Consider the following 60,948-nt stretch of genomic DNA (forward strand, 5'->3'; position numbering starts at 1 on the left):
TTACGGGAACACGCAGACGTTTTCAGAAACTCTTGTTTGCTCAACTTGGCTGGCAAAGGTTAAGAGCACGACGGAAGACTCCGCCAAAATAAGAGATGGAAACATAATAAAATAATTGAGGACTGCAACTAATAATTGCTTTTATTATTGATTGATGTACAGAGTTTTTCACTACACAATCCAGGGAGCGACTGTCATGCTGAGATGTTCATGTTGAATTAAAAGAGAATTTTCAACATTTATTCATCAGTGCTGACTGAATATCACTCATAGTGTTAAATCTGACTGCATCAGAGCCACAGTAGCACAATTTTAAAAACATTTGTTTTATTGGGAATACAAAAATAATGATACAGTGAATATTGACTCAGATAATTAGCCAGGTTGATAATTGATCAATCTAGCATTATTGCTTGGCCTATAGAGGAAAAAAAAATCCTGAAGTAGCAGCTTCAAATTTCCAAAATCCACACATATTCAGTTTAAAATTATATCAATCTGATAAAACAGCATTTCCCTTATTTAAAAAATGATTTGACTAATTAAGTAGCTGCAGATTAACATTCTACTAAACTATTTATTTTGGCTGCAAACAGGATAAAAATCTCTATTCTGGTTGAACACATCACCAAAGACAATCCTGCTGAATTAATCTAAATGAATCAACCTCCAGGATATACAGTAAAACTCATTAGTTGCTATTTATTGATAAAATATCCACTAGAAATCATCTGCCAGGGAAAGATACACCATGTTTGTATCACTAAACAAAAAAATGACCAAAAAAGGTGATTATTGGCAGAAAGATCAACAAAAATTCTGCTAAATCTGCTCGTATCTCTTTGAATTTGGCACATTTTACATCACGGTTACGCTGGTTGGTTTTTGGTTTGTGTTGCTCATGAGCTCCAAAAACAACACGATTAACTGACTTTTGTTGAAAACGACATGAAAATAAAATAGAAGACGGCTCACAGAGCAGAGTCGCAACAGCATTCTGACGCCAACAAACAAAGCCGGAACATGTGTCACCTTGTCCCACATCAACACCAAAACACCAAACAACCCCTTTTTTTCTGCTGTCAGTCTCGCAGACCTGTAGTTTCAGATCCATCCCTTCCATCCATAATCATCACCCCCCGCCGTCCCCTCCCCACACCTCCCATCCACCAAAACCACCACCCTGAGCCCCTTTCAAGTGGCAGGTAGTCGGGGCCCTGATACTCCGCTGCCGCCTCGCAACCAGCGGGCTAATTACAAGGGAAGTGGCAACAAGTGAGCATTGTGTGGAGTCTCCAAGACACACAGGGAAAGAAAGTGCTCTTTATCTCAAACTGCCCCCCCTCCACCGCCGCCACCAAACCCCACCGATCCCACCCTCAACGAGTACAAACTCTGAGAGGCTTCTGCGGTCGACACTCCAGGGCTGGAGGATGAGAAAAAGAAGAAGAAGAAGAGACAAACTGATGAGCGACTCAGACTCGCCGGCTGCGTTTGTCGATGCCGGATGTGCCGAGTTGTGCAACGACGAGTGTAAAGATGTTTAAGGAAACAATGAGTTCACTCCCTCTCCTGCTAGTAGTTCATTCAATTATGTTCTCAATCTCAGTATTTGCTCAAGAAGATGCTGCCATGCACATGTTCTTCTTTCTACGGCTGCAAGTAATTAATGTCATTGTTGATGAATCTGTGTGCTGAAAAATGCAAAATAGTGTTTCCAAAAGCCCAAAATGACGTCTTTAAATGTCTTGTTTCGTCCACAACTCAAAGATATTCAGTTTTCTGTCATAGAGGAGGAAAGAAAGCAAAAAATATTAACAATTTTAGGAGCTCCATCACAATATTTGGATTTTTTTTTCTCTTAAAATGACTCAAACTGATTGATCGATTATGAAAATAGCTGCCGACGACTAATCGATTAATCGTTGCAGCTCTACTTACCTACTAAGTGGAGCAAGTAATGACTATTTTCCTTTGTTACTTTCTCAATTAATCGATTAGTTGTTTTTTTGTTGGAATAAAAAATGGTGAAAACTGCAGATCAGCGTTTTTCAAAGCCCAAAATTATGTCTTTAAATTTCTTGATTTGTCCACAACCCAAAGATAGTCGGTTTACCGTCACAGAGGAGGATTTTAGAAACTTTAAAAACTCCACAATCTGATTAATCGATTATCAAAATAGCTGCCGACGACTAAAGCTCTAATTCTCTAACAAACAGATGCACCCTTATGCGCAAAACCACAAAAAAAAAATAACTGAGCAACAAGGGATTATTTTCTTTCTATCGGTCTGTTATTTTCTCGATTAGTTGTTTTTTAAAAACAGTGAAAACTGCATTTCCCAAAGCCCAAAATGACGTCTTTAGATGTCTTGTTTTCTCCACAACCCAAAGACTTTCAGTTTACGCTCGTTGAAAAGGAAAGAAATCAGAAAACATTCACAATTTAGCAGCTGGAATCAGAGAACTTTATTCCTTTAAAAAAATTGCTCAAACCGATTAATCGATTATTTAAATAGTTGCCGACAACTAATCGAGCTCCAGTTCTCTCGTAAACAAATGCACCTTTATGCGTAAAACCACCAAAAAAAAAAAAAAAAAAAAAACAAGTGGAGCAACTATTAACAAGGATTTTCTCTTAAAATAAGACCAAACTCACTACCTGGACATTTTTCAGCATCTAGATTTTTCAAAGAGCAGCTCTGGCTGCTTTAAGTCCAAGTCTTGGGAAAACAAATATATTATTTAGCAGCTGAACCAAATGTGAGAACACCATCCTCTCCTATATATATATGTATTTATATGCGTAATTTAAAGCTGCATTTGATACCATTTGATTTAACTGGAGCTATAACTTTCACAGCATTCGAATGATAATGTATTTTTCCATAGGCTATAGCTAGTTTTAACATGAGGAGATGGAGGTATTTTAAAGGATTTATTTTACTGAGAGATGATCTGTCAGCTTCTTTTGACCCTTCAACAGACCTCCAATAACCGTCTGCTGGGTCTAACCTCAAGGTGTCATTAGTGAAACCACATTTTCAGGCCACAGAGGCTGATTTTGTGATACAGCAGATTCTTAATCCGCTGTGCCTCACAATAAATCAGCCTACAGTGCATGCGATCTGACAAACAGGCATCTATGCTGTTTAGCAACGTCTTGTCTGCTAGAGCAGGGGGTTAATTCAGGCAACAGGATTACACAGCACGTGAAAAATGAATTAGCCACAACTGCTCATGTTTGGTGCAATTAGTCAGCCTATCCATGGATATTGGTTCTTATGGCTGACTTGAAGGGATTTTATGATGATTTTTTCAGGGCTGTCTGGCTGGATGAGTGATACTGCATACTTGAAATCTTTCCACAATTCTTTCTGATGTTTGTTTTAGCGGTTTAACACTCTCAGCTGCCATTAAGGCTGCAACAAACCTCTTGTCATTCAAAAACAGATGGCAAACGTCATGTGAAATGCTCGGCGATGACGACATCAATCATATTCCAACTTCGGCAAAGGCGTAAACAAAAAACAGGCTCTTTTCTTTTCCTGCTTTGGCTCACGAAGCCGCGGCACTTTGATTTCATTTCGCTCTGTTTTAAATACAGCTTTATTTTATAAGGCAGTTAGGGGCGAAACAACGCAGTTCAAAGCCAAATCAGAGCACATGTTAAGTTTGAGACTGATTTGAAGCGACGCGACAGTCATCTGTCATCTGACGGAGCCTCTGTTCGCCTCTTGTGAACCCTGATCAACCTTCACTACAGGCACAACACTAAAATATACTGCTTCTCCAGCCTAATTGACAGATGCAGATGTTATGTAATCAGTACGAATCGCTTTCACATGTAGCTATCTCTGAACAAGCCAGAGTAAAATCAATATTTGATAAATCTGAGGCTATTTCAAACCACCTTAATTAAAAAAGAGCCATGAAAAATTCTGTATAATAACATTAAAATGTCTCACAGATGCCCTGGTACTGCTGATCACTTCCATTTGAGAGTGATTTGAGTGCATGTGTGCTAATTTTCAACACAACACGCACAAAAAAAAATATTAGAGATGATGAGAAATAAACAGAAATACCAAGAAAAGGTGTCTTACTATTGAATTCTGGCTACCAACCATGCATTTGCTTAAGAAAAATGGAAAAAATCACCAGCTAGTGGCCTACCAGGCTCCAAACATCCCATCCATCAGTGGTGTTTCTGTTATTCCTCAGCAGTATTCAGGTACTATCACCAGAGCATCACCACAAATACTGAATTTTATTAAAAGTGCATCAAATAGAAGCCCAGCAACATGTGTTCGGAGTGTGTTAAAGAATACAAATCAGTGCAAAAACTTGCACCAGAGTCCAAACTAGGAAGTGGGTGACACAAGAAACCATCACGGTGCACTGAGGCCAGCAGGAGGATTTAAAACGAGAGACTTACGGATGGAGAAACCGAGCTGTTGGGGAGATACGGGTCTGGCAGCATCAGGAACGGGTACCCTGGATAAGCCGGCGACTTGTACATGCCTCCATCTTGTTGCTTCGACACTGACATGAAAAACAAGAGTTAGAAAGTTAATAAAAGCTGCTGGAACGGGATCATTTGAGATGCCAGTTTGTAGAATTCTCCAACCAAATTCTTTGATTTTGATGCTTGATTATCATGATTGAAAACTTTTTGATGGCTGCTGTTGATCAGTTGAGCAACTAAAATCTGTACTTACTCCCACTGTGCTGCTAAAAGGTTTAGCTCAAACCAATAAGAGACACCAGACATCCAAAATAAACGTGCATGCAAAGCAGGCCACCTATTACTACGTTACATCCTCGTATGAGCGCAGACACAAGAGACAAAAGCGTTGTAACCGCCACCTAAACTCAGAGGCGTGAACTCCTGTAGCCTTTGTGTTAATTCATTTGTCACCACCACCCATAATAAGCATCAGAGGCCTCTCTGCGGGTCAGCTACACCTACATTCATACCTGCTCGCTCTCAAACAAGACACACAAACCAGCCTCACTCGACAAAAAGTGACAAAACTTGGTCAGAATATGAAGTACCCCAAGCAGCGTCGTCTTTGCGGGTTTCGCTTTTTCTCAAAGACCCTCATTTAAAACTGCAAAATCTAGATTTGATTAGGATTTTGCATGAAGAAAGATCACAAGCCCCTGAGTGACACCTCGGTTTTAGGGCAAAAAAAGCCTCAAACTCTAAAATCTGCTAAGACACACTCATATGCTTCAGATATCACTATCAGATGAAGAAAATGTGTCATAGAAGCTGATTTGCACGACTTGAGAGCATTTATCCAACACTAATGAGTGTTTTTAAGGCCAAAATCCTGTTAGTGGAGGTCAGCTCTGCTCGCATCTCTCTTGATCTGTGCTAATGTGGAGCAGAAACAGCAAAAAGTGGGAGATCAGCAGAAAACTGAGGACATCTTTTGCAAGTGGACACCTGAGAACAACTCTAACAGCAGCACATGTCTCAAGTCTGTGGCCAAAAACACTCCTAACGTTGCCACGGTTGGCCAGTTTGGGATGATCTAGTGCATGTTTGTGCAGTTTTTTCTCCTTACCACCGTCCAGATGCTCCCGGTGTTTGTCTGGGAAGCCCCTCTGCTCGGACTGCTGTCCCCGTCTGACCGCCTGGAACAAAACACCGAGTGAGTGAAGGGGAAAAAAAACAAGAAAAAGCGCACGGCAAGTGTTGCATGGAGAGAGTTTACAGCGACCTTATCGTACTTCATAATGCGTTTAAATGCACTTCTGATATCCCTGAATGAGAGCTTTGTTTTGTTTTACTACTGGAACCCTGGAGGCGATTCATCCCGGGATTTTTTTTTATTTTTTTGGTTTCATTCAACGCTTGTCAGCAGCGCGTAAAATAACCCAAGCTGTCACGCACACTTTCAGCCCAAACACACACACCGTCTGTCGGCCACCTACCGCCGCGTTCGGACTTTGATTTATTTCCGATTCGTTCACCAGAGAGGACTTGAGGTCGGCCAGGTCTCTCTCCGTGAACGCGTTCTCTTGGATTTTCTCCTCCTGCTCTCCTTCGTCTTTGAACGAGATCATCTCATCATTCGCTCCCAGGTCGTCCCCGCCGCCGCTGCTGAGCTGAGGCATGTTGTCTACTTCCACCCCCTGCGATGGTACGCTACGCTTTTTATATTTGTTTGTGTCGTTTTTCAAAAAGAAAATTAATGATAAGAAAAGAAAAATAAAAGTAGAGGGACTTCTGCGTTAAATCTCCTCAGTCTGGGGCGCCTCCAAAGTGCAGAAAAAGCCCCACCACATGCGTAAAAGAAAGAAAAAAAAAAGTTGAGATGTGGCGTCCCCCGGCTGGTGGAGTCGGTAGAAGACTAATGTTTCCCTACAACAGCAAACAGCTCATTTGAGCCCAAGACAAGGCGAGGAGTCCCGACATCAAAGGGTGCCGAGCGGCTGATTGACAGGTCCGATGACTTGTTGGGGGGTTGTACGATTGTTTCTGCAGAGGGCTGAGCCTCTTAAAGAGACATCACCTCCCGGAGCCCGGATCAACAGGCTGTATTCATGACTTCCAGGGGCGGATTCACGGCGGTCACGGTCCCCCCCCCTCCCTCCAGGAGCTGCCCCCACAGCTCCAGGTCTGAGGTTCACACCGGTGATTACATTAAAGTGGAGAACTTTAGTGCGCAGCTGCAGCTTTTTATTCATTTCCGGCAGCAGTGGTGGAATGTAGCCATCTGATGTCATGTTTTTACTTTCACCCCTCAAATGTGTCTGATAGAAGGAGCTACTTTAACCCTCCTGTTGTCCTCATTTACGGGCACCATAAAATATTGTTCCCTTGTCTGAAAAAAATCCAATAATTCAGAAAAAAATTCCCCAAATTTCTGAAAACTTGCAAAACCTTCAGGAAGAAAACAATAATTCCTTAAAAGTTTCCCTTAATTTAAAAAAAAAAAATCCCCAAATTTGGCAAGAAAATGCTTGTAAATATTTTCAAAAAATTAGTAAAAATCTTCCAAAAAATCCTAGTGATTACAGTATAGTGATTACATATAATAAAGTGACATAAAGTGATTACATATATATCAGTAAAACTTGTAATATTTGTTTCTGAATGTTCTTCAGAACCATTTTTAACATTTCTTTTTTTCCACCAAAAAATGTTCAAAGACTTCCTAAAAATGTTGAAAATGTGGACATCAGAAGTTTCACTGTTAAATTTATTTTTTTTTTTCCACATTTTCAAACTTTAAAACGGGTCAATTTTGACCCGCAGGACGACACGAGGGTTAAAAAAAGAGCCTATTGTTAATAATAAAACTAATAATAAAACTAATACTCCTTATCCCAAATAACTAGAATAAATCTAAAATGCAAGCCCAACAAAAGCTCAGGTCTTAGGAGATTAAAATTTTAAGCATAAAAAGCCACACGAAACTATAAAATGTGATGTTTTCTTAATTTGCACAAAAAAGACAATATAAAATTAAAATTGAATAACATCTGGACTAATTACAACAACAAAACTTGCATCTGCAATCATCTAAAAAATAAAATTAAAATTAAAAAAATAGATAAACTGGGATATGATGCCACCTTTAGAAGCAATGCCTATATTTACCATAAAAAAGAACATATATGTATATATGTACATGTATGTATGCATCACTCTTGTATATTCTTGTATATTTTGTTAATTTTTTTCTTTCTATATTTTACATATTCTTATCTCATTTTATTTTATTTTTTGCTCCCTTCACTTTATACCTGACCCTAATATTCTGTGTTGTCTTGTTTAACCCCCTTGTTGAATATCCAGCTGCTGTAACAACAGAATTTCCCTCTGGGGATTAATAAAATCTTGAAGAGGCATCTTGAATCATTTTGATCCATTCAAACTTGCTTCTTATGCAACTGTAACTTTATTTAAAAAGATCTTGCTCTCACTTTAACTGTATATTTGTATGCTAGATGACACATCTGATCAGAAATTATTTTAGATTTTTTAAAACTGATTATTGCTGATTAATTGAATTGATCAGCTTAAGTACAAAAGTTAAAATTTTTTAATACTTTATGACCACTGATGTTTGAATTCATGACACTAAATAATGACAAATCACCAATCAGCAGGAATACTTTAAAAAAAAGTCCTACTGGTCTACTCGCATACATTATACAAAAAAAAAACAAAAACAAACTAAAGACGTAAAGTTCCTATGATTCTCAAAGTGTGTGTATGTATGTCTTTATAATATATTACAGACTGACTTTGTCATCAACATACCTCAGAACCACTTTTCTTTTTTATTTCCTCGAACCAGTAACGTGATTTCAGTGCTATTTAAAGATTAGCAAAACTGCTATAAACCAGGGAAAGACCTGAAATGAAAACTGACTGTATGTTTTGGTCCAGGAGAAAGGAATTATGGGGGTCAGGAGGTCATCTGACCACAGATTACCCTTTAATCCACTCAGTGTACTCATCATTCTGCACTGAATACTTTCACTTTAAGTAAACGGCGGCAATGCTACTTACTGTGTAGTCATTTTAAATGCAGGATTTTTATTTTTAATGGAGTATGTTTATAGAGTGATAGTGTTACATTCACAGAAATACAGGACCTGAGAGTGATCAGACCACTTCTCTTCAGTGTCTCTGTCAAATAAAGGCTGAAAAAATATTGAATACTTCCTCCACTGTTGTTTATGTCTCAATGTAGCTGCAGCTCGTGGTGTTTTTTTTGTTCATTTCATTCTACTCAGATTTAATTTCCTATTTACAATATTGAAATGATAATCACTAACTCATTACTGTGGAGCTCATCTATAATCCTAAAGCAAAGTGTACACCGAATCTGAGCTTTTTTTTTAGTCTAAAACCAAATTTATCTCCAAGATCACTTTGACGAGCTAAAACTTAGTTTTGTCTTCAAGTGTGTGGAAAGGATTTTCTCCTGCAAATTCTTCCATAAATGCAGTTTCCTTGCATGCTTCGCCACACAATCTGTTGCTTTGGCCACATGAATACACATTTAGCAAGGTTTTTTAATGTCAAATAAAGTTACAAGATAGTCAGCTGTGTAGGAAAGACTTTTCTCTACTGGGTTCCCACCGAATGCAGCCTCAGTTGGTGAGATTTATTCAGTCTATAAAATCTTTGTTGTGTGGTTTTGGTTCATGATGGTTCCTATAAAAATGAACAAATTAAAGAAAAAGTCCAACAAAAAAAACTTCACGTAATTCACCCCGAGTGCTTTTACATTCTGGAATCACACTTTGACTGCAGAATATTATCAGCATGCAGGCATTAAATATTAAATACATCAAGAAAGAAACGTGATCTAAGAACATGTGGGCTGATATGCTTTTAAATTTAAATTTATAATTGCATCTTCAGCTGCTGACAACATGCAGCGTTTCAAAATTGACGCTGACACAAAATGCAGCCTCAAAATATATTATGTTTTAACAAAAACTGGACTGGTTTTGCTGGTTTTAACCCTGTAAAACCCACTGTTGCAAAAATATATATATAAAATATAAACTATAATATTGTTTTCTATTATTTATATATATTATTTTTGCAATTTTTTTTCTATATTTGGGTTTATATATATATATATATATATATATATATATATATATATATATATATATATATATATATATATATATAATATATAATATATATAATATTATATATATTATATATAATAGATATAATAGATATAATATATATAATATATATATAATTTTTTGGTTTTATTTTAATTTTTTTGCTCATTTTTTTCTTTTTTTCTGGGTTAATGCTGGAAACAGGAGGCGCAATCAGCTGCCTACGTTTCCTGAAAACCCGCCTCCTCTTTCCTGTGATTGGTTCAGAAAAAACATGTAAAATGTCAAAAACACAGCACTTAAAAGTTGACATTTTCTCAATTAAAGAACATATTTCAGTACTTTCAAACTGCCATATTGCTCAGCCACAAAAAGCATAACTGCATCTTTATTGCGTAAAATGTCAAAGATACAAGTGTTTTTGCATTTTATTGTGCTTCCAGGGTATCATCATCCTCAAGTTAGTTAATAACTCTGATAATTATGCACTGTGAGTTTTACTCCTATCTCAGCAGCCCTTTTGTGGCAGCTGTTGTCACATTGTTCAGTTGGTAGTTTTCACATTTTGGAACAAAACTGCTCATTTGCATCGACAGAAAAGCGGCAGCTCCAGCAAGAAGCAGCAAAAATGTAGGACATTCTGTGAAAAACATCAGAAGGCACGGCAACGGAGGCACAGCATGTTTTTGGCTGGTCCTTACATCCCCCAGATTTTGTAACAGTCTCCAAAACAGCGAAAAAAAAGTGCTAGCTATTGCAACTACTTGGTTGGAGGAGGGAAAGAAGAAGAAAAAAAACACAGTTCAAAGATGTAGACTTGAAGTTCTGATGTCTTATCAAACTCATAACTTGCCTTCCCCTATTTTCCTCCCAATGCCAATGCATTTTTAATGCTGATACAGTAGCATAGCTGGTCTTCAGAGTTTTAATTGAGAAATATTTATACACTCCCATGCTGTGACTTAATATTTGACTTAATCTGAGGCGGTTGCCTTGAATGAAAATGATGATCCACAGCTGGGAAACAGAATTAAATACAAACAGAAAATGGGCCCGATATTTGCATAAAGCTGCATATTTATACAATATCGTCGATGCATATTAATAAAAAGATTAAAATGAGCAGTTTTAATGTATGCAAATCTAAATTATAAATGAGTTGTTTAAACTCCTTGTTTATTCGCCTTGATTAAATATAGACAGCTGTTTTTCCAGAGAGACAGCACCTCTGCAGCGTGGGCCACATCGCCTCGTGAGCCTCGCCTCGCTCTGATCTTAACACAGTTCCCATGAATATCTGCGTCGATAGATACACACATTCATCACATGGGTTCACAGGTTCACCTGAGGCGATCGGCTACAGTCAGCCAGAGCTGATACACAACTGAAATCCAGAGATGAACACACTCTTTCTGTTGCAGGCTCTTGAAATACTTTCAAGGGGCTCTGACCTACAAACCTTTAATATCTGCCTCACGCTCTCTCTCTCACACACACACACACACTTTTTTTTTCTACTAGTGGTTTGATTATTCTTGTCAGATCAGAGTCGTATTTTAAGTTCACACCACCCTCCTTATCAGTGTTGTAACCCACACACACACACACACACACACACACGCACACACACACACACACACACACACACACACACGCACACACACACACACACACACACACACACGCCCCCTCGCATCCTTTCTCATCTTTGTTTTAATCTCAAAAGTCTAATTGAGTGTCGCCTGTGACATCAGACATTAACTGTTAGGAGGAAAGGCCAAAAAAGGAAATGCGAGCAGACAGAAGCGATAAGCAGCCCACACAGAAAACAAAAAAGATGCATCGCTGCCATGACCCCATGAGGTGAAACTTCTCACATATGCAGTGTGACACAACAGACAACGAACATGTTTGGTGAAAAGATGTTTGCATGTTGGTGAAGTTAGCGGAGCAGCACATACCTGACTGTTTGTAGAGTCAGAAAACATTAGGAGGACACTGTGTTTGATTGTATTTCTACAGTGTTACTGTTGTGATATGCTTAATCAGTTATTTAGTGTATAACTGATAACAGACTCTCTACACTAATATGAGGTTTATGGTTTAATACTGTAACTAGACTTATCATTTATACACTGTATTTATATTGTGTTGTCACTGCAACATTAGCTGTCATACTGTGACTCATTTGTGTCATTTTGTGTCATTTTTTTGTATTATTTTGGAACTGTGTTTTGCATTTTTGTGTCCGATTCGTGCCATTGTGTTGTTTTGTGTCCTATTTGTGTTGTTTTGTGTCCTATTTATGTTGTTTGTAAGATTTAGATTAAGAAGCTTTATTGTCATTGCAAGGTTACAACGAAATTGCGTTAAAAAAAGTCTTATTTTTATTTTTGAGTCTATTTTTTGTGATTTTATGTCTCATTTGTGTTGTTTTGTGTCTTATTTATGTTGTTTGTGAGATTAAGATTAAGAAGCTTTATTGTCATTGCAAGGTTAAAACAAAATTACTTTAAAAAAAATTCTTTTTTTGTATTTTTGAGTCTATCTTTTGTGATTTTATGTCTCATTTGTGTTGTTTTGTGTCTGTTCTTTGTCATCTTGTGTCTAGTTTGTGACATTTTGTGTTGTTTTGTATCTTGTTTTGCAGTTTTGTCCCATTTTTGTAGTTTTGTCTAATTTGTGTTGTTTCATGTCCTTTTTGTGCTGTTTTGTGTCTGTTTTTTTGTTGTTTTAGTCCCATTTGTGTTGTTTTGTATGTTTTTTTTATTTTTGCATCTTTTCGTGTTGTATTGTGCCTGTATTTTGTTGTTTTAAGTCTCGCTTGTATTGTTTTGTGACAGTTTTTTATTTCTGTCATTTTGAGTTGTTTTGTGTCTGTTTTTTGTCCTTTTATGTCTCATTTTTGTTGTTTTGTGTCTATTTTTGTTGTTTTAGGTCTAATTTGTGTTGTTTTGTGTGTTTTTATTTTTTACATCACTGTGATGTTTTATGTCGTATTATGTCATTTTATGTCTCATTTGTGTTATTTCGTGTCTGTTTTTTGTAGTTTTTTGTCTCATTTGTGTTGTTTTGTGTCTGTATTTTGTCGTTTTATGTCTCGTTAGTGTCGTTTTGTGTCCTATTTGTGCTGTTTTGTGTCTGGTTATTGTTGTTCTGTATCTCGTTTTGTACTGTTTTGTGTCTCATGTTTGTAATTGTTTTGTCTAATTTGTGTTAATTCATGTATTGTTTTCTATCTAGTATGTAATTTTTTGTCCTGTTTGTATTGTTTCATGTCCTATTTGTGTTGTCTTTGTCTGGTTTTGTGATTTAGATTAGATCATATTCAACTTTATTGTCACTGCACAGAGCACAAGTACTAAGAAATGCAATTGACATCTAATCAGAAGTTCAAAAGCAGCAGTAAAGTGCATCATTTACAGTACAGAATATACAGTATGTTAAAGTATAAACAGAATTAACAGCATGGACAGAGAACAAACTAATATTTGAATATATAGTTATATGGATACAATATAAAATAGATAAATATACATGTAGAGATAAATAGTGCAGTATAAACAGTATAAGTAGTGGATAGAAGTATACAGGATGATGTATGTTTATATTAAACCAGGAGCACTAAAAAAAATCTACATTCTGTTGTATTAGACTAGGCTGGTTATTAGGACTTCCACAAGATGTCCCATCAAAAAGACATACACAATTTCTCCACTTTTTCCTTGCTTTTTTCTTTGTTTTTCCTTCAAAATTGTGTCTCCTCAAATTTTTAAATGTTAACAAGATACAAGAGATATAATACCATGTGAACTCTGTGATAAAGAAGCCCACATAGACTTGCTTCAAATTTTAAAAAAGCCAAAAAGATCGGGAACCTTACTGATCCAGTAGGAAATATAAAGAAAGAAACCAGCTATCATCTCATGCTTCTCCCTGAACCCAGACACAGTGTTTAAAGAGGAGCTCAAGAGTGCAAATGAATTATGCTCCTCACAAACTTCATCTCCACTGTCAGTGTGTAAAGCATTCATTTAATACGAGGAGATCATTTCAATTACTCCCTTTCCATTGCTTAATCGTTGGTGGTGGAAACGTTCCTTCTTTAACATGCTTTTTTTTCCCCTTTTTCTCAAAGATGAATCACAGTTGGTTCAAAAAAGATTATACACTGTGCTTTCTAAAGAAACATCAGGCGCATTAAAGCTGCAGAGTAATTAAATCATGTCCTTTCATTGGGGTTAAGCCACATCCAAGCGAACAGCTCTTAACTGGAACCACTTGTGTGCTTTTTATTGGTAGTTTTCCTACAATCAAAACCATGTCCTTCAAGGCAGCATCCAGCCAGCAATGTGGAATCTCAACAAATCTTTTCAACGGTTTTATTTTGTGTCGAAAGTTTCTGCAGTCAAACGGGCAACTGATGGACTCGGATACAGAATATTCAGCAGTAACGCGGTTTCAGCGAGGTTAAACATTATGGCGGATTTATGTTTGATTGTTTTTAAATAATAGGTGGAATAAGATAATCGCAGAAAACAGAAAGTGCCTCGACATCTATTTTGTCCCACTTATCCTCTTGTTTTGAACACTTCTAAGATATGTCATCAGAGGCTGGGTTTCCATGTAGTTTTCAAGGGATTTTGAGGCAAACTTTTGACATAAAAACAACAAAAAAAGGAAATACAAGTTTAGCTTTTTCCATTAACTGATGTGAAGCGAATAAAATAGATAGTTTTGTCAGAAGGGGGCACTATAGGCTACATCGCAGAAGAAGCGGGAAACAAAACCAGCTAAAAAACACTGAAGAAGAACGGGAAACAAACAAAACTTTGGCAATTATTACATTTTAAAAATCATGTAAGTCTTCAGGAATTATTTTTAATCATGCTAATTGTACTCATTCTTCCATGTCAGCTGGTATCGACCATGTTTTATGATTTCCAAAGACAAAAACAACAAAAGAAACACCTGATCAGTTAGTTAAATGCACCAAAACATGCCTCTGTATCACGTATAAAATGCATTTATTCTGAAAATTTCTTGAGAAAATGTTTTGCAAAATTAGGGATTTTTAATTTCTTAAATTTTGCCATTTTCATTAACTTTTTCTTATTTAAAATGCACATAAAAATCTGTTCTATAACCTGCCTAGACAGCTCGTGTCTGAATTGAATCACTCTACTTTTGAGTATTCATGCGTTTTCCTCTTTGACCAAAAAGGTCAACTTGACGACCACATTGAAAGGATGCCACGTATCTGGTGTCAAGGTGGGTTTAATATGTGTAGGAGGCTGAAAAAACCTTTGAATCATTTCAGGCTTTCAAACAGTTATTTAGGAAGTTGCACACAGCACCAGCAGCAACACACTTTACTCACTGAGAATAAAGGTTACATCTTCAAACAAAGGTGATCGGCCTGAAAGTGAAAGAGTTAAAGTCAACCTGCACCTACTCGCTGGCTGACACTAAAAAACTGCTTTCAGATCCCTTGTAGATGTGTGTGAATGTATTGAAAAAAGGCAGGATACTGGCTCAGCAAAAAAATATATCCAAATTTAAAAAAAAAAAAAAAACGGAGAGAGAAGTCAATATCATGTGGAAGATAATGAGGCTTGTTCAAGTCCTAGTTTGCTGAGTGTTTGCTGATTTGAATGTGTGTCTCTTTTGATTTAGCAGAATGCAGTCCCTTTACCTCTTCGTTAACTCCTTATCAAACATTTATGAGGCGCTATCACAGATTCAGCGGAGGGCTTTGGGGGTGAAGTCAACAAACAGAGGAGGAGAAGAGCTTTGAAAACACTTCGCTGGTCTTCAGTGGACAGAAAGATGCAAACACTTTATTTGGGACTTTGAATCCAGCAGAAGATGTTAAATGGAGTGAATGTACATTTCATCTCATCCTGAGCAACTAGAAACAAAAGCGGCAGTAAAATACCTTTAATATTCTAACTATAGTTACTAAAACATACTGTAATGGGTCAATATATAATTGAGGGACTTTCGAAGTCCATGGGATATATCTTGCATACATTTTTATTAAAAGTTAAAAAAAAAAAAGCAATGTTTTTTATGTTCATTAAGATCATGTCTTTACAAATTTCATAATTATTTGTTATGGAAACAATCACTTGTCCAAATCACTTGGACAAAATGACTCGAAAATTGTCCAAAATAACTAAAAAATTGGTCAGAATCACTTGAAAATAATCCATAATTACAGAAAATTTGTCCAGAATGACGTGAAATTGGTCCTAAATGACATGAAGATTATCCCAAAGACACAAAAACGATCCAAAATGACAAGAAAAGATCCAAGCTGATATTAAAACGTGTTGAAAATGACAAGAAAATTGTCCAAAATGACTCAAAAATTGTCCGGGTCAATATGTAATTGAGGGATTTTTGAAGTCTATGGGATATATCTTGCATACATTTTTCTTAAAAGTAAAAAAAACTCACGATTTTTATGTTCATTATGATCATGTCTTTACAAATTCCACAATTATTTATTGTGGAATCAATCACATTAATAAAAAAATGACTGGATATCACTAAAATGTCAAATGAATAACCATCCAAATTTAATTAGAACCACCTTCTAATTAACTCAACAATAATAAAATGAGCTGATTCAAAAATTGTTTTGATTTTGTTCTTTTTATTAAGTTGAGATAATCAGGACAGATATTTCTTTTTTGCCAATATATCAAATTTTATATGGAAAATAACAAATTAAATCACTTTCCACTAAGTTCCCCATTACAAAAACACCTCTCCAGGAATTGTGTTAATTCCAGATCACATGACCTGCTCCACATGATGTCATTTCCTCCTGAAGAAAAGACTGGCAAGACTCCAAGGCTTTCAATATAAAATAATGTGTGAGTCAAGTGTGGATTTACGGCATGTCAACAGGTTTACTGCAATATCTTTATAAATAACTTTCAATTTCAATTTTACTCATTTGTATATATAATATTTAGAAGAATCTTTCTGTAAAAATACCATGCAGTGTTTGGTTATAGGCAGCCATGTGGATTTTAGGCCTGAAAACAGCAAAAAATATCAAATATGATGATACCTGTCAACTATGTTACAAAAAGTCCGGCAATTAAAATTAAAAGAACTGAAAATGCATCTTTTGCACTATAAAACTCAACTAGTTGTAGAGTTTCACTGGATCTATCCCATGTTTTCCTTCTGTGCAATGTAACACTGTGTAACAGGAGATGTCCTTTTTTTCATTTCCAACCATTTATATATCTGTTTGGAACAAGAAACCCTGCAAATAACTGCATGCATCCTGCTTTGTCCTCCTCCTCCTCCTCCAGCGTTCAGAGGAAAGAGCGATGGAGCGAGCTGTGGTTGGAACAGCTCCATCTTCATTCAGGCTCCAGCTTCAGTTCACGAACTTTATAAAGACGTGCATTAACAAATCATGGCCTGGCTTATGAAAAACAGGTCTGATAGTGACTGGAAATAGCAGCCAAAAAAAAAAAAAAAAAGAGCTTCTGCGTCACATCGTGCCACCGCAGACACACACCTCAACTCAAGGTTCGTCTCAGTTCAGTGAGTGAAGGTTTAGATAGCAAGTCTGGAGGTTGGGAGGTTATTTTTGAAATGTTTTTCACAAAAGGTTGCTTAAATATGTCATATTTTCAAGTAATAAACATTTGAAAGAAGGTAAGATGATACTTTCCCAACATGTGTCTGCTACTTTTTAGTGTTACTTGCAACTGAAACAAATCTAATGACACAATGTTTAATCATTTCTTCCATTCAAGTCAGGATTCAGCATGTGGTTTGTGCAAAATTAGGAACAGTTTCATTAAATGCTGGTCACTGCTCATTTGCAAAAGTTGAATTACTATTTGTTTTGCTGTTTTATGCATCCGTGAAGGCAACACCCACCCACAAACCTTCACTTATCTTGTCATCTTATCTACTGCAGGGCTAAAGCTAGGAGATGCATGGATAATTGGTACGAAAAACTTAATATCACAAAATGTAGGACAACATATGTAAAATATGACAATAGCACAGCAACAACGTGGTTTTTCATCAAAGTGTTTAACTGTAGAAATGAGCCTCATTAATCAAATCGACTGGAAAACTGTTGTTGCCTCGGATCGGCTCGGTTTTGGTAAAATTAGAAGAAGAAAATGAGGAGGAGGATCAGAGCTCGGCCTTCGGTCTACAGGTTACTGTGCCCTCCACACAGCAACTCACACATACAAGCGCACACACACACACACACACCCACACCCACAGACACACACACACACACACGCACACACACACACACATTGGCAGCATGGGGAGAGACGTGCTGTAATCTGGGAGGCAGGAAACAAAGGGCCTCGTTAATGCAGAGACTCGCAGGGGCCTTTGATGTGGAGCCAAGCCATTCACTCCTCACACACACTCACACTCTCACACACACACGCACGCACGCACGCACACACACACACACACACACACACACACACACACACACACACACGCACACACACACACACACACACACACACACACATGCAAACTTACCGAATGACAGAAACACGCATATGTGCGCACATGCAGACGTGCACATGAGCCTTTTACCACAGAGTAAAAAGGAAAAAAAATGCTGAAAAGAGTGTAATCTGCCCGAGTCGAGGCAACGTGTCTGCTATTTAAAGCTCCGTGTATTAGATCTGAATCAGCCGACACTAAACACTCTCACACGCTGATGAACCACAAAAGCTGCAGCTTGCTTCATTGGAAAAAAAAAAAAAACTTTTTCTCCCCATTGCACATTTTCAAACCCACTGTTCCCACCATTGTTGTTTTACTTTAGTAATTACTAAACTAGTAAGTCATGTCGGCTTGTAAAACCAAGAATTAAGCCTTATGGGGGTAGAAGGTGTTTGTAAGGGTGTAGTAGCAGTTGTGGTGGTGGTTGTACATCAGAATAAGAGTATACTTGATGCACGTGCAGTTAGATGCAACACCAAAACGTTTTTATAGGTCAGGAACAGTAGTAGCTGTAGTTCTGGAGGCCGCAAAATAGCAGATTAAAAGAAGAAGAAGTCAAGCGGAGATGTTGATGCATGTAGGTGATCCAACCGGAGATCAGGATGGGAGCTGTAAGTTGCAGTCGGGACAGAAAGGTTGCTATCGATATAGACAAGGAGTAGCGTGGCTCTGGGAATGGAAATATCAGTTAGTTGCTGGTTGTTTCCTGACTTTTCCAAGTTGATATGGGATATGTGACATTGCATTTGTATTCTTTGTTGTTTCTATTTTACTACTAACCTCTGTGTAATTGTGTATATTCCACTAACTTTTGTTTATTGTACTCTGGCAAAATAATTTCCTCCGGGATGAATAAAGTAGATCTTATCTTATCTTTTACGTCAATGTTCCTCAGTGCTTTATTCAGACATAAACCCCTACAGTAATGGACAGAGACGCTTTAAATGGGCATGAGTTTAGACAGTATGTTAAGTGATTTATAATTAGACAATAAATAAAGGCCACAATCTAAATCAACAGCAAGCTCATCTAACTGTCCAAATAACTAATAGGTCAACAGACAATTGTGGGACTTTTTGTATCATAGTTGACATTTTTTGCTGTTTTCAGGCCTATAATCAACATGGCCGCCTAAAACCAAACACCACATGGCATTTTTACAGAAAAAATCTTCTAAATATTACATATACAATTGAGTAAAATCAAAATTGAAAGTTATTGATAAAGATAAATCCACACTTGACTCATACACTACTTTATATTAAATAACTCAGAAAGCCTTGGAGTCTGGCCAGTCTTTTCTTCAGGAGGAAATGACATCATGTAGAGCAGGTCATGTGATCTGGAATTAACACACTTCCTGGAGAGGTGTTTTTGTAATGGGGAACTTAGTTGAAAGTGATTTCTCGGACACAGATACAATTTGTTATTTTCCATATAAAGTTTGATATATTGCCAAAAAAGAAATATCTGTTGCAGAAAGACTGGAAATTAACTGAGTTAATCTCATTGAGTGCCTTTAAATCTAAACTGCAAGTTCTTGGGGCCGTTTCCACAACATGCACTTGTTTATTATAACTTGCTTGTAAATTTAATTATTTTTTCACATTTTAATTATGTTTTAACTGTGTAATTTTATAGCTGTGCTTTGTACTTACTGCTGCCTATCTTTGCCGGGACTCCCTTGAAAAAGAGGTTCTTAATCTCAACGGGATCTCTCCTGGTTAAATAAATCCATCCATCCATCATCTGTACACCGCTTTATCATCATTAGGGTCGCGGGGGCGCTGGAGTCTATTAGTTAAACAAACGTTAAATTAAAAAAAAATTTTAAAAATAAAAATCTATATGATTATCTCAACTTAATAAAAAGAACACAATCAAAGCAAATTCTGAATCAGCTCATTTTATTATTGTTTAGCTAATTAGAAGGTGGTTGTTATTAAACTGGGACGGTTATTTAGTTGACATTTTAGTGATATCCAATCATTTTTTATTAATAAGTGATCGTTTCCATAATAAGTAATTATGGAATTTGTAAAGACATGATCATAATGAACATAATTTTTATTTTTTTTTAACTTCTAATAAAAATGTATGCAAGATATATCCCATGGACTTCAAAAGTCCCTCAATTATATATTGACCCTAATATTGTTATTTATTTATGATTTACTAAAAACTGAGATTTCTGTCCACAGGTGATTATAGTATAACTTCTACTATACCAACAGTAAAATAAAAATGTTCACACTGTTGTGATGGATGTGAGAATGATTTAACTGCAACTGATAAACTATCTGAGGTGAGGAAAAAGTTCCCATAGTGACTTGCTGTTACATCCTGATTGATACTGTCTTTATTTCAGGGATAATTTATAATTAGTCTCCTTAAACAGTATTCAATTTTGACATGTTGGTCAATACTTGTGCAGTATACTGAAATGCTCCTTTAGGATGCATTTTTGCTTTTTTTCCCCCTATGGTTGTACTGAATGAAGTTACTGCAGTTGTTCCAGGTGTGTAAATGTTCAACTCTCCCACTTTAAAATGATTCTTTTAGATCCTGTTGCTGTCTGACGCTGCAGGTATTGAATAAACTCAGAGGAAAGACTGCTAAACAACTGGAAGCAACAAACAAAACTTCAGCTTCTGTTAATGTTTTGTCAAAACCTGGATTTCATTTATTATTCACTGCAATACATATACAGAGATAAGTAACAGCTAAAATCAAACATATTATTTTTGTTTGATATTGACAGCTGCTATTGTATTTTTTATGTCTTTTTATTGTATTGTCTGTGTATTTATTGTATTTTCTGTGTTTTATCGTATTTTGTGTGTTTTTCATTGTATTTTCTGTGTATTTATTGCATTTTCTGTTGGGTTTTTTATGTGAAATTACTGCAAAAGATATGTGAAATTCTTATGATTAATTTAATTAACTGAGGGATTATTTTAAAAATCTTTTTATCTACTTAACTGTACTTGCAGACTTAATTGGTATGTTTTATCTACTTCAGCACTGAAACAGCTAAACAAATCAAGTGTGAAATATAAATTAGTGTATATGCAGTATACTGAACAACACAAATGTTGCATTATTTCATTAGTTTTAAAATTTTATGACATTTTGTTTCTAAAATCCACCTCAGCGTAGACAACGCTGTGTGCGCCATCTTTTACTCCTCGTAAAACACCACAAAAACTTAAAATAAGTCACAGTAAAATCACTTGTAATCTGAACTACTAGTTTCAAGACTGTCAACTATTGTACCCAATAATTTCTCGGTGGCAGCTGTGGCTGTAGTAATATAGTGATCTTAAGGTAATTATGATAATTTCTGGTACTATTGTTGTCAGTATTGTTGTTGTTGTTCTGCTAGTCGAGTGGCTAATCCCTCTTCCAGCATATTGTGATGCAGAAAGCTGCAGCTGTCTGGTTAGTGTGGCCATGCTGTTGTTCTCCTCCGCTGAACCAACCTGATATTAGTGGTTAGTGTGTTCGCCACAGTCAGAGAGGCCTGACTCTCTCTGATGAAGGTTCTGGCCGAAGCTTCATCAGAGCTCTGCATGAAACAGGACATTAGTAGCCTGGTGTTAATCTTTCAGCTTCTGCATCTTCTGCATAAATTCGCCTGGTTGGTTTTGGTCTCTGAAGATTTTAAGAAAAAAAAGCAGAGCAGACAATCATCTGCTTTCAATGATAAGACCACATTCATACATGCAAAGGTTTTGATGGTGGTGACAGTTTATAATAAGATTCTCTTTTCTTTTCCTCTTTAGCTCTGCTTTTCTATGGTGTAATGCAAAAACTACTACTTTGCAGAGCTGAAATTGCAATTCTAGATTTGAAACTGGGGGCTTTTTGCTACAATACTCTGAACCCTGTCAACCAGAAGCAGCTTCTGGTTGATGTTTAGCTCCTGTCACATTATTATTTTAAACTGCAATATAAAGAATAGCCATGACTAGAATTAGAGAAAGCTCAAAAAAGTCATCTGTGCAGTATGACACAGTTAAATACCAAACTTCTAAAAAAGAAGACATGAAAGTTGAATTAATTTGGTTATTTATTTATATTAAATTGAAAAAAAAGTGGAATCAGCATTTACAACTTTTTTCCCCAAGGCCTACATGTGTTACTAACATTGGAAAAAATGTTGACTCTATATACTATAGATATTTCAATGCTTGCATTTTTAATGTGTCCACATTTGTTTCCTCTTTGCTCTTTGTATACATATACACAGCCTGCAGTTCATCTGAAAACACCCAATTTTTGTCACTTGAATAAACTAATTCACTCAAGGCTTTTTTTTTTTTTTTTTTTTTAACAGAATCTTATCAGTCCAAATGAACTACTTTTGGGCCAATTTTAAATAAGACATATAGAATGAAGTCATTTTGATAAAATATCTGGATTTTAAGCTTAGATTCGGTTAATTTTCCACAGAGAAAATATGTCACAGCTGAATTGTTCATAAGTCGAAAATCTGGTGATTGATTGCTTGGCGGAGTTCTGTGACGATCGGCGTACGTTTGTTTGTCCGTCTGTCTGTTAGCAACATTACTCAAAAATGGACTAACAGATTTGGATGAAATTATCAGGGAATGTCAGAAATGAGACAAGGACCAACTGATTAGATTGTGGTGATGCGGTTTATAGTCTGGATCCACGGATTTGTTAAAGACACTACATCAGCTGCCTGCTGACAATCACATGATTGTGATCCTACTACAAACCGACCGTTGAGGACTTATCAGGACTTATCTGTCGGAAATGATACAAGGGACAAATGATTAAATTGTGGGGGTGTTTCTGAGTCCCATCAATTCCCGCCGTCCGCTACATATTTAGGTCACATGATTCGGTATCCGTACATAATGAACACATGCAGAACACACACCTGTGCTCAGCGTGAGGACATTTTGTTTGTGGGTACATCTATATTATATATATGGCCACATTCTATAGTCCGGTGATTTCTGCCACAATATTTTTTAAGATTTCATCTGTTGGAAATGATACAATGACTGAGCAGCCTTGGTGTAGTACTGTGCTCTCTGAGTGTTCTTCTTGTTTATATGTTTCAGGCTCTAAAAAATGGTGAAATTTTCCAATTCAATTCAATTCAGTCCAATTCAAAAACATTTATTCATCTCCTTGGGCCAATTCAAAGGCGCATAGAGCGTTTGGACACGCAGCAGTAAAATAGCGGCCACATTGTAGTTAAAATAGGATTAAATAAAATTTAAAAACAATATGTTGAGATAAAGACTAAAAAGTAAAATAACTAAATGCACACTAAAGTTTGGGGTCACCCAGGCTATTTCATGTTTTCCATGAAAACTCACACTTTTATCCATGTGCTAACATAACTGCACAAGGGTTTTCTAATCATCAATGAGCCTTTCAACACCATTAGATAACACAATGTAGCATTAGAACACAGGAGTAATGGTTGCTGGAAATGTTCCTCTGTACCCTTGTGGAGATATTACATTAAAAATTTCCAACTAGAATAGTCATTTACCACATTAACAATGTCTAGACTGTATTTATGATTCATTTAATGTTATCTTCATTGAAAAAAATGCTTTTCTTTCAAAGATAAGGACATTTCTATGTGAAGCCAAACTTTTGAACAGTAGTGTACATATGGTGCTAAAATGGTACGGATGTGCGAGGTGATTTTGGCAATAAATTAAAGGAAACAGGACTTTCAAACGGCAGGTTTTGGGGTTCAGAGGGTTAAAGCGCTGCTGATTTTCTTCCATACATTTAGTTCGCTTTATTATAGTTTATGCACCTCGGAGGAGCTGTTAAAGTTAAAACAAATTTATTATTCTTTGAGGGTAAACCCACTCACAGGCCTCGTGCTCGCTCCCTGCTCGTAGCCACCCATGAAAACCATGTTGTTTAAAACGGTCACTGAACCGAATCTCAACATTTATCTTAGCTGCGTCCACCTTTACATGTCGGTCGACTTCGCTGCCAAGAGGCTGGAAAATGGTGAAATAAAAAAATCACTTTGTAATTGGCACGGGGAGGAACTTGCGGTGATGCTGATGACTTCGCCATTCAGAGTCCCCAGATGGTCCATTATGTGAACTTTGATATAAATGGTGGAACAGGCCAGAGAGTGTGGGTGGCCGTGTTCTTACTAAAGCACCGGGCAGCTCAAGGGTAGTTAATGATGACCACATGCACACTAGACCATCATATAGACATGACTGTGCATCCAATATATTGATTTTAATCTATTACTGGAACATTTTATAAAATCAAATTCTTTTTTTCTGCATTCAGTGAGCATCCACATGCCTTATTTTTCAAACTGTAAGCGGTGGTAGCTTCATTTTCTCAATCAAAAGTCATTGAATGTGTACCAGCAGCCAGTTTCTAATGGCCGCATGTGTTCGGCGAGACCTACATGAAAGCACACACACGCTGCAGAATGCTCATGCCACACACAAACCTCGCTGACAGCTGCGACAAGCCAGACAATTCACCTACAATGACAAGGGACAAAACTAAAACTAAAGTCACAATTACAGCCTCAACAAATCCACCATTGTGTTTGCTCTCCTTGGGGTTTTTTTTTCTTGACAAAAAAAAAAAGAAGCGTCACAAATCCAGAGAGAGATCAGAGCGCTCTCAAACTAAGCCTCCATTTACTCTGATGGCAGGCCTATTAAATGTGTGCGTCCACAGTGGTCTCTTTCTAGTGGTGAGTGGGCGGCTCAGAGTCCTGCAGTTGACAGTTAGCAGCCGATTCTGGGATCAGTTTTTCCACAGCAAAGGGACTGATGTGGCCCAGAGGAGGATGTGGATTCCTATGATGGATCATTGTTTAGGTTTGGGGAGTGGGTGTGTGAGTCTATGAGTGTGTGTGTTTGTGTGTGTGTGTGAGTGTTTCCATGTCAGTCGATGCAGTAAGAGATCAAGGATGCAGGATCGGCCCCACAGTACATACATGCATGTGTGCAAACAGACATCTGCATGGGGAGCAGCAGTAAACACATGTACTAGTGTGTGCAATACACATCTGTACACGTATGTGCATTTGTACACGCACCGCAAACACACAACTTAGAATAGCGTGGAAAAAGGTAAAAAAAAAAACCTTTTTCTAAATCTTCAGTGGTTTAAACTACTAGATTCTTATTACCTCACTATAATAATTATAATAATGTTCTATTCCAGCCTTAGTTTAGCTTATTTATTTGATTTCTGCATTGTATTGTACTTATATCTTATTGCTGTTCTACTTTTTAGGTGCTGGATTTCTCAGTTTTTCTGAGCAATATCTGGCACAAGAATTTCCTTAAGGATTGATAAAGTTTTATTTCATCTCATCTTATCTTTTCTCATCTCATCTAATCTCATCACATCTTATCGCATCTTACTTTTCTCATCTCATCTTATCTCATCTGATCTTATCTAATCTCATCTCTTCTCATCTTATCTCATCTTATCTTTTCTCATCTCATCTAATCTCATCTGATTTCATCTTATCTCATTTCATCACTTATCTTATTTCGTCTTACTTTTCTCATCTCATCTCATCTCATCTCATCTCATCTCATCTCATCTCATCTCATCTCATCTTATCCCCACTCAGGGAATGTATTTCTGTACATCTAATATTGCTTCCAATTCAGTTATTGCTACGTTACTCCATATTTGGTGACTTTTAAGTTTTCAGGCCCTTTGAATGATCTAAAATGATCTATTAATATTAATATTTCCGAAGCTGAGATGTTGAGACTGACTGTTTTTCGTTCAATGTCAAATGCACACATGCACAGTAGCATCTGTATGTATATCTATTTTAATTGAAGTGGTAAATAAAATTGATTTTAGGTGTCTAGATTGAGTGTCTTTGATGAAAAATGAGAAAGTCATTAAAATCTGGCCATGTTGCATAGCTGGAAACAGAAGACAAAAATATTTTTTAAAAATTCTTTTCCTGTTTCAGATACATTTTAAAGCTGGTCCTGAACTTCAGCTCCTGATTTTAATGTCAAATTACATGAGGTTCTGCACTTAAATCTCTGATCATAAGGTAGCAAAAACACTGTGTGCAATATAAGTGAACAGCAAATCTGGATTATAAGACGAGAGCAAAGTTTTGTTTGATTTCTAAACTGATGCATGGTTCTGCAGGATTGTGCTGACACAAGCTAAAACTTTGACTTTGGAGTGGACTGTTTATGTGCCGCAAGGTGAAGCTGCTACTGGTTCCAGTCCAGTTTATAAGAGGCTTCAAAGGGAGAAGGAGGGGAGAAAGAGGATGTATATTTGTGTGAAGCTCTGTAAATCTAAACTAATGATAATATGACTTTTCTGGAATTTGTTATGTGCTCACAGTTTTGCAAGTTTGCAGTTTTCTGATAGGGTAAAACAGTTGGTCTTATCAGGAAACACTGATGCAAAATGATGTTCTCACTTTGGTTTTTCTTGATAAAGTCAGATTTTTAAAAGACAATTTGGATAAATATTTGAGTTTCTTGGCAGTTTCTTTACATGCAGAGTGTGTTATTTTCCTGCTACACACTTGTGTGAATAACTGGAAATGGATTTACACTAATGAAGGTCGCAGCAGACGGAGAATTCTCATAATTAAAAAAATGTCCCCTGGCTTTCTGTAATGTTAAATTTCCTAAACATCACAAGCAGCCTCATCTAAAGCCAAGGTCAAATGCAGGGAGTGTCGTTCAGGACAAAGAAAACATCCTGGCGTTTTCTTTTGCTCCAGCAAACTGGCAGCAGCCATGGAAACAGAAGGGAAGGAGAAGACTTCTGCTAGTTAGATTCACTCATCAACAGAAAAGTTTTCTTTAAGGTAAACAGACAAATCTTAAAATCAGGATGGTGATGGAGTGAATCAAATTAGAATTTGTTGACCACATTCTGCAGAATCCCTGCATAGAATGGGCTTGAGGTTCAAATACAGCAAAAACCGGAGCAACAAGAACCAGTGGATTTCTAGATAAAAACAAGCAGCTTTCATCCCAAACTGTCACATGTCTTCTGGCTGCATTGCTTTCAGGTCTTTCAAAAGATGCTGTGGGTGGAAACTTTTTTGTCTCTGGCTCTTTGATGGATTCCTCCCTGTACATTTGACACTGAGGGGGAAAAAAAATGCATTTTTTTTTTCATTTTGTTGTGTTGATTCTAAAACTTGTTTCTGCTATTGATGATTCTTTTGTTGCTACAAAACTCAAAGCTGCACTGGAAATATGTCGAGAAAATGTAGGTTTTTTTCTTCAGTCTGTTAGTTATCAGGAATACAAAAATACATCAAAGAAAAACAGATCCTGCAGACACTGTATCATATTTATTATATCTGTAATTAGTAATCTATTCTCTGTTTGAGAACTCCAAAAAGTGCTATAATGAATTTATTATATTTGTTATTGTGGAGATTTTATATTCCAGGAACTGTTTCATGTGCAAATGTGTTCTAGCTGTCATTAAGAAATACCCTTAAAGTCCCACTTTGACTAATTGTTTTAGGCCCTAACAACTTATCTGTGTATTAAAGTCATATATTTAGTCTGTTTTCACACTTTAAAAAGTCGTCCCGTGGGCCGGACTGGACCCTCTGGAGGGCTGCTTTTTGCCCATGGGCCGCTTGTTTGACATTCCTGCTCTAGAATTTGTGGATCTATGAAGTCGTGCCTCTTTCTTCATCCACCTTGGAGTAATTCAGTCATATAGCCAAACATATCAGAACCAGAAAACTGATTTTGAGGGAGAATAAGGACACAGCAAGCTTACAGGATTGATTCTGTAGATTTGCTATGAATGGATTCCTGCAGGTCTGAATTTATGTTTCTGAGACTGTAAATCAAGGTAGGGATGCTCAACCTTGACATCAACTGTATTTCACTCACGATTTATCATCCAGCATATTAAAAAAAATAAACACTTACAGACATGTTAACAAGGTAAAGGTAAAAAGCCTGATTTGTACCAGAAGTGATCTCTAAATTCTACCCCAAATTCCTAGAAGTTCCAGTTCAGCTGCACTGAAGGGAACAGATCAATAAGTAATTTTCTATCACACTGTACTGTCTACAGAAGATGCAGTACTTCCAAATGTACAACTCTCTGTTTCCACATGCAGTGAAATTATGATCTTTGTAACAAAGACTTTAAGGCTTCTGCTTTGCTTCTTTTGGAAACTGGTCATCAGTTGAGTTGGGCAGCTGCTGCTGGCACAGGGAGCTAGACTGACCTCTGGAGGTGCATGATGGGAATTAATATGAATGAAAGTCAGTAGAAAATGAGAGCTTTCACATTGTCACAAAGCAGAGGAAGGGAGGTTTGGGTCTAAGAAAAGCAGTACAAACAGATACATCAAGAAGGGAACTGCTAATTACGCTTTATTTTGAAAGGGAGTCAACAATTCGACTGTACCTCACTGAAAAGAAAACATGGTATTTCTTTTTGTGTGGCATTATAAGTTAAAAACTCTTTCCATTTCATTTAAAGATACTTTAAAGGTGTGGATATCATGATTTCCAAAAAGAAAGGCATCCTTTTTTATGAGATGTATAAAATGTTCCTGCATCTCTCTGGGTGAAGAGGAACCTCTCTTTATTCTAACTGATGCAGAATCAGAAAGCTTCTTATTCAACAAGATAATTTGATCCCATCTGGGTTTGATCGCCAAATCTTCTCAATTCTTTTCAGATTTATTATTTTTTTCTTCGTCTGCCCATGAAGGGAGATGAAGCATATGAAACAAGAACTCCTTATAGGCAGTTTTATTACAGCTGGAACACTAATGTATGACATACTTACACATGATTTTTACTGCGACTTCTGTCACATGAAAAATTATTGATGCCATAAGAGTTATGGCTCTGGGCTGCGGATCTGGTTTGTGAAAAACCTGGTTTGTGCTCTGAATGAGAGTTTTATACAGACTGTTATTAAATGAGGAAGTTTTATGATCCAAATCAAAGTCCTCTAAAAGCCACTTTAAACATATTGCACAATTTCAGAATTTGCATTTGCATCAATGACAAAAGGCCAGCAGGGGTTTTGTAGTTTTTTGGAATATTTAGAGGTTTTGCATTACTCAACGCTGCATGAACTGGTTTACGCTACAATGCACGGTTGTTGAAGAGATAAGCTGAGCTCATGCATGACATTTATGCTTTTTTATGCAAATAAGGCAGGAAAAAGCAATCTCCATATGTAAGTTGCTTGCTATGCAGGCTACTCCTGCTCTTTTGAGATGTTTAGGGGAAATATATGACACATATATGACAATAATTAAAGTCTATAAATTCCAGTTAACTGTGACAAACACTGGAAGTAAGTGTGCACGTTTACAAGTGGCTCTAGAGGGGCTAAAAAGCACAACAACTACACAAACTGCTCTTCATTTCCAGGCTGCAGCGGGTCTTTTTCTGCTGCAAAGTGTTTGCTGATGTGTTCGTGAGAACTGTCAGTGGGCGATTTACATGTCAAGCTAAAGCAAAATAGAATCCCGCTGATATGAAATCTCCGAGCCACTGTGCCGGGTCGGCCCGGCTCGCCTGTATGAGAAGCAGAGGCCTTGTAATCTTTTCACTGTGACTGGCTTCTTGTGTGCGACACCGGGGAAGGGGGGGTTAATTACATTAATCCAAAACAAATAAATGTTTGGCAGCCCTTGAAAGGCTGCGGGAAATGGTTGGAGATTGAACTGACTTTTGAGTCCCCAAACCTCAAGCTTTGATGGTTTTTTTTTTTTCTTTTTTACTTGACTCAGAGAAACACAGCTTGGATATCCAACTGGAGCTGAACTGGTCCTCTCTGGTTCTCTCTGCCTCTCAGCGGCTGCCTACCTCTCACTATTTGTCTTTCTTCACCCTCTTTCTTTCCCATTTATTTGCTTCTATCTCACTCTCCTTCATCTTTCTTTCTCAAGTCTCTTCATCATTTACTTTTCCAATCACGTGGAAGAAACATATGATTATAAAACAGCATCAATTAAAAGAAAATCTTTTTCGCTGCTGCTTTGTCAGCTGCTTCATAAAATGCTTATTTGATAATTAAAAGCAGACCTGACACTGATCTGGAGATTATGGAATTACTTCTCAGTGGTGCATATTAATAAAACTTTGTCCTAAATTGCCCAAGAAATGTTCTTCCACCTCATTTCCATATTCATTTGTTTGTCTGTTTATTGGCAACCTCAGAACAACTGCTCAGGAGCAGATCTGTCTCATTTTTACCCAAACAGATCCAACAGAGTCTGAATCTGTAATGTTCCCCAGTTTGGGTCATAGTGGAATATCTAAACAATTGTTTTAAACGGCCATGAATAGGCATTAGTTTTGCATGAATGTTTGCTAAAAATTGGGCAGAGATTTCCCGACATTTCCTCCATTGCTGCTTGCAGGTCAAAGTTTTCAGTTTTTCTCCTGGATGGATCGGAGCTATTTGTTTTACAGACATTCGTGGTTTCCAGAGGATACATCCTAAGACTGTTGTAGATATTCTGTCTTTTTCTCAAGCAGCATCATGAAGTTGATGTTTAGGATTTTGAGTGGACTGTCTCAACAGCAGCTGCATTGAGTAATGAGGAACACATATTTAGACTCCTTTCAAAATAAAGCAAATAGAGACTTTAAATCCCCCTTAATTGTTCCCCTTTTTGATGTCTAAATACCTCCAAAATAATGATTTTAATTCATCAGTCTGAGCTGTAATTTGTGTTTTGAGCTAATGTCACTGTGCTAAATGTTAATATGCAAACATATCATCACCTCTTTAAACCTATGAGGAAAAAATGTTCCTTGTGACTATTTTTCTTTGCAGGTTAAAGTCTTCGTTTTATCTGCTGATTGATTAGCAACTGTAATTTGTGTTCAGTGCTAATGTTACTGTGTTAAATGTTAATATGCAGATGTATAACATTTGGTGAAGCTTACAGAGCAGCAAGCATAGCTGTGGATTTTTGTCCCCTTAAGCCTATGAGAAAAAAGTCATTTTTGACAGTTTTTCTTTGCAGGTCAAAGTTTTCGGTTTATCTGGGCCATTCTTTTTACAGACATTTGTGATCCCCAGAGGATAAACCCAAACATTTTCAGTGAGACTCTCGCTTTTCCTCAAGCAGCACCCTAAAGTTTACAATTTAGATTCTGAATGACTTGTCTCAACAACAGCTAAATAGACTTAAAGGGTAAAAAAAAAGGTTCAGATTCCCTTCGAAATAATCAAATCAAATCAAATCAAATCAAATCAAATCAAATCAAATCAAATCAAATCAAATCAAATCAAACTTTATTTATATAGCACTTTTCATACAGTTAAAAATGCAACACAAAGTGCTTTACAACATTAAAAACATTAAAAAATAAATAAAATAAAAAAAATAAAAGTGCAAATAGAAACTTTGGTTCTCCTGTTACTAAATATCTGCAAAAATATTGAAATAATTCATCAGTCTGAGCTGCTATTTGTAATTAGTGCAAATATCATCATGTTAAATGTTAGTTTACTGACATGTCAGCATTTTTTTGGCATGGCTGTGGATTTTTTTGTGTGCTTAGGGCTATGAGAAAGTACTACAACCAAGAAAAACACAATATTGTTTGCTGCTTCCATAACTTTCATTGTCAGGCTGTTGTTTTGATGGTTTGTATGTATCTCCATGCATCCAGACAGTGACAGTAAACAATCACACTGACTTGCCGGATGCTTGTTCACAGCCAGAGAAACCCTGTAATGAAGCAGGACGAGAGCCAAACCCAAACTCTGCAGACCCTGTAACCTATGGTTGGGAAAATACTTTCACTCCACCATACAATAAGTGTGTGAGAAATACATGTGAACGGGACCCTTCTCACAGTATATCACCCCACACTTACGGAGCGATCTTGGGAACAAACATTATTCTGCCAGGCCCTGTTGTTTTATAGGGTGCTTCTACATGTCCGGGGGCCGTGACGATGATTTACAGTGATGGCACACTGGAAGCTCCACACAAGCTAATTTGTTTTGGTTTTCCTCATTGGGAAGATTACAGGGCCCTCAGTGCAATGGCGACAAATGTGTCACCACACGTGTCCACATCGGCTCCGTCTCCCGGTTGTTATAAACACACAAAAAAACAATCAGACGTTTGTTGATGCACGACTTCTGGTGAGATTCAGCCCAAATTTGAACGTTTCAATGATATAGCTGTTGAGGGTTTTAACATCTATGTGTCAAACAAACCGTTATCTTTGGGGGTTTGGTGTGGAGCTGCCTTGTTTTCTGATTGACAAAATGTATTCATCTGGGAAGAGGAAATGAGGTTTGAGGGTGCATCATCAGAAACAATGTCAGCTGGATTAAAGGAAAAGCAGACTTGGTCTTTTCTTATTCCCTGTATGGCAATATAATAATGTAGTACATCTCAGCTAACGAAGCCTGACTGAATGGAGATGTGACTTGGAGCATATAAATTACATTTGTCATAACATATAATTAAAGTAGCATTTTGCTGTGATATATGAAACCATCTTAAAAAAAAAACAAAACAGGACAAATGCAGTAACTATTTTGCCTTTTGCCCTGCGGAAACATCAAAAGGAGTAATACATTTCTCAATAATTTAGCATTTTATAAACTCCTTTTTTGTCTCAGTTTATAGTTTTGATGTTTTCAGGCATTAATAGAGCTTATTTGAACAGCATGCTGTATGAATGATTAAGGAGGACTGCTCCTGGATGCAGTTAGAAAGCTTGGAAGTAAAAATAAATAGGATGGAAAAATTTAGACAGGCTCCAAACCACAGACTTCTTGGTCTATAGGTTAATAGGAAGAAGTTAGGGAGCAAAAACCTTAAGTGTTGGATAGGATCAGGGTCTTTTGGGTCATTTACAATACTACAACCTATTGAATGGTGTGAAAAATATTGCAAAAAGAGAGTAAAACAGTGTAAGAAAAATAGAAAAGCTCTGTACTTCAATGCTGCGCACATACAGTATGTAAGTATTATGAAACTGTACTTAAAATATTCAAGGTAAAAGTATTTTTTCTATCATGTAATATATAATTGGATTGTTATTCTACATACATTTATTTAAAATTAGGATTTTACTCTTGTATTTGGTTGAGGTGGATCTAATTTTGAACAGTTTTTTCAGCCAACTGCAACTACTGTATGTTTCATGTGCAAAAATCTTCATTTGTAAAGGAAAAGGTGACCAAAGCTGTGTGATGAATACAGTGAAAGGTGCAATATTTCCCTCTGACATTAGTAGAATAAATAAAAGTAGTAGTAATCTGGACATAAATACAGTACTCGTGTGAATATATTTTGTTATATTCTACCAGTGCATAGGAATCACACGAGGAAGGAATCTTTTAAGACAGACTTTAAAATGACATGTGACATGTGTGGCCTCACTAGAAATCCAAACCCCAGTGTGGTATTATCTTGGTTTCACTCGGTGTGTAATTTAAATATCATTATTTTTGCGTAACCAGTCAAGTAAGAGCAATCACCATCATAATAAATCAGTCAATGTTCCACCACTACAGCTCACTCTTTGACATTGGTGCATTTTGAAAACCTCACAGAAAGCTCAGGAGTTAAGAGTTCAAATTTTGCAGTAAACAGTTGATTAGATGACAGAGTTCCTTGAATTATGATTCTTGTTGAGCAATGATTTTCTATTGCCCTTGATTGTATTTTTTTGAAGATGTAAACAACCCTAAATATGCAACAACTGGCAGTTTGAAATGGCATTTTATTCATGTTACATTATGTTTTTCTACATAAAATGTCAAACATGAGTGGCAAACCCTTTTGCAATACAAACTAGTTTTTATGCTCTGAACCATTGTAAGACAAGGATCTGAATGTTAATATCTTCAAATGTAAACCTAAAACCTACCTTCTTGGTTTTCCTTTTGTGAATGTGGCTTTTAAATGAACTCTTCTTCTGAATTTAATGTATTTATTACGTTTAATAGGCTGTATTTTCCAGTCTTTTGTCTATTTTTTGCATTTATCTTTTATCATTTCTATTTTCTGTGTGCATTTTGTATATACACAGCCTTGTTCTCATGCTCTCCAGCCACTTCTAATGCACGCTGAATTGCATTAACCCGTATAAAAGGCGTCGTACAAAGTTTGACTCATCATGGAACCGCATCCACATTAAGCCAACTAAATCTGAATACAGACCCTTTGCTTTTGCTTTTCGTGTTGACTGTACGATGACTTTTTGTTGTATTACTTTCCAAAACATTAATGCTTGTGTCTGGCAGATTAGGCTGTGGTTGTACTGGGGTAGCATCCAAGCGCAAATGTGTGTAACTGTAATCTGAGTGCGAACAGGGTGTTCCTGCAAAACTGTATTTGTTCTCGGTGCACTGTTTCTGGGTAAATTAAGGTTAAAAAAAAAGAGCAAACTTTTTATTATCCCCAGCTTTCTCACTCATTTTGAATACAGAGTAGATCAAATAATCAATCACTGATGGGTTTATGTTTCTTTTATCTGAGACGTTTGTGACCATTAAGTATAAGTTTCAGCATTTTCCAACAAATATCTGAAAACAAATATGCTTGTGTAGTCTTTCTGGTGTTGTAAGAAGTAGATGTACAGTATTGTGAGATATCTGTTCCTGTGTGTGTGGCTTGTTCACAGGGTGGGTTAGTGATCGTCTTCATGTGTGGTTTGTCTGTACGTTAGCTTGAGGTGCGCCTGGCATTTAGATTTAACCGTCAGTATCTCGAACAACAGAATATTTACGCCCAGACAACAGTTTTGTCTGATTTCTTCACACCGCTTTTGAGTGCAAGAGCTCCTCACGTCTACAGTAGATGCTTTGTGAAGACGCTGAAGCGTGTTTCTCGAGGACATATCGAATTGCGCAACCACCGGAAGATCTCAGCACTGATCAGACGCTCCTATGGAAAATTCTTTGTACCATTTCGATATAGCAAACTGTAACCTCCTCTCAGGTGGCTGTGCTCTGTGAATGGAATGAACTTTGAGGTTCAAAGTGAATATTGTAGAGTTGCACAAGTGATTTCACACAACTGATTGCTTCAGCATCATGTGAACGCTACAAACATTTCCACATCACTGCAAATTCAAACGCTGACCAAAGTTGCTCAACGCACACTGTACTTGCAAAAAACTCCAGTTCAAAATGTCCAGTTATCCTTTAAAACCGGGCTGTCAAACATGCGGCCCGCGGGCCAAAAGCGGCCCTCCAGAGGGTCCAATCCGGCCCTCAAACTGTAAAAATTTCAGAGAAGACATTAACTGCAGATTGTAAATCTGTAAAACCATGAATTTAAAACAATTTCTAAACCATGACAAGTTGTTTAGATCCTAAAGTCAAATACTAGATTGCTCATCGTTCTTTTGTCATTTTGTGTCTCATTTTTGTAATGTTTTGTCTTATTTTTGTTGCTTTGTTTCTAGTTTGTGTTGTTTTGTGTTTCCTTTTGTCTCACTTGTGTTACTTGTCTTCCTTTAGTCATTTTGTGTTTTGCATTATTCGTTGTTTTGTTTCTGCTTTGTGTTGTTTTGTATTGTTTTTGTCTCGCTTGTGTTGTTTGTCTACTTTTTTGTCATTTTGTTTCTCGCTTGTCATTTGTGCAACTTTTTGTCTTGTTCTTGTTGTTTTGTGTCTTTTGTTGTCGCTTTGTAACTTTTTGTCTCTTTTTATGTTTTGTTTCGTGTTGTATGTCTCATTTTTTGTCTCATTTTTGTCATTTTGTGTCTCATTTTGGCAATATTTTGAGTTGTTTTTGTTGTTTTTTGTCTTTTTCTTGTCTGACTTTTGTCGTTTTGATCATAAAGTAAAATACTATATTACTCAGTCCCAGATACCTGTGATTATTGTTTTGTGCCTTTGTAGAAACACTGTGATCTCTAAGTTGCAATGTGTAAACGATAAACTGAGGCATAATGTTGCTGAAATTGAACTTATTTTTCTTAAAAAACTTCAGGCTGTTCATAATGTTTTGTAAAATGATAATTCCTCAAATGTGAGCATTTTCAGAATGTACTTTTTTGCACTAAAACAAAGGAAAAACTTGGGTTTGTGATTGTTCATCGGTTATTATGCTCTGATTTTACTGGTCCGGCCCACTTCAGATCAAACTGGGTTGAATGTGGCCCCTGAACTAAAAAGAGTTTGACATCCCTACTTTAAAAGGAAGCACTTTGGTTGAAGGTTCATTCAGACTATTTAAAATCAAAAAGACGGCACTCCTGGAAACTAGATTTTGTGATTATTTGCATGCATATTTATGTAACACACATAAATAGTGAAATCAAATGTACTTCTGGTGCAAGTATAAAAGCAATCCTTGAGAAATCAATGGAGTTGCCATAAATACAATAAAAATAAAATACACAAGTGAATTGAAGTCACTAGATTACTTAAAATAAACAGGAACTACAGGAGAAAATGTGTTTAAGCATTAGGTGCCCACTGAGTGCCTCGAAAACAGTTCCAGAACATTAAAATCTAAAACCAATGGGCAACCAATGAAACATCTGCTCGTGCATTTGCAGTTTATCTAACATTTTCCAGAAAAGAGAAAAAAAAGAGATGCATTACAGTAGTCAAGTCTGTTGGTGATAAAAGAATCCGTCTGCCTTTCAGTGTCTGGCTGTACTCCTGAGAAGATAAAAGCCAATTCTGTTGATTTTTATGATGTGAAATTCAAGTCAGGATCAAAAAGCACACCAAGGTTACTCTAGCTCGGGGCTCGGCGTTCGGTGCCAAGGATTTTCAGTTGGTGCGCAGCTTCTCTCTCTCTTTGGGCCTGTTTTTTTTTTTTTTTGCTCCAGTAATTAACCGCAGTAACTTTAATGTTGGAGCAAAGTGTGAGAGAGCAGCCAAGATCATTCAGCAAATCAAACTGGTGGGAAATGATATCAATCACACAAAACGTGAATTTTTATGTGATTTTACATGAATATCAGATTGGAAAAGTGTCTTTACACCTTGTTCTAATTACACTCAGCAACATGTTTTGCAAGAGTGAATGAAATGAGGACTGCACCCTGTTCTTTGAAATGCAACTTGCAGAGGATTGTATATTGTGGCAAGAAAATTAAGTCATAAAAAAACTCCGTAACAACCTCAGTTTAGAAGAACTCCTGTGCACTTTTCAATGAGTGAAAGATTTAAAAATGCCTACAGAAGCTTTTGTGCAAGACACAGCTGCAAAAAATTAGTAGCAGTTTTGTTTTCACAGAATTTTGCTAAAGTATGTCTGACTAAACTAAACTAAACTAAAAGTCAGAGTACAACAACAGAGATCTTCATTGGAAACGTACACTTTTAAAATGTGCTAATTATTATTTAAGTCAGTCATCGAAAATGAGAAAAAATAATCTTAATGCAAGTAATTCACTTCATTTTCTAAGTTTGTTAATCAATCTTTGTGTATTTTTTGTAATGTCCTTTTACTGTGACCTATTGTCCCATGTTTCACTGTTATGTTTTCTCTGTGTATTTTTTGTAATGTCCTTTTATTGTGACCTATAGTCCCATGTTTCACTGTTATGTGTTTTTTTTTACCTGCCTAGGGACTGTGGATGTAAATTAGCATTGTTGCTATAATCTGGCACATTTACGTCTATTACTGTCTAAATAGACGTTCATTAATGTGCACTGTCGCTATCAAATAAATGAATAAATAAAAAAGAATGTTGCGTGTACATGCTTCATTTCAAGGCAAATATCACATGTAGTTTTGTTTTCGAAGGATCATTCAGTAATTATTCTACTAGTACATTCTGCCCCTTTTCTTCCTTCTGTAGTTTCACACTGTTCAGTTCCCAAATTAACATTTTTTCCCACTAAAAGAGTCTAACTGAGTGACATCTCGGTACTTTTCCCACTTCTGCTATGTACAGAATCCTAAAAACTTGAATATCTGGCACAGGGATTCATTCATATCTGATCTTGTGGTTTAAAGAGCTGCTTGGTGCGATCAGCGTCTAACCAGGTGCAGGCTAAACCCTACAAAACACAGGAACCACAGCCCTACCTGCCAGGTAGCGACGTGGTAGTCGTGAAATTGAATTTTCTCAGCTGCTCCCCGCCTGTGTCTTGGGGCTGAAAGCCGGGCTGCTTTATACAGTGGAAGGCACAGGCACACAGAGATACCACGCCATCCTTTACCTCCTTTGATGTTGGCGAGGCACCTGAGGGGGAGAATATGGAGAATGTGTTGATTACAGAATCCGGTATTCAGTGCACACATTGATGCTGGGTGTAGTGTATAGCGGGAGGCTCGGCGTGGAAGTTTGATAGTTTGTGGTAAAAGTGCTGGCAGGGGCGCAGCTCTCCTCACTCTGCCAAGTCTGTGGTTTCATATTTTGATTATCAGCGGCAGATGTGAATCAGAATATGAGCTATATGAGCTTTTCTTGATCAACCGGGCCAAAAATATAGGCTTTACTTGGACTGATTTGAGTATTGTGTGTCAGTTTTGCATGACGCTTTTATCCAAAGTGCCTCAAACAACCATGGGTGGTGGCCCAGCCTCCCTCACAGTGGAGCTCTTGTCATTACTGGAGGTGTGTCTTTAAAAGCACCAGCTTCAAAGCTTTGGCTACAAAGCTAAACTACCAGTGTTCACTTAACTCCAAGAGTGTCACAATTAGCACGAAACTAGTGTTTACAGACTCATTCACATTTAGTTTTAAACAAAGATAGATCAGGTGAGCAAACTTTTAAAGGTTTCAACATTTTCTGTCTTTCAATTTTTCAGTTAAAAATACGATAAAAATGGTTAATTTCATTATGACTGTATACTTGCTGGTTTTAGCCTTGTTCTAAACATACGGTTACAGTGTCTGTAACTTTAAATGCACCTGAGCTGCTGCTGTCCATGCCAGGGGCAGATCTAGAGAAAAATTAATATCATATCATAAATATCATTTTGATTTGACAGGCAATCCTAAACATGAGTTGTTCTTATTAGCTGTCGATCACAATATGTGACTTGATATGTCTAGTAGAAAGGGGAAAAGACTAAAACTGAAATAAAGTCGACCTTGTACACTTTGGACAAACCAATATGTTAAAAATGTTTCTTAAATTTAGCAACAAATTAGATTGAGACTAGACAAAGTCTCTCTTATTCACAGCATTTGTGTGATTTATGCTTATGTTCTGCCACAATGATTACATTATCAGCTCATCTTGAACAGAGTCAGAGTCCAGGTAATTTTATTCATTGTCTTAGATTTGTGGTTTTATTTTTTGATGCTCTTTATTTGGGACATTTCTTACATTCTTTTCACTCTATAATTCCAATATTTGGATACTCTTAAGAATTAAGGATCTACTTTTCATCTTAAAATTAAAAGATGAACTACATCCGATAATATTTTGTCCAAAAAGGTAATTTTATTGTGACAGGTGTACCTCTTACTCAGATATTTTATACTACGTAAAGCAATAATCATACCATGTGGACCAGAGATAGTCTGATTTACCTTTCTCTGTCTGAGCTCTGCATGCCTTCATTTCTTTCTCTCTGAACTCTTCCTCCTCCATCTCTTCTCTGGGATGTTCTTCCTCCTCTCTTCTTTTAGGCTGGGAAAAGCTGCTTGTGGTTCCCTTCCTCTTCATTCTTTACTGTCTCCTACAAGATTCACACTGACTTCACTAGGTTTTTCCTTTGATTATCTTCATTATTAACTATGATACTATCATATATGCACAACTTAAAGCTTAAAGAGGTACTTAACATGTAAACGTTTTTTCAGCTGTAAACTAAATGATATGACTGTACTATGATGAAGCACATCAATGTTGGTGTTATTATGAACTTTACACCAAATTTATAAAACACAGCATTAAACAAGCAGGATGTAGTTTTCAAACAGTGCATGAAAACCTGGTGTGACTGGGGGTTTGGTTACACTTTAATGTCATGTAAAGTCTGAGTGAATGTGTGATTTCTTTTGACTTACAGTCTGCTGTCAGAACCACAGGTTGTAATTATCAAAAAACAGAAAACCTTCCACAGACGATCCCCCATCATCCTTCTGTGGCTGTTGTCTAACGTTAGCTAGCTACAGAAGTAAAAATTAGCAAGGCCCAGACTCACTGGAAACCGTGGCTCGTCTCGCAAGCAAACACTTTATGTGAACTTAGACAGTATTAGCGTTTAATACATTGTGTACAGTTATATTACCGTGTGGTCTAACTTACTGTCACGTTTAGCCACGCAGAAGTCCAACTGTCGTCCACACGACTGAGGTCGAAGGGCAGTCCGGATCTGCAGCAGCATAGACTGTACGGTACGTGACGTCTACATGGTGCATTCGAAAGCACTCGGACATCGGAGTTTCGCTCGTTGTTCGTCCTTTCTGGACATTCGCTCTTTACGGTTTCCCACAAACTTTCATATACATATTTTTGAATTAGATCGTTCAGAACTGGGGTGGCAGCCGAGGTAATTTTTTAATTAGATTTTTTTAAATTTTTGGAGTCTGTCAAATGCAAAGGTGTTCAGTGAAGAGCTGCTTTTCAGTCTTTTCTTAAAGACTGAGAGAGACTCGAGACTGAACATCGGTTGGTAACTTGTTCCACCACTGGGGAACCACAGAGAAGAAGAGTCCAACTATCAACAGGCCCTGTTCTGGTGGTTGTATCAGGTGCCTTTTGTTGGCCGGGCACAGTGAGCAGGAGTTATTGCAAACCTGAATGAGAGAGTTCAGGTAGGAGGGAGCTGTTTTCATTGCAATTTTGAATGCAAGTATCAGAGTTTTGCATTTTACACAGACAGCAACTGGAAGCCGGTGAAGCGATCTGAGCAGTGAGGTGACGTGATGTTTTTGGCTGGTTGAAAACCAGACATGCTGCTGTGTTCTGGATCATCTGCAGAGGTTTTACCATGCATGAGGGGAGGCCGACCAGTAAGGAGTTACAGTAATCGATGCATGATATTACAAGAGCCTGGACCAGGAGTTATGCTCCATCCTCAAACAGGAAGGGTCTGATCTTCCTGATGTTGTACAGGTCAAAACGACACGACCGAGCAACAGAGGACACATGAGCCTTGACGGTTAGTTGGTCATCGATCATCACACTCAAGTTTCTGGCAGACCTTGTGGGTTTGAGTTGGGTTGATTGAAGCTGGTTGTTGATTTCTTGTTGTATAGAGGGACTGGCCTGAATGACAAAGATCTCAGGACAACAGGCGACATGAAAACACAGTAACCCACCCAGTGCTTGTTTGTTGTTTTCAAAGTGGTCTTCAAAGTTCCACCATCTCTAAATGTCCCTCAGCTTTTACAATTCTCACAGAGCTCTGAGACCTGAGCACACACAATCAAAGCTAATGGTAGCATTAGCAAATTTACACCAAGGATTTTCCTAATGTTGTGGTGACATTGCCATCAAAAACAAGTAATCCACCGGGGCCTCAGTTTCACAGCTGCAGGGAGTGCGTGAAGACTCTTGTGTTCACGCATGCTAGAGTTAGCAGAGGCAGAATGAATAAGTTACCAGGAAGCAACGGGTGGGCAGTGAACAGGGCAGAAATATGCAAAATTTGAGCTAGACTATGAGTAAACTGCCAGCGTTTATTTCACTCCAAGACCATCACGGTTAGCACCATAGCATTGCTTATATATTTGTTCACATTTAGTTTTGAACAAAGCTAGACAATATCTGGTTGCACTTTGGATAAGGAAGATCTGTGCTTTGTGTTTCTATTTTTTACCTGCTTCCCTCCTCTCGTCTCAGTCTGTTTAAGTGTCTAATTGCAGGAGTGGAGACAGGTGTGCTCGAGTCTGAGCTGAGCTTCACCACCTGCAGCCAGTTTTAGCTGTTCAGAGTTCCCTTCTTGTTATTTTTTCCCCCTGACTCGTCTTGTGCTCCTTCTTCCTTCCTGTCTGCTCTGACTCCTGCAATCTGCCCCTTATTGGGTCTCTGTTGTTTCTGTGGATGGATCCCTGCACAAACTGCTCCCTTCCAGCCCAGTATATCCAGCTTATCTCAGTTCTCCTTGCTCACTGGACTTTGCTCTGCTTGCCACTCCTCAGCATTGCCCCTGCCGTGCTTCACCCATCTACCAGCCCACCTCCTCTTAAGCCATTTCCCCAAAACAGCTTCTACACTTTTACTTTGTTCATTCTTTGCGTCTGCACTCAGGTTCGCCTACTCAGATGCCTTCTTCATTTACAAGACAATTTGTAAAAGAGGATGTTTATATAAAGTTAACCCAGCTGGAATTCTTTTTGCTCTAACAATGTTCTGAGAAAGTTCTCTTACGTTTTCAGCATGGAGTTTTTTTTCCTCATGTTTTTATTTCATGTTTCCAGGGTAGTTGTGTTTTGTGTAATTTGATGCTTTGCAAATGTGTAAATGAATGCAGCTTATTTCAATAAATCCTTATTAAGCTGCAGCGGGTTTACTTTGCACTGCATCCCTGTTGGGTGTCACAGACTATGCAACACTTCAAAAACAATCAATGAAGCAGCAGAGCAACACCAGCACTGTTGGGCAATGCTACAGCATTACCTCAGTTTCCACAGCACAAGGCGGCAGGTGGCTGCATGTGCGGCATGGCAGCGATTATCAGCACATCTCTGCCAGGCAGATACTGAGAAAATGACTGTTAACCAGCTTACGCTACATTTCCTTGGACGCCATGAATGAGAGATAAAGATCGCTGCATCTGTGGCGTACAGAGTGTAACACACAAACACTACATCTCCTTCTCTCACACAGTCTGCAAACAAACTCATATACAGTGAATATGAGTCACTGCTCCACTGCAGTGCTCTGACCACAGTTGAGCCTTGACATTTTCTCATGCCTCCAATGTATTTACCAAAGTTCAGACAGGAAGGACGCGTCTCTTACTTTTCCTATCATCTCACCCACTTTCAAACAGTGATGCTGATCACAACAAGAAACAAAGAGCCAGACAAATGTATGAAATTTCAAGTTGAGCTGATTGAAATGCACAAAGACACACGTTTCATGAAGTGAGCTTTCATAGCTGAGCTGCCACCTTTGCTTCTATTTGTTATTATTTACAGGACTTTTATTCAAAGGATTGAACTATGAAAGGAACTTAAAGCTTCACATTGCTCTTCATTCATTTTTAGATGTTCATTAGACAACAATGTGTCACTGATACTGACAAACAACACAAACATGTCCTCATTGTTTAGTGAAACAGCCTCACATTGTTCCTGTTTCTAGACATGACATCAGTCGGTTTGTCCCGGGACAAGTTGTGGTTGCTTATTTATTCTGAGCAAAGACGGATCAGCACATTATTATCAGCCACAGTCAACTGGCTGGCTGTCTGATTGAAAGAAAGCAATAGATTAAACACCAAAAAAGACACAAATGTGCCTTCATATCTCAATCTAATCTTTGATTCAAGTGGCTACTCATTCGGTTTAAAAAACTGTTATTTTGCTGTATTTCTTTCATTAGTGTCTCACACAATGATTCTATTGTATGAGATTAAGTTGTGATGTTCTATGAGTCCTGACCTACACAAATATTGCCTCACAATGACAGACTTGACTTGTTTTGCATCAGTAATTTTCATATTGCTACCTTTGGATTGTGCCCAGTGAATGAATGAGTGACTTTATGTATCCTTTAGTAAACCTATCATCTCCTTCGCCATCCCATTTAATTGCAGAAATCTTTCCAAAATTCAAAGAAGTGGAAACTCTGAACCATTAAATTGTTCACAAAAAGCTTTTAAGCACACTGAACGACGCATTTGATCCTGCAGAGACGAAAGGTAAAAAGGTCACTGCTGTGTAAACTGAACACAGGAACATGAGGGAAGTGATTTACACCCCTGTTTTAACCAGACTCTGGGTTATGGACTTCCACTTGGAGTTGGAAAAAGCGGCTGCATGCAGTGAAGTCATTGACTCAAAAGAGAGAGAGAGAGATGGATGGATGAGATGGAGGGAAAGTGGAAGAGGAGTTTGGACCCTGTGTGAACTACTGAATTAAAAAATAAGAAGAAAGATGACATGCAGCCTTATTTATCCATATGTTGCAAATTATGGCATCTGTTTACAATTTATTTTATTTACTTTGGTGATGCTTGGCCCGGGTTGATTAACATTTTCTGCAGTGTTTGTTGTCTTCTGGAGCAGGGTTTGACTGGCACTCGGTGATGGCTGTTTGAAGTGAGCACAGCGTTGGCTTTGAAGCTTGTGGGATGAAAGCGGAGCATCCAGATAGGACTCGAGGATAATCTAGAAATGAATTTTGGCTGCCTCTGAAGGCGACCGACAGGCGACAAACATGTTACCAGTTGTTGAAAACAGAGATGGAAACTCCTAAATGCACATGAGGAAATAAGTTAAATATGTTGGTTTTAATGACAACAAGCTGTGGATGCTGGTGAATGAGTGAGGAACCATCTCTTCCCATCCGTCCTGACGCAGCCCCTTTTTATTTATGAGCCACGCTGTTTGTAGCTGTGACTTTAATTAATGGTATTAATCACTATTTCTCATCCTGATTGCAATCGGTAAATCTTGAAAACGTTAGATTCATCAAAACATTTTCTAATGACATTGCATTGAAATGTGTGAAAAACCGCAGTCCTGTTAGAAAAAGACTTAAAAGCTTGTAGAAAAGCCAGCTGGCAATATTTGAAGAATGATCTCAAAAGTTTCTTCTAAACAGGGGATCGGTGTTTCTGCTGCAACAAACACAGGTACTTAAATCAATAGTTAGTGACAGGAAATAAACCCTAATCCATATTTAATATTAAATACACTTAAAAATACATATCTTCAATATAAAGTCCTCCTGGCAAGTGATAAAATGTGTTTGGATTTGACTTTTTTCCCCTCTCTGTTAATCTTATGAACTAAATATTTTACAGATTAATCCTTTGCCATAAATAATCACAGAAATGCTTTTTGACAAGTATGTGTGAGTAGAATATTTATCTTGCTTTAACTGAATAAATTCCCCAAACTGAAGATGTGCATGTAAAGCAAAAAAGAAATGAAATATTAATAACACGTGAGTGAAAACTTTGAATGTTTTTTTCAGTGTATGAACTGAATGTGGGAGGAAAAACATTACACATCATTATACCAGTGAAATGACAGAAAATGGCAAAAATATTTTGCTAGGGACTGATTTTTGCTAACTTAACAACCATAACCAGAAACACGAAACAAACAGAGGAAACAAAATCTATTCAACTCAATTATTTAATGCTGTTTTGATTATAATAAATAAAAGATATAGTAAAGTTTTGCAAATCAATCTTAACTAAATATAGAAATAAATTAGTTTTAAAATATTTCTGAAATGAAAATGCACATTATGAAAAACAGCAGAAAAGTGACTCTTAAAACATACAGATGTAGCCTGCAGAAAGTCACTGTGCATTTATATGAAATACTAAATGGTAGCAGTGAGCTGAAGTTCTGCAGATTGTTACCAACACTGACATCCACTGGCTGAATGTTTAAATACAAGCTGAAGCTCAGTAGCTGCTTTTCCCAGTTCAGAAGATAAAAAGGATGTTGTTTTGTATTTTTAAAGTTCCAGTTTCTGACAGAGGTGTTTGGTTGGTGGCTGATTGAAACCTCCTGATCTGCTGATAAAGTTTTCACATCGGGGGATTTCAGTGACCTCTTGTACATCACACAGGGGAAGTTTTATTTGTGGTATCTGTGGTTTCAGTTTTCAATAACTCCACCACTTTGAAAGGGAAGTATTCTAATATCTGCAGTCCTAGGAAACAAAGAAAATAACTGAAATTTGAAATGATTTATGAGTAAAGGAGCTATGGTAGGAGGTGTCTCATTGTTGGCTTTCTGCTGCCAGCTGTACCCGTTTGCAAAGGAAGCACCTTCAGGTTTTGGCAAAGTTCCCTTAGCTGAACCACACGGCTGTGTTTCTGTGAAATCCTGCACGCAAAATTAACAAAAACTGCAAAACATCTCACAGCGTCTCACTGTTTTGCATCTACAACCAAGACGGTACACGCCAAGATGAAGTTCTTTCAAGAACTATACATGCATCATAAATAAAATGAAACTGCGTTAGTATAAATAATGTTTGTCAGGGAGCACGGTTGTAGACAGGTAATTGTGTTAAGGCCTGCAAAGTGTAATCTTCCTGAAGTGAACTCAACAAAATTTGTATAATTCTATCAAAATTACATTTATAGAGATATTTTTGATTAGAGATATCCTTTTAGATCATGTCAGCCTGATTCTAAGACTGACATCATTACAAAAATGTCTTATTGAAAAGCAGGGGAGTAGTTTTTTCATATATAGTGTAAGTGGGTCGATATATAATTGGGGGATTTTTGGAGTCTATGGGATATATCTTGCATACATTTTTATTAAAGGTAAAAAAAAAAGTTTTTTATGTTCATTATGATCATGTCTTTACAAATTCCAGAATTATTTATTATGGAAACAATCACTTATTAATAAAAAAAATGATTGGATATCACTAAAATGTCAACTAAATAACTGTCTCAATTTAATAACAACCACCCTCTAATTAGCTAAATAATAATAAAATGAGCTTATTCAAAAACTGTTTTGATTGTGTTCTTTTTATTCAATTGAGATAATCATGACAGATTTTTCTTTTTTGGCAATATATCAAATTTTATATGGAAAATAACAAATTGTATCACTTTCCACTAAGTTACCCATGACAAAAACATATTTAGCTAGCTGTTACTGCTGACCAAGAGAACAAACTTACTGATGGAAAACAGTCAAAAGAATTAGTCTGATCCTGATAATATGAGGTAGAGTGAGACATTCAATCAAGGCTGACAATGGTATGAAAATATAAAAAATAGAAGAGAGGACATAGCTTTGCTCTATCCATTATTTTGGAAAATTGTTTGATGATGTTAATTCCAGCAAATCATGTGATTCACTGTTTTCTTCTTCTTCTAGCAGCTAACAGGGTTGTGCTAACAGGGTTGTTGTGAAACACACATTCCATGCATAGTAATTATTATTTAAAATATTAAAATATTTAAAATATATATTAAAAAAATTCCCACAATTACAAGAGACATCAAAGAAAAAAATAATACCAAAAAAACAAGGTTTAAATTTCATTTTAGCTGTTTTATTTGAGATTCAATTTGGTCATCAGGGGGTTGGAACAAGAGAAAATAATTCTACGGGGAACTTTATTTGTGTGTTTTTAAAAATGTTTAAACATTCTTTTCTCCTAGTTTTTTTTTTTTTTTAAGATTTGATTTCAGGACAAGTACATTTACTCAACAACTGAATGCTTCAGCATTTTGTACATGGATTATTTGAAATTTGAATGGGGGGACGTAAAATGCCCTCCAATTCTGAACAGTTGTTCTTAAAAGCAGTTCCTAAGCTGCCTCTAAGAGTTTACTGTGAAAAGTAATTATTTGTTGTTTTTAGCATTTTAGCTCTTAGATTTCTATTTTTCTGAGCGCTTAATTTTATTCACTTAATTTATGAAAGCCTATATAATATTTATTTTGTTGCAGCTTATTTTATTGCAGCTTATTTATTGCGGTGCTGGAGATGCTGTGCTTGTCCTTGTTTTCATAACAATGAAAAAAAAGAACCTTTTGAGTAAATGTGTTACTCTTGTGTTACTCCACTGTTTAACAGAGTGAATAATAACACCGGAAAAAGCGCTTTTACACAGCAGGTGGTGAATTAATTTCGTTACATCACAGCAGAGGTCAGCTATGAGCTCATCCTCTCCCTCTGCTACAGGTGTGATGTAACATTACAGATGCGGAGGCGTCTCCTCCGTCCCGGAACAGTCTGTAGAAACTGCATGATGCTGTAAGATATGCGGATCTGCAGAAATCTGATCTCCAATCAGCTATTAACGGGAGTGCTTCTTTTTCTCACTGATGCTGCGGGAATTGCGTGCCAGCTATAGCAAACTGCGCATGCGTCAAGATAATACGGCGACGCTTCCAGAACGCAGCACAGCGAGATGAATATCTATAGGGCGCTTCTTTATTTTGTGGTTATTAAGGGGTAGCAGCATTTTAAATTTGTAGATTGGTTCTTTTGTGAGATGGAGTTGCTTATTTTTTATGCTATTAGACATTTAGAGCCATAAAAATGAGACAATATTATGTAGTTTCTTTGTAAAAACAGTATTTTGTTCTATAAGTGCCAACTATGGTAGCTGACTCTGGTGAATAAAGAGTAAAAGGTTATATTTCTCTCACTGTGTGACGTGACTAGTTAACATTGTTAAGATAAGGTGATTGTGAGCTGGAAAAATGCTACTTTTCTGGCTCTGAGAGGAAACAGCAACGTACTTAGCGGTGTATCAGGGGTGAACCATCTTGCCGTTTGACCGACTGTTGTATCTTGGACGACGACAGGACGCCGACAGGACGCCGCTGCCTTGTAACGAACGTGACGCCGCACCACCTCCCTCCTCTCTCCTCCCTTTGTGCAGTTGACAGGCTCCTTCTCGGCTTGGACTGGAACACACAGAGGTACGTTATGTATCTTCCACTGTAACACAACACCGCCGGGGTTTTCTTCGCCGCACGGCTGTGACACTGACACGAGTGGGTGCGTTGTTACCTCCGAAACACGGAGTTGTCCATCTCGTCCGTCCGTTTTAGCCGTTAGGCCTGTTGCTTTTTTAACGACTGCTGCTAGCTCGGCGGCTAACGTCTGGCGGTGCGGTCATTTAGGTAGTGCAGGGAGCAGTGGTCAGCGCTTCCGCAGGTGGCAAGGGGTGAAGAAGTTAACCCTCCTCACGGTTTTACACTCCTAACACCATGTGGGCTTCTTCGCCGAGAACCGGCTGTTGCTTTCCTCACCGGAGACACTTGTCCGCTGTCCACCTTGATAGCGAGCTAATGCTAATCTGTTAGCAGGCGAGGGCAGGAAGATGCAGCCTTCATAACCTCTTTGTCCGAGTCAGGTGGACGCAGCCACCTTTACATGATAAGTAGACTCTTCAAATTTAGTGTAGTTCTTTCCTAAAGTTGAATGTTTGTTTAAGTGGGCAACAACTAATGTGGTGCTGAAGGGCATGCATAGATGCTAAATGTCATTAATGGTCTTCATCATACTGTGAATATGTGACAGAACCTTTATTTTACACTTATTTTGAAGTGCAGGTATTTCAAATAGGTTTGCACAAGACATCTCAGTGACAAACCATTTAAGGTATTGGTTTCTCCCAGTCCCTACGTCCTCTGACATTTCTGCCTGGAGCCATGTGTGAGAGCCATAAAACCACTCAGGCACAGTGGGAGCACTGGCAGACGGGATGTGTCTAAACATTGGACAGGTCAGCGTGAATGGCTTAATGGGCAAGCTGTTCCTGTGTGTTAGCAGGCTCTGTCGGGTTCATATCATTAGCCCACTTTCTGTCCAAGTGACCACAGTGCAGCCATGGTATCCTGCTGGATGTGGGCCTCAGAACATGCCAGAGACAGACCTGTGTTGGAGCTGATGTTGCACTATTACTCTTACCGGGGAGAAGAAAGTGATGGGTGTAGTGAATCATGTTTGGGCATATAATACAGAGAGAGTGCGTTGCGGTAGATGTGTCTCTCGTGTTGTAGTTGGAGTAAAAGGGTGGAGTTGTTTATTAAAGGTGAGGCTGCTCATTATTTTTCCTCAGAGTGTTGGGGAGGTGAACTGGAATGGAATGTTGAACTACAGGAATGATTATATGATACAGTTTTGATAGCTGATTACTAAGTTTGAGGGTGCCTTAACTAGGTATATACTCTTAAAGCTGTGTCACAGTTATTCATATAGCAAATTTAAAACAATGCATCTAGGGATGTCCGATAATATCAGCCCACCAATACTATCGGCCCGATATTGGCATAAAAATGTAATATCAGTCAATATTGTTGTTGTTTTTTTTGCCTATCATGAAAACCGATGAAATAATGCCTGGATTTCGCTGGCGTTTACCGGCTAATAGAGGGAGGGAGAGTGTGAACTGTTGTTTGAGACAATTAAATAAAAATGGTATTTTTTCCATAGCTTAAGTTGAAGTAGTTTTCTTATGTTGCACAATGTTTATATTTGGAAAGCCTTGTTGCATTTGAGAATGCATCCAATGGCGCATGACAATAAAATTAGGCGTGATGTGTTAATTCCACAACATGAGATTATGTGATGTTACCTAAAATTTGTTAAATAACCCACGTATATTGGTATCGGTTGGTATCGGAAATTGAGGTTTGGACAATATCCGCATATCGGATATCCCTAAATACATCTCAACCAAAAGTTCTTTCCAGTGGAGAAATAAGATCAGCTATTGTAATAAAATCCCACAGGGTTTCTGTCTGATTTCAGAATATTATTGAATGCAGATGTAATTTTTGTGCATAACCTTTACATATTACATGTGTGGAATATTTGTAGTTCATGGGATCTGAAAATGTTAGCTGAGAAAATGTATTTCCAAAGGTTGCTAGTCGTTTGGTTACCTGTTCAAATTCTTGTTTTATCTACTATCAATATTCACATGTATGTTATCAACATCCCTGCGCAACTGCAGTAGCTTGATAACTGTTGTGCCATTGAAACTGGTGCCGACATCTATTGTAATGATGAAATAGGCATCACGCCTTGCACAACAGGCAAGTGTTCATGAAACTGAAGGACAAAGACTTGCTCACATACTTGAGAGCAGCCAGTCCAGAGGGTTAGCGAAGGGTCTGCCTCGTGCTTCAGTCTGTGGCCCTCATTGTCCTTTAGAAACTTCGCTTGATCCACTTAAACTTTAGTGTCAAATTTACCCAAATTTTTCCCTGAAATGTAAAGTGGCTTTTGTAAGAATCACTAAAAGCATTCCTAATCTACATGAAAAAAACTTTGAATAGTAGTTCTTTGAAATTCAAATGCTGGAAATTAGCAGCTAATGCCAAATGTGGCACCTGTGTACTAGTTGGCTGCTGTGCTAGTTTGAAGGAATGTGAATGAGCAAGTGTGAGAGTCACTGTTTCCTTGTGTGTAGCTCATGAAAGCCAATAACATTATCAGGTTTGTACCTTTCATGTGCATCAGTGACCTTCAGTTGCTCCCGCCGTCCTCTCTCAGCAGCATCACATCTGATCTGTCGTTCTGTTCTTCCGCTACAGTGTCGCTACTTTGTCCGTCCCTCTGTTGAGTTCTGGCTGTCCTAAAACTGCTAAACAGAGGGAGGACAGCAGAGATATTATTTTTCAGAGCTGTTGCACATTTTCTGTGCTTTGACTATCTCCTTTCTCCCTTCAGACTATGGCTGTACCTCCCACCTACGTTGACCTTGGAAAGTCTGCCAGGGATGTCTTTACTAAGGGATACGGTAAGCACCAAGTAGCCAATCGTACTTGTTTTAAGTTTTACAGCTTTAAGATTTAGAGAAAAAGGGCTAAATCACAATAAAGCAATACAATTAATTATAAAGACTGTCATACCCTGAAGGTTATTCTGAAATGCCAAATATTTTAGAAAATAATCCTCTTTGGGTCATCATAATAAAAGGTAATTGAAGGATATGTGGAGGCATATTGGTAAAATATTCAGTACTGACCTGCTTTTGGGGGTGACTATGCCTGGAGAGGCAGCTGTTAGTGTGAATCTAAATAAAGACCAGTTTTTAAAATTTTAACTTTTAGCTTTAGCTTCTTCATTTGAAATTTTTCTTCTGGTGCTTCATAGACTAGGGTAACTCCAATACAATAACTTTCTACTTTTCTTTCCTCATCGTTTCACACAAGTTTTTATGCCTTTTCTCACTGGAAGCAAATTTTAATTGTTTCTCACTCTTTACAAGGAGTTGACCCATGTAGTTTTTCATGACTGATGGTGATTAAGAGCAATCAAAGACACTCATAACTGATATTTGAAACCGAGATTAAGGTTTATTTGTAGCAAATATGAATATCTTGGTGTGAAAATTTAGAATTACACAAACTCCAATGCAAATTTTTTTTCATCATATGTCCAGATGTAAAGTCAGTGCTGTTGATGGGACATCGTGTTAGATTGGAGTGATGACTATAAAGACAGAGTGTATCAGAGCAGAAATAGTAAAAGAACACACTAAAAGAACAATACTTTTTCATGTATTGTGCTGTGAATAATGTGATATAGCACTTCCCCTCAGTGTTTGCACAAATCCAGTCCCTGCACACAACACAATGTTAAACAGTGCCAAATAAAAGCAACTGATTCAAGCTTGTTGCAGTTCTGTATTTCGCTTACCACCAGACGAACAGATGCTGCAGTATGGTACGAAGCCTGCAGTTAGGGAGGATATCCTTGTGCTGTGTTTGTGTATCCACACAGCTGTGCTCTGATGGTTACTGAAGGATGTCCACTCGGTTTCTGGGGATTTCCCAGTTCTTCCAGCACACAGATTTATACGTACCATCAAGGCTGAATCACTGCAAGTTTAACAGTGACTGTAATTAGTTACTGTGGGTTTAAGTGCAGGCTTAAGTTGTACTCACATGGAATGTTCGTAGTCCACATCCTTCACAGAAAAGCCTTGAAACTCTTAAAAGTGTCCCAGAATAGTCTGTGTCAGTTTTGTAGAATGAAATAAATAGAAACAAGATTTTTGAGTAGCTTTAAGAAGGTTTTAACCCTTTTATAGAGTGCAAACTGCAATTTTTTATTTCCTCGACAATGATGGGTGAATGAAATTTTATGAAGGTTGAGAAGAGTGACAAGTAGGTCTCTGGTTCATGTGAAGTGTGACTGGGTGAATCGATGGATGACTGTAATGCTGAGCAAGGTCATAAATGGGGTCAGAAGCTGTTCAACTGACCTTCTAGCTATTATTCATAACTGACAGCACTAATGCTCTTACAGGATCTACATCAGATCAATGCACGCTGTAAGTCAGTGGATTATAAATACTTTTAAATGTACTCTGGAGGCTATTAAATGGGTATTTCATGGACTCTAATCAATGACTTCATTTAATAAGTTCTGAAATCTCAAAAGGGACTCTTAACGTATCTTAATCTTAGTTTGAGAGCTAGCGAGTGTTTGTAGAGTAGCGTGTTCTTGCTTTAATAATAACATGTTTTAGAGTGACTATCATTTGTATTGTTATCTAGAAATCATTTTGATCCTTTATTAACTGGCTTCTTTCAGGCTTCGGGCTCATCAAGCTGGACTTGAAAACAAAGTCTGAGAATGGACTGGTAAGTTGTCGCCTGTCATTGTCAGATTACGAGAGCTGCCACTCCAGACTGCAGCTGTTGTGTCATAGCTCTATCACACTCCTGGCTGATAATGAAATATTCTGTATGTCTTAACTTATGTCAGAGTTAGGGCAAATTGATTTCTTGACAATTGACAGCAAAGCAATGCTAAATCTAAGACCAAAGAATGACAGTCTGTTAACAGAGTTTGATAAAAATCAGCCTAATCGTAAAAGACTTCTTATTTTGTTGATAAATACAAGTAGTAGTCAGTTATCACAACACCACTAAATGCTTTGTAAACATCTATTTCAAAGCTATTCTGTTGCAAGACATTCACATGGTTGTGATTTTATCAGGATTAAGTGTCTGGCTAATTAACATGTCTGCATGACTCTGATACTGTCTCTGTCATCTGAAGGAGTTCACCAGCACAGGCTCTGCTAACACCGAGACCAGCAAGGTCGCTGGATCACTGGAGACCAAATACAAGTGGGCAGAACATGGACTGACCTTCACGGAGAAGTGGAACACTGACAACACTCTGGGAACTGAGATCACCCTTGAGGACCAGGTGATGTGGTGTGAGAATGACCACTGAATATGCATTTTATAAAAGTAATCCATGCAAAAAAAAGTGACTTGGGTTGCTGTTGGCAAAGGAATTTGTGATTTATAATCAATATCTACTTATCTAAAGACGTCCAAGTAGATCCTGTAGGATACAAACGATTTCTGAACCTTTCCACCTTTCTTTTTCTGTATTCACTGTGATTTCTTATTCAAGTAGAGGATATACTGCAGTTTGCTAGACTGTAATATCGTTCTTACTTTTTCTACAGTTGGCCAAGGGGCTGAAGCTTACATTCGATTCCTCCTTCTCACCAAACACTGGGTAAGGACAGCTAAATGATGATAATCCTGAAAAGTAGTTAAGTATTTTCTGTTAGTATTACCACACTTGTAAAGCTATAGTGAATATGTATGAAAAACTCACTGCTGAATGAGAATTTTATGTCTTAAACCAGTGTCGGTTAGCAGTTTGTCCGAAAACCTTTGATGAAAATTGTCCAGTGGCTTCATTAAACCTTACCTGGGTCAATTATGGTCTTTACTAATGTGAATGGGTTTGTCTACTGGTTTCACATGAAGGAAAGGCATCAACAAAGGCTAGTGAAGGGGACTAAAATGTGCTATGTTATTGTGTAGCTAGAACGATGGGTAAATGCATTTTAATGAGCAAATGTGTTGCCAATGACATGTATATAGGTTACATAGCAACAGTATTTACTATTCCAGTACTTGAATCTCTATTTAAATCAGTGCACTAGTGAGCAGCACAGTAGTTTTAAATCTATTCATTTCCATTAGGTAGCTTGCTGAGTTAGCTAATTTGCTAAGAGAGTTTGCACACCTTGATAGACATTTCTTCAAAGAGAAATCATCTTGAGCCCTGCTTTTCTATAATCCACTTTTCTTTCAGTTCTATGTCATAGCAGTTTGATGTTCCTTGCTGAGCGATGACATTAACAACCTGTTATCTCTCCCCAACATCCTGCCAGTAAGAAGAGCGGCAAGATCAAGACGGGCTACAAGTGCGATCACATCAATCTTGGCTGCGACGTTCACTACGACATCAATGGAACAGCCATCCATGGCGCAGGAGTGGTGGGCTACGAGGGCTGGTTGGCCGGCTACCAGTTGACCTTTGAAGCTGGCAGGAACAAGATCACCCAGAGCAACTTTGCAGTTGGATACAAGACGGATGAATTCCAGCTCCATACAAATGTGTAAGACTGTATGAAGCAGCAAATGGACATGAGAAGTATGCCAGCATGTGTACTTCCATAATCCTGCACACAGTGTAGTTTCAGTGATCTGGGTAACCAGTGTGACTTCATCTCATTGTGTACAGTGTTGGTTACTTTATGAAGAGTTTGGTGTACTGTAGCCACAGTGCTCTGTAGTTGATGCATTTCAGATAGCAAAGTGGTTGGGGTATATCTAGTGTTACATTGCCAGACTATTCTGTAGTACAGAAAACTCTGGCTGCACCTCTTTATGATTGTTTTGTAGGGAAAAAACACAGTCTGGCTAGTTTGTATTCTGTTAAATCAATTACTATCGTCCTCCGAAGGAAAAGATGCAGCAATGGCATTCCCCGAAAGTAGTGTTGTGGGAGGAATCGTTTTGATGAAACATTTGCATTAAAATGGCTAATTCCCCAAAGAAAAACTAGCAGGGATTCCTTACTTCATGATTCAAAACCTCGGCACAGCTTGAAATTTTTTGGGAGGTGGGCTGCTAGCCTGGAGGAGGTGGCTGTTGATTCCTGTAGGCTTGGGGATTATGAAGACAGTAACTTGTGGATAGTGGAAGGAGGGTGGAAAGCTTCATGAAATGTAGGGCCACTGGCAAAATTATACCCTCAATCTACATACGGTGAGTCAGACCAGGGTGTATTCTGAATAAGTACCTAGCACTATCAACCTCCATTGTTCTTGCCTGTATGTTATTTTCCCTTTACTTAGTTAACTGTGTGTAAAACATTCTGATATTAGATTGTTGTTTCTGTCCTGTAGTACCTCTACATAAGTCAGAGGTTACATGTTGTTGCTATTAGTAACTCCAGAAAAATATTTGACTAGACGCTGCTTTCCAACTCTGTTTTCTTGTCCTTGTCTGGCTGACTAACTTGTTACCTGCTTGGCTCTCTGCCGGGCACCCAGGTACCTGTCGGTTATTTTTATACCCAAGTGATGGGATTTAGTATATTGCAAGTGAGATGGAGTGAGTGTTTGGCAGACCTCGGTGAAGAGCTAGAGTGAGGTGTTGTCAGACAGTGAGGCAGAGACAGGCCACAGTGTTAGTCTTGTTTCCTGCTGCGTCCTCAGCCAAGCCTGTTTGAGTCTTCAGCTGAAGTGGTAATGTGAGGTCAGGGAAAGTGTTATGTCGGCTTTACAGTGCAGCAAACTGAGGACTTCTTGATGTACAACGCATGAAACCAGAATTTATTCCTTTTACAACACAAACATTACACCTAAGAACATATTATTTACATTGCAGCAACGTTTAACATTTTGTTATCTGCTGTTTTTCTTCAGAAATGATGGCACTGAGTTTGGTGGTTCCATCTACCAGAAAGTGAATGACCAGCTGGAGACAGCCGTCAACCTGGCCTGGACTGCTGGAAACAGCAACACCCGCTTTGGCATCGCTGCCAAATACCAGATTGATCCTGATGCGTCTTTCTCTGTGAGTAGTGTGTAACCTCAGGTGGTACTCTTAGTAGTGGTATAGTAAGATCTTATTTACTAACAGTGGGACATTATTGACTCATTTTCATGATGAATTCATAATGCAGGTTCAGATTTATAAAATGATGTCATGTAATGCAGATGCCACTGAAAACAGCTCTATTGTTTTTGAGAGATTTCATACACCACAACTAGTCACTATGCACGTCCAAGTGAAAGCACCACATTTAGCTGGGCTTCACAGACGTCTCTTTAGGCCGAAATGACCGCTAGCCGGAGTCAGTCTACTACAGACAGGCCCGGGCTAACTAAGTACTTTCTATCACATTAGCCCCTAAATCCTACTTGCAGCTGAGCCAATTACTTTGACTGGTTGTTTGTGTACTTAGGTGCATTATCTTCCTCCTTAAAACATGACAAACATGGCATTGTGATTTACAGCTTAGCTTTCTTAACATTTGAAGCAGGCAGGTAATTCCTCAACATTGGAACAGTGAATTTATCAATACGTCTGATCTGTGTTTCCCACACAGGCCAAGGTGAACAACTCCAGCCTCGTGGGCCTGGGCTATACTCAGACTCTGAAGCCAGGTGAGTGTGCTCTGTATATAATGTTAGTACCATGTTCACAAAGATCCCAACACATAGGAAAGAAAAGCTGCTTAACTGTGATATTTAAAGTTTGAATAAGGTCATATTCTGGGCAGGCATGCTGTCTGTGAATTGTTCCAAAGAAAAACAACAAACAAAACAGAGGTGATGTCTGATGCAAAGAGTCTGTGAAGGGTAAATTAAAGTACTACAGTTAGTTTCCACACGAAGGTAAACAACGGTTATAAAGATGGGGTTAAAACTTTAATGCTGCGGTGTGTGTGGGATCAAGAATGGATTACTTTACTCAGCAAAATGTGTTGCATTTTAAGGATGAAATAGCAAATGATGTGTAAATTTACACATTTTCCTGACATGTCTCCGCAGGCATCAAGCTGACACTTTCTGCTCTCCTCGATGGCAAAAACATCAACGCCGGTGGCCACAAGCTTGGCCTTGGTCTCGAGTTCCAGGCGTAGGAGGATGAGGCAGACACCATTCCAGTCCTCCCAGCACACACGCATTCCCCACCAAAAAAATTGTTAAAAATCTAAATCCCCTATTAATTAGCTCTCCCTCACAAAACCCCTGTTTCCCCCCTAGACGTGTTACAGCTGAAAGCAAGACAGCATAAAGGTCAAATCGTTCTTGTGACGATCCACCACTTTTAAAGGAACACTTAAGGGAACAATTATATTTTGCAATCAAAGGGCCCAGTTTCGAACAAAACCACAACCGTTTAGCAGAAAGTTTGATCTTGAATCGCGTAGCTTGCAAGGGAATAGTAGCCTCGAGTGCATAAATGTTGGCCTCACTTTTCATTTCCACTACATTAGTACACAACGCTTTAACTTGTGTCTGCTTTCCAATGCGGTGAAAAGGGATAATCAAAACTAGATGAGCCCAAAATACATGAAGGGCTTGACGCAGTTGGATAGTTACACCACCAGATGGCGCTGTTACATAGCACCAGTAAGCACTCCTTAAGCAAAAGGTGTAGCGGTCAAACAAGTTTTATTTGAACACGTCTGCACTGGAGAGTTTGTCTTGATGTATTATACAATGGGAAGGGTTAGTTGTCCCTGATGTAAGCAGCTGTCTGTAGCTCTAAGAGACACTACACCCCAATGTGTACATTCTGTGTTTTTGTCTCACTTGTTTTTTGTGTCTGTGCATTTGGTGTGAACCATGTCTTTTGTTACATATAGCAAAGAGAATATTATTTTATTGATGGTCTTGCATAGTTCAATCCATCTGAGAAGTCTTACGGAGGCAAAGACCTGTCAATTCTTTCTGGTTGAGCAACAAACTGGAAACCTATCATGCACACAGCTGAACTTCTATGGATAAGAGTTACAGTGCTTCTTTGAAGGAGGATGAAAAGAATAAATACAATGGCCTGGAAATGGTAGTCTTCCATAACTGGTTATGGGATCATGGTTAGTGTACTTGACAGTATTGTCATTCCCTGAACTAAATAAAGAACATCTTGAACCGGTTTCTGGATTTATTTGTTCCTCTGTCTTTTGTTACATATGGACGTACAAGTTGTAGTAATTTGAGCTCATGAATATTTAAATTTGGGTCATTTGTTGCAGCTGAAGGTGTTTAAATATCAGATTACATAGTAACTGAATTTGATTTTCACCTGGTTCAATTTTAACTCATCCTACAGCTGCGACTAATGATTGATGACCTTGTCCTGCATTTTGGTCAGGAGATCTGTAGCATCCTTATGTCCTTCAAATCATAAAAGGATTCACAAGGATGTATATATGTGTATTAGATTCCAGCATGTTTGTTTTGGTTTTGGAACATATGAATATGCACGATAGAATGATTTTTATTTAGTTTTATTTGAATTTCTTGTCAATTTATTGTCATTATTTATTATTAGGGTCCGAGCACCACGAAGTGGTGCGAGGAACCTATTGAAACCCTAAGAATTATTATGATTATTATTTTTCTTCGTCCGCCGGGAAATCGGCCTTTTTGACGCCCTAAACATACACGAAAACGCATGAAAATCGCCACACACATCAGAACCGGCGAAAAATTTGATATTTTAGGGAAATGGCACGCGTGCATGCCAAAATGGCTCAATAGCGCCCCCTAGAAAATTAAGAAAATTCAGCCCCCGGACAGTGTTTGACCTAGACTTCTGAAATTCGGTACACATATGTAACTCATCAAGACGCACAAAAAAGCTTCTTGCATCATTACCCATAATGCAACAGGAAGTCGGCCATTTTGAATTATGAGTCATTTTTGGACATTTTTTGATATCTATAAACTCAAACAGCGTAATCCTGAGAGAGCTGAAATTTGGCCAGGATGTACTCCAGTCATGGGTGATCAAAAGTTATCAAAACGCTCCGCAAAAGTCTGAGGACGCGGAAATGGCGAGCCACGGAATGCGGCCATTTTGAAATATGATTCATATTTTGGACAATTTTGTCATTTTTGGACATTTCCAAAAGCTATAAACTCAAACAGCTTAACCCCGACAGAGCTCAAACTTGGCCAGGATGTACTCCCGTCATGGTTGATCAAAAGTTATCAAAACGCTCTGCAAAAGTTTGAGGGCGTGGAAATGGCGAGCCACGGAATGCGGCCATTTTGAAATATGATTCATATTTTGGACAATTTTGTCATTTTTGGACATTTTCAAAAGCTATAACCTCAAACAGCGTAACCACGAGAGAGCTCAAATTTGGTCAGGATGGACACCAGTCATGGTTGATCAAAAGTTATCAAAACGCTCCGCAAAAGTCTGAGGGCGTGGCCATAGTTACCAGTGGAATGCGGCCATTTTGAATGTCTTGCCATGAAACAGGAAGTGCTGTCTAACTAGCCTGTACATGCTCCAGTCTGCTTCAAATTATACATGTGTGATCAGAGTCCAGCCCTAATCACGTCCATAGGTTGATATACACTCACAGTCATAGCGCCACATGGCGGCCATTTTGAATTTCTCGCCATTAAACAGGAAGTGCTGTGTAACCAGACTGTACATGCTCCAATCTGCCTGAAATTTTACATGCATGATCAGAGTCCGGCCCTAATCACATCTTTGTGCCACTTGGCGGCCATTTTGGATTTCTCGCCATGAAACAGGAAGTGCTGTGTAACCAGCCTGTACATGCTCCAATCTGCCTGAAATTTTACATGCATGATCAGAGTCCGGCCCTAATCACATCTTTGTGCCACTTGGCGGCCATTTTGGATTTCTCGCCATGAAACAGGAAGTGCTGTGTAACCAGCCTGTACATGCCCCAATCTGCCTGAAATTTTACATGCATGATCAGAGTCCGGCCCTAATCACATCTTTGCGCCACTTGGCGGCCATTTTGGATTTCTCGCCATGAAACAGGAAGTGCTGTGTAAGTAGCCTGTACATGCTCCAATCTGCCTGAAATTTTACATGTATGATCAGAGTCCGGCCCTAATCACATCTTTGCACCACTTGGCGGCCATTTTGGATTTCTCGCCATGAAACAGGAAGTGCTGTGTAAGTAGCCTGTACATGCTCCAATCTGCCTGAAACTTTACTCTCTCAGTTGCAGCGCCTCCTGGTGGATATGCGTGGGCCAGTCGGGCCGCTCGGATGCGAGGACTCGTCCAACGCTGCTTGCAGCTTTTATTGGTTTAGTGGTTGGAAGTCAATAAAACATTAGCGTCAGTCAAATTGAATGCGTCAGTGGATGGAAGTGGTGGTTGCCTTGTGCTGCTCTTCACTTCACTGCAGCTCCATGGCTCCATCTGCTGGACGGACAGAAGTGCAGCAGCT

The 60,948-nt window shown here is 38.0% G+C and overlaps 2 protein-coding genes across 8 annotated transcripts in view; one reads left to right on the forward strand and one right to left on the reverse strand.

Moving 5' to 3' along the window:
- The window catches only part of tcf7 (transcription factor 7), a 117,586-nt gene extending 111,100 nt beyond the window's left edge, over window positions 1–6,486 (reverse strand). For 2 of the 7 annotated variants that reach the window (XM_055017316.1, XM_055017317.1), the window contains exons 1-3: window positions 5,946–6,481; window positions 5,576–5,645; window positions 4,438–4,544 (exon numbers count right to left, since the gene is read on the reverse strand). In XM_055017316.1, coding sequence (XP_054873291.1) covers window positions 4,438–4,544; window positions 5,576–5,645; window positions 5,946–6,128 — 360 coding nt within the window. In that variant the 5' untranslated portion in view covers window positions 6,129–6,481. Of the gene's footprint in view, window positions 1–4,437; window positions 4,545–5,575; window positions 5,646–5,945 lie in introns of all 7 variants that reach the window. The other 5 variants (XM_055017311.1, XM_055017312.1, XM_055017313.1 and 2 more) reach the window with 5 other exon arrangements.
- A 42,050-nt stretch (window positions 6,487–48,536) lies between these two features.
- vdac1 (voltage-dependent anion channel 1) lies at window positions 48,537–58,656 on the forward strand. Its single transcript, XM_023266554.3, has 9 exons — window positions 48,537–48,627; window positions 51,389–51,458; window positions 53,261–53,310; window positions 53,732–53,884; window positions 54,153–54,205; window positions 54,873–55,100; window positions 56,415–56,565; window positions 57,101–57,158; window positions 57,546–58,656. Exons 2-9 carry the CDS (start codon window positions 51,392–51,394, stop codon window positions 57,635–57,637), a joined length of 852 nt encoding a protein of 283 aa, XP_023122322.1. The 5' UTR covers window positions 48,537–48,627; window positions 51,389–51,391; the 3' UTR covers window positions 57,638–58,656.
- Window positions 58,657–60,948: the final 2,292 nt, after the last annotated feature.

This window comes from Amphiprion ocellaris, chromosome 14 (genome assembly GCF_022539595.1).
Source record: "Amphiprion ocellaris isolate individual 3 ecotype Okinawa chromosome 14, ASM2253959v1, whole genome shotgun sequence".
Classification (NCBI taxonomy): Eukaryota; Metazoa; Chordata; class Actinopteri; family Pomacentridae; genus Amphiprion; species Amphiprion ocellaris.

Bases quoted from the DNA above. Each gene is read 5' to 3' on its own strand.
- vdac1 (XM_023266554.3), top strand. From the start codon at position 51,392: ATGGCTGTACCTCCCACCTACGTTGACCTTGGAAAGTCTGCCAGGGAT. The intron at 54,206-54,872 runs GTAAGGACAGCT...ACATCCTGCCAG, and splicing joins TCCTTCTCACCAAACACTGG to TAAGAAGAGCGGCAAGATCA. The intron at 55,101-56,414 runs GTAAGACTGTAT...GTTTTTCTTCAG, and splicing joins TTCCAGCTCCATACAAATGT to AAATGATGGCACTGAGTTTG.